The sequence below is a fragment of the Erigeron canadensis genome, chromosome 6, assembly GCF_010389155.1.
Source record: "Erigeron canadensis isolate Cc75 chromosome 6, C_canadensis_v1, whole genome shotgun sequence".
Classification (NCBI taxonomy): Eukaryota; Viridiplantae; Streptophyta; class Magnoliopsida; order Asterales; family Asteraceae; genus Erigeron; species Erigeron canadensis.
Window position 1 is genome coordinate 2,619,504 of NC_057766.1, and position 66,827 is coordinate 2,686,330.

Sequence of the window (66,827 nt, forward strand, 5' to 3'; positions counted from 1 at the left end):
GATCTGTACACCAACATTTTACATCAATTATCTATATCACTCGATGTTGTATCTACCACCAACAATCGTCACCATCATCACATCGTCGGCACTATGACCACCGTTGCTGATAAAATAAAAAAGAAACTCATCAAGAAGCCGGATTATGTTTTCTAACAAAAATTTAGCTTAAAAAAAGGAAAAAGAAATTAAAATCCATTCTATTTAAACGATACATTTTCAAATGCCCTGAAAAGGGCGGCAGCCATAAAACCAGCAAAAATCAAACTACAAACAATGTCAAGGCAAGCAGCAGCTGCTCTTCATCTTCTTCAAACCACGAATTCTCTTTCTCTCACGCGCCAATCGCACGCCTATTTCCTCCGAACCGGCTTTTTTTTCGACAACCAATTCGCCACGAAACTCCTTTCTCTTTACGCCAATAACCTCCGTTTCACCGAAGCCAGAAATCTTTTAAATACCATCCAATTTCCAGACGTTTTCTCATTCTCCACTCTCATTCACTCTTATTCCAAACACAAAAATCACAATTGTGAAAACACTAATCATCATGAAATCATTTTTTTGTTGTCGAAAATGTTATCTTTTGGGCTATTACCCGATACCCATATCATTCCTTCAGTTATAAAATCGTGTACGGCGTTACGCGATACAAAAAATGGGAAAATGATTCATGGGTATTGCGTGATTAATGGGTTTTTTCAAGATTCGTTTGTTTTGTCTTCTTTGTTGCATTTTTATGTTAAATGTTGTCGGTTGTGGGATGCGCGTAAGGTGTTTGATGAAATGTCTGAACCAGATGTTGTGTCTTGTAGCGCTTTGGTTTCTGGGTATGCGCGACAAGGGTGTGTGAATGAAGCTAAGATGGTGTTTGGTAAGATGAGAGAGTTTGGGGTTGAGCCGAATTTGGTTACGTGGAATGGGTTGGTTGCAGGGTTTAATCAGAGTGGAAATTGTTTGGAGGCGGTGATGGTTTTTCAAGAAATGTGTTTGTGTGGTTTTAAGCCAGATGGGATGACGGTTTCTAGTATAGTACCTTCTGTTGGAGATTTGGGGGATTTGTTACTTGGTGTTCAGATACATGGATATGTGTTTAAGGTGGCTCTTTTATCGGATAAATGTGTTGTGAGTGCATTAATTGATATGTATGGGAAATGTTCATCTACAGTGGAAATGTCTCGGGTTTTTGATGAAATGTGTTTTAAAGATGTCGGTGCTTGTAACGCTTTGATTTCAGGGTTTGCTAGGAACGGTTTAACTGAGGACGCATTGGCAAAGTTTAAGGAGTTACGGAAAAAAGAATTGGAATTGAATGTTGTGTCTTGGACATCTATCATAGCTTGCTGCTCACAACATGGAAAAGATATGGAAGCACTGGAGCTATTTAGGGAAATGCAAGTTTCTGGGGTTAAACCAAATGCTGTAACCATCCCATGCTTGCTTCCTGCTTGTGGAAACATTGCTGCATTAATGCACGGGAAATCAGCACATGGTTTCTCTCTTAGGACTGGAATATTAAATAACGTTTATGTAGGAAGTGCTTTGATAGACATGTATGCTAATTGTGGAAGGATAAAATTTGCTCGGATTTGTTTCGATAGGATGCCAGTTCGTAACATAGTTTGTTGGAATGCAATTATGGGAGGGTATGCAATGCATGGAAATGCCAATGAAGTTATAAAAATATTCCGTTTGATGGAACAAAGTGATCAAAAACCCGACTTTATTACTTTCACTTCACTATTATCTGCTTGTAGTCATAGTGGTTTCACGGAGCAAGGTGAACGTTTCTTTAACAAAATGACAAAAGAGTATGGAATGAAACCGAGAGTCGAGCATTATGCATGTTTGGTTACGCTTCTTAGCCGTGCAGGGAAGCTTAAAGAAGCGTATTCCACCATTGAACAAATGCCATTTGAGCCCGACGCCTGTGTTTGGGGAGCTTTACTTAGTTCGTGTAGAGTTCATGGTAATGTGAATCTAGCAGAAGTGGCTGCAAATAAACTATTTGAATTAGAACCTAATAACCCTGGGAATTATGTTTTGTTATCCAACATTTATGCAAATAAAGGATTATGGAAAGAAGTAGATAGAGTTAGGGACTTGATGAAATCCATGGGTATGAGGAAGAATCCTGGATGTAGTTGGATTGAGATTAAGAACAAGGTGCACATGCTTTTAGCAGGTGATAGATCTCACCCACAAATGGCGGAAATATCAGAAAAGATGGATAATTTGGTTATGGAAATGAAGAAAGCAGGATGCTTGCCAGTCACTTCATTTGTATTGCAAGATGTTGAAGATCAGGAAAAGGAACATATTTTGTGTGGGCATAGTGAAAAATTAGCAGTGGTACTCGGGATTTTAAATACTTCTCAAGGGTCTACTATTCAAGTGATTAAAAACCTCAGAATCTGTGGGGATTGTCATGATGTTATAAAGTTTATATCTAAGTTTGAACAGAGAGAAATATTTGTAAGAGATACGAATCGTTTTCATCACTTCAAAGATGGGTCATGTTCGTGTGGGGATTATTGGTGAAAAAAGTTTATCGGAAGTAGTACTTGCACCGACCCCCATGTTACTCAAAGAAACTTATGTCTACAATCAACAGTTACAGCCATAATTGGTAAAAAAAAAAAAACTAGCGAATTCTTATGCGTATGCGTGTCCTTGTTTACACGAGGATTTTATGGTCTGGAGCAAGATAACTTGAATGACATTAATAACTGTTTCTGCCCGAAAGTGAAGTGGACAGCCAACTAATGCTTAAGATTTCTTTATAAATGAGATCCTGAAGCCTGGATGCTACAGAAGAATGAAGATTTGCTTGCATACAATGAGGAGTGGCCAACAGATACTTCTAAGGTATCATCAAGTTCTTTTCAAAAAGTATTACTTTAAACACACTTGAATTTTTTCTTCTTTCTGTTTTAAATTGAGTAGTTAGAACTTATACTGTGTACATTGCAAAGGTTTATGGTTTTCATCTTAGATAGACAAGAGACTGGTTTGTGGTTCTTGATAAGGGCCCAGAGTAGGTTGAGTACTGAACAGATTAAACAACTACCGAGAGACAAACAGTGGCAACAAGGCAAACTGTAACACCCCACCAGTGACGGAAATGTGAGATGCAACTGAAACAAGCTTGCAAATGGATTTTACTCAGAGAAACTACATGATTTCCATATGAAGCTACAAGTTGACATACACAAGTCAAGAATACAGCAATAAGAATTCCCTACAAGGTAAAACAAGCCGAGGCATCGTGCCCAGTCTAAAGATCTACAATGCAACCAAATATCCCTGAAGTCCAACTATAGGCCTCAACTCCTATCTTACAAGCGATTTCTTGTATACCTCAAAAGATACTCAAAAATGCCAACACTAGGTTGGTGAGTTCGTAGGATCACATAGTTTCAAATTGAGCCATAGATTCGATACTAGTTTATATACACCTATATACACAATTACATATTTACATACATAGATAAGTGAATATGGAATAGCTGAGCAACAGACTTCCCGCACCGGGAGATATTCCACCACACTGGAATATGACAAGTTGCTCATCCGAAAGCTACACCCAAAATCACAATAATCATACCATATAACACATCAAATGTCTAAATCACAACCACAATGATCGTCATACAACATCTATCAACATCAAGATCACACAAGGACATGAAACCATTATAAGATATATATCAAAAGAAAAAAACCACGTAGAATCCTTTACATGTTCTAGAAGATTGTACCCTTGAGGGCACGTAATTAGCATTTCTAGTATCTTAGTGGGAATACAACCCAACTAAGAATCACTATGGGAACTAAGCCCAAGAATCAAGTATCGCATAAATAATAATGGGAACGCGTCCCAAGCATCAAGATCGAATTTTTTATGAAACGGTCGTTTTTGAAGGGTGTTTTGTCAAACAAGTTTTCGAATTTTTTTTTTTTGTGGAAGTGGGTAAACCGGTAGCGGCACTACCGGTTTCGTTTTTTTGGCTCGAAAGTGGTATTCGCAATACCGGTTTCAGGAAAAGGACATTGAACCCTGTTGTCCCAATACTGGTTTCCAAATTCGTACCACCTTTTGCAGAGCAACAGTACAAACAGTGAGCATGCAGGCTTGGAATGTGACTTGATGGGACTACACATTGCGAAACCGGTCTTCCCATTTCTGGGTTCGCATTACGTGACATAAGTACCATGCAACAAAACCTTTATCATCAGTTTACGTAGTATATATAGATACATATTTTTGATTAGATAGTCAAGCTAAAACAATTATATTTTCATAAGCAATAATCACTCACTCAAATAATCATAAACTTTTCCGGTATTTTCAAAATTAAAATGGCCTCTCTTAATGTTAGTTGTGTACCAAGAAACCCATAGTTGTTGTGATTACAAGCTTCAGATACGCATTGTGCATGCAACATTTTCCATGAGCGTGAAGTAACATTTCCAAGATGTAGAAAAGGTGACGGAGGGCTGGCTGGAATAATGAAGAATGGTATGTCGAAGAAAGTCCTTGAGCATATAAGGGATGCTGGGTTTTACCAACTCTTCACGTCGGTGATTAACAAACTTGATCATCACTTGATTAACGCGTTGGTAGAGAGATGGCGTCCAGAAACCAACACGTTTCACTTTCCTCTTGGTGAAACAACTGTCACTTTGCAAGATGTGCAGGTGATATGGGGTTTACCCATAGAGGGACCAGCGGTGACTGGTGAGTGGATTTTAGAAACCCACAATGTTGATTCTTGGAACATTCTGTGTATGGAGTATCTGAGTTTTTTCCCTATAGATGAAACAGATCACGATAACTTGAAAAACGGTTGTATCAAATTTCACACCTTAGCTGCGAGCATTGTTTTTACGCCGACCGACAACCGAGATGATCAGTTATGCCTATTCATGGCTAGAAGGATTCTTCTAGGTTTGATTGGTTCGGAGATTTTTCTTGATCCTAACACCTATGATGCTAGCCTCAATTTGGTGAAGAACCTAGGAGACCTGCGCAAAGCAGGTCGAAATCTTGCATGTTTGTATAGAAACCTGTCTAAGGGAACTGGGCCTTTAAGAAAGGGCATTGATGGGCCTTTGTTGTTGCTCCAGTATTGGGCGTGGGAAAGAATGCCAGGGATTGCCCCACGCGTCACGCCACGCAAAGACGAGGAATCGTATGGTTTTCGCTTCTGCTTAGCAAACAGGTGGCACGAAGACCACTCAAATGTTGACACACTGGCACATGTTCTTACTGTATACCGGTCTTTTTTCAATGCGCTCACGAATGCGCAGGTATAAAATTAATATATTTTAATGCGTATAATATTTTTTATACTTTAGTTAAAATAATTTAAACTTTTTATGACACAGTTCAAATGGACTCCGTATGAAGAGTTCATCAACATACTCCCCCTGAGTTGTAGGTCCGGCTGACGCATTTGGAGATATATGGGTCCCTTGATCCATTGGGATGAGGTGGAGGTTCATCTAGCATATAGAGTTGCTAGACAGTCTGGCATCATACAAACCATTCCATCTAATTTTGGTTTGTTGGAACCAAAGGAGATAGTGACCTTTTTAAAATCCGGAAAGGGAGACCTGTTGTGGTTGAATGGGGTGTAAAACATGCCAACTACATTAACTAGTAGGAGAACGGACACCAACGGCTCCACCAAGGAGAGTCAGGGACCACCACTACGAACAACTATATGCAGTGGTATCTTGATCATACCGTCTTAGTAGTCGGTAAACCTGATCAGGCCCAGCCTCCAGGTCAATACCCAGCCTGGGGGTCTAATCAACAATTGTTTATAAGTATATTTATTTTAAATAAAAGTTTATACTAATAAATATTAAATTGTTACTAATTTTGAATGTGCGCAGCATGAAGGATTGTTGCAGGTTGACCAGCGGGCTCGTCTGCATCAAGTAGCAAATCCGCAGATAAGTCAGTTGTTTAGGGACTTTCTAACAATACCGATGGAGGTATTTTCTTTTAGTCATCAGGAAGAACGTATGGATTATACGTCCCAAAATTTTCAGTTTCCTGAGTCACGGCAATTTCAAATGCCTCCCTTCCAACGTGATCAAGGTGCTGGTCATTCGAGTTCGGGTGTAGGTCCTTCCAATTGGGGTGCTGGTCCTTCCAGTTTAAATACCCAACATATGTTTAGGCCGCCACTAAATTCGGGTTTTCAAAATTACCAACCGAGTAATTCATATGCTGGTGCCTCATCCTTTGGCACCCAACAAATGTTCCCAGGTCATCACTTTTTCACGGGTACCTCCCAAAACCCGGGTTATTTTACCCCGAATGCACCATAACTTAATCTGTCCGATGTCTCCCAAAATTATTTTGCACCTGATTTCTCATACGGTGGTCAACCGGCAAGAAACTTCTCTCTTTTTCCGATGCAGAACTTATCTCCTTTTCCATGTTCTTCTCAACACCCGGTTACAAATCTGGGAAATGACGAAGGAGAAGAAGAACAAGAAGAAGTAGAAGAACAACATGTGTCGCCGCGAAGAACTCGCAGAGTTCGTCGTGGCCGACGAGGATGTGGAACGGGGGGTGTTAGATAGGTTGTATTATGTATTTTTTTTAATGTTTTTATTTATTAATAAATATCTGTTTGTTAATAAGATGATTATTAAGTTTTTTTATAATGTTTTTGAATTGATATTTTATAAAAAACAACAACGGCGATATAAAACTTAAACCAAAATAATACATATTCAAAATAACGATATAAAACTTAGATAAAAATAGTACATATTCAAATTATTACATAAATTTCTAACGGAAACCGTCTTGAGCTAGCAATTTACAATATGTCGCGTAGTCGATCTTTTTGTCAATCAACTTTAACAATTTCTCATGTTCAAAAGTTATTTCATTGATGCATAGTAATGTAGACTAAATATATTCGCTATGCATTTCTTCACTTATAATGATTCCACTGCCAATTTTCCTTATTCCTTTTATTTTCTTCTTATGTTCGACCTTTCTGTGTTCCATGAGAAGCTTACAATCATTAATTTTGTGGTAAAGTTCATACCCGTCGTCTATATCCTCTTTACATTGCGCTTTCAATGCATGAAATGTTATTCTAGGAGGTGATGATGGTTCAGATGATGATGAAGAAGCCATAAGTTTTGTTTTAAAATATATATATATATATATATATATATATATATATATATATATATACTGATAAAGTTTTATAGTTATTTGTTCTCTGTAGCTAGTCAATGCATGGTACCCTGCGTTGTCACATTGTCACTGTGCACCTGCAATAGTCGTACAAAGTCTGAAACCGGTAATGGGAGTACCGGTTTCAAATTGCTTTTTCTGAAACCGGGTTTGCGAATATCACTTTCGAAGCCACTACCGTTTTACCCACTTTCACAATTATTTTTTTTTCGAAAACTTGTTTGAGAAAACACCCTTGAAAAACGACCGTTTCAAAAAAAAATTCCATTAAGATCACCACAAATAAATCACAATCGAACCTCGGTACTGATATGCTCTTTGGGTAATGGCAGGGTTTGTATACGATTGATACTAGCCGCTTTCCCTCCACCCAACCAACGCCCATTAAACATACATGTACCAGACTCTAATCGTATAAGTCCATCAAAGTATGATAATCCACATCAAAAGGTCATCCTAACACAAGCCACAACAATCTTATATGTTCAACAACGTTCATACTATTACTACCAAGATACATGTCTACCTATAAACATGTAGTAACACGAAAACATATGCACATAAATACTAAAAGTATAATCTACAACATAGCACATTAGCACATAATGAGTATCTTTCCACCCCAAAAGCATGCAAATAGTAGGGGCTACGAACTCACCTAGGCTCAAGCAAAAATACAATATCATCAAGATCTAAACGTTCAACGATCGCCAAAAGTCCACAACCTAACCATATAAGCATCACAATACACGTTAAGGTTCTCACTTTGTTCTAGACATGACTCCCAAACCTTGGTCGACTCTAGAGACTTGAATTGACACCAATGAGACCAAAAGAAGGTGTACAAGAAGGTATGGCTCGACCCAAGGATCATGGACGGTCAATAAGCTCAAAAAAAGATAAAACAGGAAAACAGCAAATGGAGAGGGGCGTCTCGTACGCCCCTGATCACCGTAAGAGACGACCAAAAGATTTGGCCCTGTGTCTGGGACGCTACGAACCCCCGTTAGAGATGGTGGCCCAGAAATGGCAGTTACAGCGTTTTGTGTAGCGTAATTCCGGTGGAGCTAGTGTAAAGACTCAAAGAGGAAGATAGAGAGCAGCGTCTGGCATCTGGGACACCAAAATGGGCGTATGTGATGCCACCTATAGGTCAACAACACCAAGAAACTCCCATGAACACATACACGGCCCCAAACACATCCAAATCACTTCCAAACTCATTTTTGACCATCTATAGACCATTTTGAAGCTAGGAAACATGTTACCAACATATTTTGGATAAAACCCATCATCAAATCCTTTCCAAAACACAAATCCAACTCAAATCAAACCCAAAATCCAACCCAAAAACCCTAGATAACCAAAACTCGATTTTGACAACCAACAAGACCAAGTGTGTATAGATCCAACCAAGAAACATGGTAAACGACATACAAGGATATTATAAGTGAAGAAACACTTACCAAATCAACCCGAAGCTTCAAATCCGAATTTGGAGCTTTAATGGAGATGAACACTTGATTATACCCACAAATCTTGAAGTTTTGAAGGGAAAGATTATTATTTAACAAATTTATAACACTTTTGATGTTGACTAAAGCCTTAAGATAGAGTGAGAGTGAGTGTGTCAGAAATGAGAAAAGGGGGAGGGGGTTAAGGAGAGAAGAAATGAAGAGGGAGGGTATTAAGGAGAGAAGGGGGAGGGGATTAAGGTCCAACACACACACACTCACAAAACTCTTACACCACCATATCTACTAGCTAATTACCAAGCAAAACCCGGACTAAACACGTAAATGTTAAATATCTCAAATTACACTAAGTCTCATAAAATTAATTCGACTTTTATTAATCACATAAGTTCTCAAGTATCGATATTCCTCCTTAATTTGCAATTAATCGCATATTCAATAAGTCAAAACTCACAGGTGTTACACAAATTGTGTGGAAAAATACGTGTGATCTTTGGTCTGGGAGAAGTTACATGTCTGCAACTAGCTAATGGAAAGATCTCAATGGCTGCACGATTTAACAAACTTTGACCAAACTTTTGGACCTTAGTTATATCGTTTTGAGCCTAGATTTGATTTCTATTAAATTTGTTTCAGTACTAGCTTATTATTCAGAATCTACTGTAAATCACGTGAATTTGGATATCTAATTATTCACTCCATTTTAGCTATGGAGTTCTAGTATTTTTGGCATAATTTAGAATACTGATTCTTGACAGAACCTGTCGAACATTGTAGCTCCCTAAACAAGGGATTAATGTATGAAATAAATATTATCTTTTTTATGAAAGTGTCAATTTCCTTATGTTTTGCTAGAATATATCTATTATGATTTAGTAATGAACCATAAATTGGTGTTTCAAAGCATGGGTAAGAAACTAACCACAATATTTTAAGCTATACATATTTTCAACTCATATTTTTGAACATACAGAACTAATAAACTTATCGGAGGACATTTTATTTCTATGTAAATCATGTTTCAGTTCTGACATTTTAGAGGTTTAATTAAGACTGAATGGGCCGATATGGGTTATGTTTTACTTCAAATGGATAAATACATATAAAATTAGAAAATGTAGGCAAAAGCATGTGATCTTATATAACCTATTATTTATAGTGCATCTACCCTGATGCCTCGCTTTTTATTAGAAATTTCTGATGATCATTATAGTCATACAGTTTTTGTGATCTAATTTAATTTATACATAAAAAAGGTTAAGAAGTGTTTGTGGGTCAGCCCAATTCTAAATGAGCCCGGAATCACTCATTTGTGGCCTGAACCTGGTTGACATATTACCCAAATCGCCTTATCTGTGATTTCGGTTAGAGATAAGATTCTGGATCTGTGATTTTCTGCTTATGAGTAGAAATGCATAAGCAAAGCTAGTTTCGGATGTATTGGATGTGGAAAACTGCATTTCAGAGGAGAAATGATTGGATTTCTCATAAGTTGTGTAATGGGATCATCTTGATCAGAATATTAGAATGTCAATGTTGTTCTCTGTTCTATCAAAGCTTCAGACAAGTGTTTGCTAACTTCATTTTTGATGTGGTTCTACAGCTAAAAACTTGTTTCTTTAACTACATTAGTAATGTACATAATGTTAACACTTTCCATTATCAACCGATATAGCACTAATATAATGGGTAATGTTGTACTAGTTGCAACATAAATGTAATGTCTTTTTGTTTGTTTTTTGAGGATTGTATGCTTATCAACGCCTAAGAAATCACCTAAAATTGAACTTCATTGGACTAAATCATACGTTAATAGTTACTCTTGTAGGTTGCAGGTTTGATGTGTAAGATAACATTTTAGGTCCTGGAGGCGGCTGTGGGTTGAGCAGTGAGTCAAACAGGCAACTCAAGTGCTAGTTGAATGGGTCCTATTGGGTTGACCTTCCATTCGTATTCTTGTCTTAGGTATAATATAAAAAAAATCAATGCATGGGTGCAAAAATTGTATTGGATTCCATTATAATTTATACACACACCTTCAGGCTTCAGCAACGTTCAAGCACCTGTTCCATTGCTAATTAAACTTATTTGGATTTACCAGTACACGTCTTGATAAATAGGTTGAAGTTCCCAACTCTAGTGGGTCCGGTTAACCTTACGTGTGGATAAATGAACTGACCTGTTTTTGGTCTTACTGCTCTCTATTATACAATATTTTGATGACTTTTGCAGGGCGTAGACGTGAAAGGATAACCCGTGGTAGGGGTCGTGGTTTCAGATCAGATGGGCTGATCTTGACAACTGCTGTACCTTGAGGTGCATAAAGAAAAGCTTTTGTCGCCATATGGGTTTGGTAACTTAATATTCAGCCTATGACATGAATATGTATGAGTTTTTAGACAAATTTTTAGTAGCTTTAAATTGTCAAGTCATGCCTGCCATTTTTACAGTGAACTTGAGCTTTTATCATTTTATTCGACTTTTCCCAAATTTGTTTCAGTACTAATGTACTGTCTTATGATAAGATACGTAAACCGATTCCTTATCATTTAGATTCTACTGTGAATCAAATAAATTTGGATATCTAATTACTCACTTTATGTTAATCATGGAGTTATAGCATTTTTAGCCTAATTTAGGACACCGATTCCTTCAGAACGCGCTGAAAATTGTAGCTCCCCAAAAATGGGATTACTCTAACTACATAAAAAAAAAAAAAAAAAAGGTTTTGGGGAGCTAAAACATCACCTCTTAACGGTAAATGGTGCCTCAAAATAAATGAGGCGTCAAGAATGAGTATTTGAGGCAACTCTGTCCAGACGTACTAGAACACCCAAAGGATGACACTTATACACTATTTGAGGCGACACTTGGTTATATGAGGCGACGTATAAAACTTGAACATTAAAGATAAATGAGTATATGAGGCGACTCATATACTTATATACCAAAAGCTGTAAACCTATTGTTTCCCATAACATCAACAACACAACGTCTTAAAAATTAAAACACCACCTTACAAATTCATACGGCACAATATCAAACAAATTCAAACATAGTTACAAACCAAAATAAAACGATAGTTTGGAAGTTGATGGCATAAAGTTTAACAAAAGCCTAATCGATGCCAGTGTCTGCAAAGGAAGAGAGGGGGGGTAGGGGGATGGAAAACACTAATACCTGCTCAGATCAAGGCTTCATAGGGTGCTTTTGTCTGCTATTACGGGAAGTCGGGAAGTTAGCATCCGGAAGTACAACATTAAGATAATCTAGCAATTGGTCAACTGAATGATCAGTCCATTTTGTGTGACCTTTATGTGATTCAGCTTTGCCAGAAACTCTCGCGTAGTCATCCTACAATCAGGGTGCGGCTTGGGGTCAGTTACCTTATTCAATTCACCAGCTTTGTCACTTGGATTACTCGGGCCTTCAGTTGGCTTATTGGTATCTTTGTTGTGTTCAGTTGGCTCATCATGACGAACATCATCTAGCAAATTATGCAACTCATCAGTTGTTTGGCGAAGATTGTCATGTGCTGCTGGCGGGATAAATTGTTCCCCGTGAAACCTCCACGTTGTGTAGGTGGAGCTAAACCCGTGTTCATGTATGTGGGCCCTAAGTGTAGCAAGTGGGCATACAAATTGTTATCACACTTCTCACATGGGCAACGACACATATTAGAGGTACTCAAGTGGTCCTTACACATCTCGAGGAATGCATCAAGCCCAGTAAAATATTCCGGACAATCACGATTTGCTAACTTAGTCCAATTCTTATCGATCGCCATAACTGCGTTGACAACATATTATATCAATGTACATACACAAAAAATATATTAACAAAACAAATTTCACACTAAGGGATTACAAGTGATTTGTAGGAGGGTGGCTATTCTAACTCGCTTTTTGAAAGTTTGTCTCGTATATTGATGCGTATAACTATTTAATATTTAAAAAAAATCGGTAACATTTCCAGCTCTCCTAATACATATGTAAAACACATATTCATAAGAGCAAAGGAAAAATGATTACCAACTTTTTCTTAAATATTAAATGAGTTACACATCTCAATATCCTAAACGAGACAACATTTAAAAAGCAGTCCGAAAATGGGGACATTCTGAAATAAATTTCTAATAAGTTAACTTATGAAAGGTGACGTACGATAAACCGGGGGATGATTACAAACAGAGGCGGAGGGGGTGCGGTGGCTACGGGGTGCCTGGTCACCCCTATTGAGTGCAACAAGTTTGTTTTTGTAGTAGCACAAAACCAAATGTTCAGCTTAATATATGTATGGGTCAACGGCATCCAAACTAAATTTACCAACAGGATTAATAAGAGAAAAAAGGGTAAAAGAAGGCCAGAAGAGTAAATATCGCATCAATGTCTCTCGACTATCGTCATGCTCAAAAGAAAACTCAATTTCATATAAGTTTTCACAATTTTCATGTAAGTAATTCAATGTTATCATTTTCTACCAATTAAACGTTTATTAATTTTATAAAAATTTATCAAAATTAATCTTTTGAGTTCTGATGATATCATCTTGTATTCATGTCTTTTTTGTAGATTATACTTTTATTATTCAATTTATATTATCTATTATAATAAAACACTAGGTAATAATCCCGGGTTTAACCCGGGAACTAACTAAAATTTTAAAATAAAAAAAGTTAAAAGAATATATGTAGTTTTTGTAATTGATATATCATAACTTGGTTTGGAGATATTAAGTTGGCTAACATAACATATATGTATGAGTATTTATTGCATTAACAAAACATAAAAAAGAAATTTATAATCAAAAAGTAAGAATTTAATATAAACATTTAGTAAGCTAGCTATTTATCTTTAAAAATATTACAATATTAAATATGACATATGAAATCATAAATAAAATCAAACTTTTTTGGAGAAAAATATATACTTGTCACATAACACTTTTTCTAAAAATAATTTTAGAAAACAATTCTTCTTTATCATATATAAAGATATGGTATAACATCTATATCGAGAAACTACCGAATTTAGGATCATTTGTTCAATTGAATTATTTATTCATTCTACCATCTACATAGTTCAAATTAATGTTCATTAATCATTAATAATTTTACAAAATCATAACTTTCTTATGATTGGATTATGGTAAAATATCACAGCTAAGCAACTCTTTTAGTTATATTTTAAGTATGAATCTTATTCTTAGGGGGTGTTTGGTGTTGCGTTTACAAAATAATTTTGCATTTTAAAAATAGATTATACATTTTCAAAACTGTGTTTGAAAAAAGCATGTATGTACATCCTTCTCCATAAGTGTTCTTTCATAATCATACAATCACTTTTTCAGACAAACACTTTTTTAGATTATTTATGTTTTACAAGCATATTAATCAAATAATCACTTCAAAACGTAATTCCAAACACCCTCTTATTGTTCAAACTCTAACTATTATATAAGAGTTCTTAGTTCAACTTGTTGACTTTACTAAAACGATTTTAAGTAAAATCATGGGTAAAAAAAAAACTATCAATTAAAACAAGACGTTGTTTTTGAAAATCAACCCGAACTCGTAACTCAACAAGGTCACCCTGACAACAACCCGAACCTCCACCCTAAGCAACCCAGTCCCCGCCAACTCCACCTATAATTACAAACATATACCAACATCATAAAAATAACAAAATAATACCATTTCGTTAAATCTGAAACACAAATGACATATTTTAAACAATGGTTTATGGCATACAAATGTAACCACCTATGACCAAATGGTTATGTAATGTAGTGACCTATTCATGTGGCTATGTAATGTATGCACTTATGTTTTCTTGGCAATAGTATCTAAAATTTGTACGGACTTTACATAGTATTGCCAAAAAAAATACATAGGTTCTTACATTGATTGATCCAAATAAAAAAAAACCTTACATAGTATAGCCAAAAAAACATAGGTGCATACATTACATAACCACCTGAATAGGTCACTACATTACATAACCATTTGATCATAAGTGGTTACATTCGTATGTCATTATCCCTTTAAACAACTTATATGATGTTAAACTTATATAGTTATAAATCTTAAATTCAGGGGCTATTTAACCTGTGTGAAAATTGGTGTCAGTAACCACGGTGTTAACATCATATAACATTTTCCTTTAAACAATACTAAAATATTTAGTTTGGATAGAAAAGGGTGCGTTTAGTTTGTAAAATACATTTTTGTTTGTAGAAAAACTTTTCAAGCAAATACATAAAACACAAAATGTGATTAAATTCAAAAAAAATGAAAATCATCTTTTAATTTATAACATAAATTTTAAAACCAATATTTTGATGCTTTCTATATTTTATTTTCATTTTCTAAACATAATATACAAGTATACAACAACAAGTATTCAATCCCGACATAAGTGGGGTATGAAAAGGTATGATACCAACAATTTTACTTCTATTCAACGGTAGTGAGCTGCTTCCAGAATGACCTCCGGCCTAAAGCTTAACCCTTGAAAAAATTCTCGATGTTAAGGCGAAATTAAAAAAAGAAGAAACGTAAAAAGATCCCTTGATAAAAGATGTAGCGCAAGAGAAAACTCTCTCTAGAAAAATAGAAAACTCATTGGTAACTATTTTAAACATAAGACTGTCTACATCTTATCCCCTCCCTCCAATATACCGTCATGGTATTGAAATCCCAAATTCAGGTAAAAAAAACTTACTACTGTTATATAGGTTATAAATTAACTGCAATATTTTCAGTTATATAATTTTTATAAACTCATATATCTGTACATTTTATTTCCATGTTGATTATATTTAAGGTCCAACATTCGATCTTTGTTTGGTTTATATATCCAAGCACTACTTGGAAGTTTCTGTTACCTCCATCATAGTATTATATATTTCTAACATTTTTTTCCCTTGCACTTTAATAGCTCATCACTAGCTCCTACTTCTCAACTTGCCTGTTGATTCAAAAGTACCGGATTAGTTTTTAAAATATCTTAAGAAGTTAGTATATGCATAAATATACTTTACATACAACCTATTAAATGTATGGATAAACATTTTAACATGAAACACAAATAATTTATTAATTTTGTATCTAATATTACTATATTGATGTCTGTGCAATAAGAAGACAATGATGGATATTTAATAACTATAGCACTGTGATGGGAGTGCTTGGAGCATTTAGAAATTAGAGTAGATGGAGTAATTAATTGAGTGGAGGCCCGGTGGACTTGAGTTTGAGGAAAATATTGTTGGGTGAAAACTCATTATTAACCCATTGGAATGATACTATGTAATATAAATATGTAATTTTATTCGGTTTAAAGTGGACATCCTTAAAATTTATGTGTAAAGAAAACAATACAATGAACACTCCTAAAATGACTTCGAACTTGTATGTGTATGCAGTTTTTGTTGAAGGATGAGTCAAACTTTTATGCACGTGAGTCTATCTGCCTGGAGTTCTAGTTTGAAGATGTCAGTTATCACATCAAAGTTTATCTAGTCTTTCTTTTAAATTTAGATTTTGAATAAAGCCTATGGCTTAGGTTGTTATCTTTTAGTCCAACTCGTTAGCCTACTTTTGCTGGTTCTACTCCCTATATAAGGTAGACCTTGTTCTTTGTTTTGTATGCAATTCTCAGATCAATAAAATAATATTCCAGGCAGTTCTTATATCTTCACAACAATCTAAGGCTCAAAATATCATCAGTTTTGTTAACGTATTCATTCGAGAATTATAATATTATAAGTTTAAGTTTCCTCTCTTAATTAAGATTTAGGCTTTTTTTTTTTTACTTAATAGACTTGATAATTAAGAATTTAATGCATTGTGTCAAATTTCATGTTCTTATAATAAACAAAAATTACCGTCAATTTTCTATTTTTTACTTAATACATTCAGTCACAATTAAGTTTGATGCTGATTTATCAAAAATGGATATAACTAGTTTTTGTCCCCGGGCGTTGCCCCAGGAGACATTACGTAACATCTAAACATGTGGAAAATTATATAAAATGAAATTTTCGTTGCAAAAGTTAAAAATTAAAAAGTTATGTGATAAAAAGTAAAGAGAATGAAACGTTGGTGGCTAAAGTTGAAAAAATAAAAGTATAAAAAGTAAATAAAACAAAACTTTTGTGTGGAAAGTAGAAGAAATAAAAGTGATGTGGCAAAAATTAAAAGGACAAAAACTTCGTAAATTTGTGTGATAAAAAGTAAAGAAAATGAAACTTTCGTGACAAAAGTTAGAAAAACGAAAGTTTAAAAAGTAAATAACACAAAAATTTCGTGCAAGAAATAAAAGAAATAAAAGTTATGTGACAAAAAATAAAAGTTTAAAAGTTTAAGTGATAAAAAGTAAAAAAAATGAATTTTCGTGACAGAAATTAGAAAAACAAAAGTTTAAAAACTAAATAAAACAAAGCTTTCGTGCCAAAAGTAAAAGAAATTAAATTTATGTGACAAAAAAGTTAAAAGGTAAAAGTTTCCGTCATAAAAAGTAAAAAAATGAAACTTTCGCGGCAAAAGTTAGAAAAACATATGTTTAAAAACTAAATAAAACAAAAACTTCGTGTTAAAAGTAAAAGGAATTAAAGTTATGTGACAAAAGTTAAAAGGTTAAAATTATGTGGCAAATATTAAGAAACCTAAAGTTAAAAGGTTAAAGTTAGCTGATAAGGACCATTATTGTAACAAAGTTAACGATAAGGACTATAGTTACAGGAAATACTTAACATCCGTTAGCTGATGAGACCATTACTGCAACAAATTTAACGATAGGGGCTAAAAGTGATGAAAATTTGTGACGCACTCAAAAAGATGCATGACTTTTAGTGTATATAGTAATTTGTCGAGTATATGTGCTGGTGGGGTTGTAATTAAGTAGATACCCAATGCATTTAATTTGACGCGGAGAAAATGATTCTTAAGATGCAAAAGGTACTACAACTTTCTTATTTTATTCCTCGTCATCTATTAAATTTGAGAAATGATTTGTACACCACCTGTTTTTAACCGTACATTACAAAATATGCTTTAGAGTGTTGTACAGTACAATACTATATAGCATGTTTGGTGTTGTATGGTTAAAATCGGATGGTGTAAGATCACTTCCCATTAAATTTAGGACAGAAACTTCTATATATATTAAAAGACAATTGACTTAATCTCAATTGACCAATTAAAATTTTCAATTTTCCTAAATTATCAAATTAAATATGTGACTAGGTCAATTGCCTTTTAATATATATAATGATTTTAATTTTTTAATTATCAAATTAAATATTTTTATATATATCAATTTGTTTTTGAGCATATTTTTACATTTCAACATATAAGTATTTTTTTTTCATATACTAATTATTATATTCATGATTTTATATAATCTTTGTATCTAACACGGTCTAAAATCTAATATACACAACATTGTACCCGTACACAATATGATCAAAATCATGTTTGACATAGTCTCATTCTCATTTACTATATTAAATGATTTTCATTCATTCTATGCTAAAGAAACAGCAATAGCAAACAAATTTCTCACCTTTACATCATGATGATATATTTAGTTTTTACTTTTTAGGTCAACAAGGCATGGGTTGAACCTACATATGTCATGTGATGGTTTATTAAAATCTAGAGAAATACTTGTCTCTTTCTAAATCATGTTTAGCATACACGGTTACTTTCTAGCATCTAAAGCGATAGGTATATGTAAATATTAGTTGTAAATTGTAAATCCTTAAATGTTACAGTATTAGGGATTAGTAAACCCAGATGTGATGGTTATATATTACAGTATGTAATTAGGGATAATAAGATAAGGGTATGATTGTAAATTTAAAATGTTATTTATAGTATTAAAGGATTTTAATGTTTTAATTTGATTAAATTTATTCATTTGGGTATTTTTGATATATTTTAAGTTTAATGATGACATTTTTGATATACTAAAATTTAATTGGGCATTTATGATATTTTAGAAATTAACAATGGCATATATGAAATTCCAGATTAATATGAAAAATCAAGATATAAACATTGAACATTAATTTTAATTATTAATTTTAATCTAATAGAATAAGTTGATCCGCTTTAACCTATAAAGTTATACGAGTATCATCTTGAAGGACTTGTAACCTTTTATTAAGGCGCCTGGTGACCCAACCACTATTCTGGTAACCTAACCAGACTTATTGCAGCGACTCTCACTGCAAAAACGTCTTCGTACATACCCGTACACTGTGGACCATCAAGTCCATAGTGCACGGGTATTTCTATATATGTAAACTCGCGTAGTGTCATTTTCATACAATATTTCGCATTCGTTTCATCATCAGGTATGTTTATATGTATATATGTTCATGTTTATTAGATTTTCAATATATATAGTAGGTGTATATATGTATGTTTTATTTAATTTTTCATACCGTTTTTGCTTTCAAGTATATATATATATGTGTGTGTGTGTGTTTTTAAATATAGTAAGTATATATATACATATACTGGTTATAATACTCGTACGATGTACGGATTGCTTAAATATATGTTTAAATATAGAAGTATAGTTATTGGTTATCAAATATGTTAGCCGTATTAAACTTAGAGGTTTTAAAATGATGATATGTTAAATTTTTTAAAGATGTTAGTATAGACAAATTACTACATCAAGTTGAGGGAATATATCCTCATATATAGATATGTTTATTAAATTTTTCATACTGTTTATGTATATGTATATATATGTTCAAACAAGGTTCGTTTGTAATCTTGTTTCGAATATAAGTAAGTTATAAACTTATAGAGTAATTGATAGCTACTTCATTTTCAAGACAGTACCGTTCTTCTATAATTAAACCTAAACTATAAAAATTAGATATATATGTTTGTAAAAAGGATTGGGAAATCAAAACTATGTATGCCCAATGACCATCCTGTCATTTTCAAATCTGTATCCCACTTTTATAAAAATTTAAGCATTGAATTTTTCACACTGTTTATGTATATGTATATATATTTCAGATGGATTTTGAAAGTATATGGAGCGAAATGGGTGCGGAAGGTTTTGAGCTTCATTTAAAAGAACCTGATGAAGAATTTGAGATACGGATACCAGAGGCGGCCCCTCACTTTGACTACGACGCTGGGGTTTTCCACACCGATCAGGTATCGTTGTTAACTTTTAAAATCACTTACTTTCCCACTTAATATAAAGAATACTTGCATTAAAAGAAATCACTTTATTTTTTTATACCAAATATCATTAAACAATTTATATTTTAGTACTATTTAATGTGTTTCGTTGTTAAATTTATTGCATATGTAAAATGTTAGATATTTATAAGTATACAATTTAATGATAATTTAAAAAAAAACTATTTTAGGTGTTCGATTCACACGAAGAATTGTTCAACTGGGCCAAAAGTACAACATTGCAGCTTGGTTATGTGTTAATCAAACGACGAACAAATTCCAACTTAGCTGGTGTAAAAAATAAAGTGACGATAGTCTGTAATCTTTCTGGGAGAATGGATGATAAGGTAAGCGGGCTCGTTAAAAAGACACTTAAATGTCAGTGCTCCTTTAGATTAATCGGTCGTTTGACTGATGATGGTTGGAGGGTAACCGTTATAGACGACACACATAATCACTATCCAGTTGAGAATCTGGAGGGTTACGCGTACACAAGAAGGTTGACTCAAGATGAGAGATCATTTCTGGAAGATGAATATAATCGCGGTACTACGCCCCGTAAGATGTTAAAGCTATTGAAAGAAAGATTTCCAGGAAACTTGACCCGCAGCGAAGACATTTACAATTTCCAAAAAGCTATACAGAAGAAGGCGGCCGAAAAACATGGGAACACTCCAATGCAGGTTTATTATATCGAGTTTACATATCTTTTTATTTATTTACTATGATAGAGTATCTGAAACGACATACGTACGCCATATTGTTCAACCGACACAGGTTATGTTCAGTTTGCTTAAGGAGCATAATTACTTGTATTATCATACAACAAACAGTGTATTTGGTCGGTTGGATAATCTGTTTTTTATACATCCGACATCATTTAAGTTGTGGGGTGCATTTCCTTATGTTATCCAAATAGACGCCACGTACAAAACCAATTGGTACAACATGTCGTTGGTCAAGATCGTTGGTGTCCCTCCAACAAACGGGACCTTTAGCATATCATATGCGCTTATCATATGCGAACAGGAGCATAATTATAGATGGGTGTTGGAGTGTTTGAAGTCGACCGTAGGTGAAGGGTTTGTTGTGCGCGTGGTACTCACGGACAAGGATCTGGCGCTAATGAAAGCATGCAAAACCGTTATGCCGGAAGCATACCATTTACTGTGTAGAGTGCACATATGGAGGAACATAGACAAATTTAGCATGCCATCGTTAAAAGGGGAAGGGAAATGGGGGAATTTTTACGGATGATGGAAAAAACTTTACGAGTCCCGCACACTAGAAGGGTACACCAAAAACGAAAAAGATTTAAAGGAGAAGATGGGTCCCCATTTAGACAGTCAGTGAAGTGCACATGAATTTTTCTTTTTTTTGGTAAATCACATATATCCACACAAGCTAACCAAATGTTAAATTGACAGAGGTTTACAAGTACCTGCAGAAGGAGTGGCTTTTCCCGTACAAGGAAAAGTTTGTGTCCTTTTGGGTCGATCAACACCTCAACTACCGTAACTACACTACCAACAGAGTTGAGGCTGAGCATTCACTCCTCAAGTCTGAGTTGCAGGGGAAATGTACATTTCAAAGAATAATTCAATGTGTTAATGATATCCTCCTCGGACAAGATACAGAAATCAAGGACCAATTGGAGGAAAGCAGGATTTATAGAGCTGGTATACACAACTACCCATGTTTGAAAGACCTGCTTTGTGTTGTATCTGTGACAGTCTTTGATATAATGGTCGATGAAATTAAACGATTAAAAATGAGATCGGTAAAGACTTGAGAAAGTGCGGGTGTAAGGTGTGGATTAGTTGTGGCCTTCCATGTGCCTGCCGTCTAGCTGTGTACATGCATTACAGTAAGTTTATATGAATATAATTAATTCATATTTTTTTGGGTAAATGCACAAATATTGTAATTATTGGGTGTAAGGTGTGGATTAGTTGTAGCCTTCCATGTATTGTTTGTCTCCGACTTCTTCACCCGGTCCTTCCTCTGGTAGTACCCCAACAAAGCTCTCCAGTCCTCCTGCGACATACCCTATGGGGGAACAACTTGTTCCAACTGGAGAACTGCTTTCAGGCCCCCCTTTTTGGAAAAGTGGGCTCTCTTGAACTGGCTCTTTCGGAGTCGATACTGGTCTGAGTAGTCCCTATCAACACACAACTTGAATCCCTTCTTGATAGGATCCTTGGGGTCAGGAATTTGAATGAAGTGGTCCAATTTGAACCTCGTCTGCAATTTATAAAAGTAATAGTTAGCGAAATTAAAATTTATACAAACATCAAAGAAGAAATTAAAAATTATAATTATTTTACGTTTAATGTCGGGATGATAAACTCCTTTCTTTCGGCAGGCACATGGTCCCAACAGTCGTAGGTCTGAGGGATGTGGTGGACCAGTGTGCCAATGAGGCTCTTGTACATGCTATAGTTCTCGCCGATCGCCTGCCACGTGTTTAGATTGTGGGTGTCAAAGTCTATCGACAAACGACCTCTTTTGGCGAACTTGGCCTCGAGATTTAAGTTTTGACAGGACCCCCTCCCCTTTCCCTTTCTTGGGGCTACCAAAAATTTAAAAAAAAATAGTAAAAACATATTAAATTAAAATATGAACTATAAACAACCATTTTCCTTACCGCTGCTGCCTTTGCAGCCCCATGTTATCCTCCACCATGGTTTATGCGGGTCTTCATTACCGCCATCACCGCCATGGTAAGTAGCCATTTATACTGCAAAATACAAATCATATTATAAGAATATATATAAAAAAATTATCACATATTTTATTCAACGTAACAAAATGATCAGATTTAAGAAAAGATCCAAAATTATCACATATAACAAAATTATCACATATACATATAACAAAATGATCAAGGTTAAGAAAGATCCAAAAATATCAAATATTTTATTTAATGTAACTTACTTTTTTTATTACTTTTATATATATATTTTCAATTATATTTTTTGTATATACTTTTTATGCAAACGTTTATTTAACTTTATAACTTATTTTTTATTACTTTTATATATATATATCTTTTTAACTTTATAATAATTTTTAGAACTTCGTTTATACAATATATATTGACTTTTATACTTTTAATTTTATTCTTATTTTTTTTACTTATATATTTACTTGTGTTTGATACTAATATAGTTTACTTATATGTTTTTTGTACGTAATGTTTAATATTATTTTTATACTAATATACTTTACTTATATCTATGTTTTTATATTAACCTTTTAACTAAATTTTTTATATGTCATATTTTTTTTTCTTAATTTTTACATATAGTTTTATCTATATTTTTGTTAAACTAATTTTTTATACGTCTTAAGTAGTTTATTTTATTCAATTTTTTTACATAATCTTGGCTATTTAGTTCTATACATATATTTTTAACTAACTAAAATTTTTACACATCATATTTTTTAACTTAATTTTTATATATAGTTTTATCTATTTTTTGGTTAAACGAATTTTTTATACGTTTTAAGTAGTTTTTTTTAATTAATTTTTTTACATAATCTTGGCTATTTAGTTCGATACATATATTTTTAACATAATCTTGGCTATTTATTTTAATCAATTTTTTAACAAATTTTATTCAACGTAATTTTTCATCTAACAATATATTCTAACAAAACATTAAAACACCTAACACTAATCACTAAATATTCTAAAAAATAGTCTAACAAATCACTAACAAAACAAATTAGTGAGCTCCTAACAAATTACTAAACATTGTAATACAAATCACTAAATTACCAACAAAACTAAACTAACTATACTAACAAACCTATTAAAATCCTAAAGTAAACTAATAGTCCTAACAAAACTAATATGTATACAAAAACTTTACTAACATACCAATATAATCAATTAACTATCAAAAACACATATAATAACAATCAAAAAGCGAAAAATACATACCAGAATTTGAGATGGCCGGAAAATTTGGGGGAGGACGGCTGGAAAATCAAACGGCGACCGGAATTTGGTGGAGGAGAGCCGGAAAATCAAACGGCGGCCGAGAAATAGTGGGCTCCTAAAAGTCCAGATGTCGTTGCTAATAATTCGCTGTAAAAGGGACCGGATGGTCGGAAAATATTACCCACGGCGGCGGTGGCTGGCGGGGGTGATGATCCCAAAATTTCATGGTGGCCGGATTGTTACAATAAGGGGACTTGATTGTTAAACTAGAAGGTGTTTTGCTGGTGTCGTGGTGGCCGGATTCTTAGTAACCGGAGTTTTGGGTGCATTTTTGATTTGTAGAAGAAAAGGATGGAATGGATGGGTGGATAGCTTTTATTCAGAAAACGGGTCCCACTTCACTTATTGCAGCGACCCTCACTGCAATATGTGTATTTAAACCGGTCAAATTAATAAATGCGTCGGTAGTGAAAAGCTGACGTGGCTAGGGTTTTTGCAGTGAGGGTCGCTACAAAAAGTGGATGGTCAAAATACTAATTAACAAGGTTGTGGTACGGGACGCGTATAATAATAATGGCCCACTATAATCAACATGTACGGATGCATCATGTGCTAAAATGTGGACTTGGTGCATCAAAAGTAAAAACAATTGTTATTTTAGGCATGACACCATTTGTAGTTTTTGCATTCTAATTTTGAAATTTATCACAAAAACGATACATTATTCAATTCGATAATAATATGTTTTTTTTATCATAGAGTTGTAAATGTCACATTTTAGAATTAGAGTACATTTTCGGTTGACTTAATTATCAAAAATAAACATAAAAGTTCATCAAGTTATAACTTATAAGTGGCTGGTTTAATTTGTCAATTTTAAGAAACAATTTCTATTTTATTTCAAAAACAATTTCAAATAGTTTAATCAAATTATTTCACAAACAATGATTACCGGCTTTATAAAAAGACACCTTTGCAGCTAGCAAATTAGTTTTTCTATTATTTAATTTATCTAGTTTTTGTGAAAAATTTTTAATAGTCATATAAAAGTGACAAAAACCTGATTTGGAAAATATAAAATAAAAATTCAAAGTCTTGGAAGGAAGTCCGGTATTAGGGTTTAGATATGGAGATACCCAGGTTTAACTTTTAAAAAAATATAGAGTTTTCCTTTAATATGTTGTCGTGTGTCAAACGGATTATTGGGTGGAGGGGCTCTATAACGTTGACCAGTTAAGACCATATAGTCTAAACCATCCGTTGTGATATTCAATCCATACCTTTTATTAAAAAAAAAAGTAAAAAAAATATTTTCAAGCCATTGCCTTTAAAAATCCTAAAGCCGCCAAACATGCTCAAATATTATATGCTTTATCAATGAATTTGTATACAGGTTATCAATATAACGTAATAGAAGACACATAATCTTCTATTCTCGTGTAAACGATCAACATGAACTAATAAGATTTATGTCTCTCTCTCTTAAGATTTGACAATTTGACATAGCACCATCAAAACTCATTGTATTTATCAACATTAACTAATATGATTTTTTTTCTGTTAAGATTTGACAATTTGACATAGCACCGTCAAAGGCTCATTGTATATTCTCTACTTTTCATTAGACTTTATTCGTTTGAGGGTTATAGTAGTTTTCTGCTTTAATTCCACTTCTACGCACTTTTATTGTATTGGGCATGGTTTGACATGTAGGAATGGAACCTTTCTTTTCGGTTCATCACATGGCCATTGGCCAGGAAATCTTTGGATATAATAATGGATGAAAAAGTTTTGTATTAAAAGCTAAGGATTTAATTACATAATATTTTTAAAAATATTTTATTTTCATTTTTTGAAAACGTATTTAGTTGCAAATTAAAAGAAAACATAAGAATTTTTATGTTTATAAAGTTAAACTTATCTAAAAAGTTATGTGTAAAACAGAGTTTTTAAATATTTAGTTTAGTTATAACTTTAGTTAGATATTAATTTGGAGACAACAACGACAACGATGGTACCCAATCCCGGCATAAGTCGGGGTATGGGGAAGGTACGATGTAGACAAACCTTAGCTCTACACAAAGGTAGAGAGGTTGCTTTGAGATCTACTGAATTGGAGGGAACTCCGGCCCAAGAATGAAAAATATGGTTAGATCCACCAGAGTGAAAACCTTAACCGGATGAAAATAATCTCGATCTCAAACTCTTAATCTCAAATACTCGATCTCGATCTCAAAATCATAGGCTCTCAATCTCAAATCTAAGATCCAGAGGAATGGCCGTCAGAAAATTGAGAGAGAAATAATAGAGAGAGAAAAAAAAACTCAATAGTTGATATTAATTTGGAGAATATTCATGTTTTCTGTTTTATGTTTCCCTTAGAAAAGTTTTTTAGAAGACAATTTAGCTTTTGACAATTAAACACACAATTAAAATTTTAGGATAAGCTTTGAAGTTAGTCCTTTTCATCTTATTATTATTATTATTATTATTATATTATTATTATTATTATTATTATTATTATTATTATTATTATTATTATCCACAAGAAAACAACTTTGACTTAAAATAAGTGAAGGTAATGCATGTTTCTTTTTTTTTTTCGAAAAAAGCTACATTTATTTAGAATTAAGTTAATTTCTTTAAAAATAGAGTACAACCATACTGATGGAGTGATGGTGGTTGACTGAAGTTTTACCCTTTAATTGGCCCAAAAATACATGAAATTTTCAATTTTTATTTTTATCAGTAAATAGAAATCTTTTGTAGCCACGATTCACGAAGGTTCACCTGCAACTACTTTAGATTATCACCAAAGCAAATGATCATCAAATTAATCGGTTTAATTAGAAAAGAAATTTTAAAATTATTGTACGTACATAAAATCTTGTAAAGTACCATGTACACCATGTACCTTCATGGTACGTATGTATTAACTTTGCACACCGCCAATTTAACGCGTATATAAATCCACATATTCAATCTATCCATGTTCTCTTTATTTTTGTTTTTCAAACGAACCTTCCATCCATATTATATTATAATATATATACAGTATTATATATATTCCTATTTATTGCTATGTAACTAATCAATATTTTTTATGGAAACTTTTAATTTGTGTAATATACACCGTCGAGGTATTAAGATCTAAAAACCCGTGAAATACGGCATTGGACGTTACTTTGCTTTTCTACTTTTATTTTATATGATTAATTTTTTGTTTATATAGTTTTCTAATTAATATGCTATGATATATTGTTATCTGAGTTATATAGTTTGTAAGATATACTATCCGGATATAATAGATTGTAAAAATATACAGTAATCCAGAAAAGATATCAAATTATAATTGCCATATCTTACATATCTCTGCAAATCCATGTTCAGGGCTGGATGCTATGAATGTCAAGAGATTCCTAATACATACATGCAATATATATTAACTAAATTCGACTTATCAATATTATTATATTCAACCCATTTGATTTTATGGATTTTGGCACGTTTCATCCAGTTACATCATACATTACTTTAATAGTTTAATAGTCTCCAAGTTAATTAGCCTATGTTCTAATAGTACGTCAATTTGGGTTCAAACGACATTGCCTTTTTATATATTTATCTCCAATTCTACAAGTATCTCTTCTAAACTCTACCACTATATTCGCGAGTTTTTTTTAAAGGATAAGAAAGGAGACGATTGGATAAGGAAAGAAAAGAAAAAAAAATTATATGTTAAAAAGGCATTCTCGAGTTACATGGAAAACTAATGAAAAGAAAAGAAAATACAAAGTTATTAGTGTTCTTGAGTTATCATGAAAAAAAAGAAAAAAAGTTATAACTTTACAATTACAGGGTTGTATTCATATGAATCCTTTAAAAATGATGGAAACCAAGGGACTAATCTCAGTCCTTGGATTAACCATCATCAAAATCCCATCAAACATGATTGGTTACTCCAGTGAATTACTCCGGCGACTGTGCAATCATATTTGATTGGTCAAGCCAATCAAGCTTGATTGGTTACTCCGGTGAATTACTCCGGCGACATTGTCCAATTATATTTGATTGGTCAAGCCAATCAAACTTGATTAGTTACTCCGGCGAATTACTCCGGTGAATTACTCCGGTGACATTGTCCAATCATATTTGATTGGTCAAGCCAAATCAAGCTTGATTGGTAATCACTAAGACACTAACGTCGACGAATCTTCTCCGGCGACACTGTGATTTTTCCGGCGAAACTGTGATTTTTCCGGCGAGCTCGAAAACAGTGTTTATTGGCTAGGGTTTGTGCGGAATGTGTTTCTGAGTGATTTGGTACAAGTTTCATGCGTTAATTCGAAGAAACAACAAAGCTATAACGTTTTTAAGTTTTCCGGTGAGTTTTTCAAGTTTTCCGGCGAGTGTAGATCGGATTAATTTCTGGTCAGGGTTTGTTCACGGTGTGATTGTGAGTGTTTTGGTGTAAGTGTGATGTTCTAATTCAAAGAAACGAAGGTTTTATCGGCGTTTGAAGTTTTCCGGCGAAGTTGTTGCATTTTCCGGCGGTTGTATCGCCTGAGAAGAAGGAGGCGGAGTTGGTCGTCGTCGTCGTCACCGGTCAGAGATAAAGGTGGAGATGGTGGTGGTTCAAGATTCCGTCGGCGATCAGATTGTGTGTGTGTGTGGTGGCCTGGTGGGGGGAAAGAGACGAGAGGAAGGGGAAGGGAGGGATAAAGGGTTGGGATTTATATTTGAGGGGATAATCCAATGGTTAGGATTTGTCCCCTAGTTTCCAAAGAAAATTTAAGACTCAAATGAACAAAGTTCTATTCCCTTATTAACTAATGAAAACTTTATCAAGAAAAGGATATAATTGTAGAACTTTGTTCATTTGAGTCTTAAATTTTCTTTGGAAACTAGGGGACAAATCCTAACCATTGGATTATCCCCTCAAATATAAATCCCAACCCTTTATCCCTCCCTTCCCCTTCCTCTCGTCTCTTTCCCCCCATCAGGCCACCACACACACACACAATCTGATCGCCGACGGAATCTTGAACCACCGCCATCTCCACCTTTATCTCTGACCGGTGACGACGACGACGACCAACTCCGCCTCCTTCTTCTCAGGCGATACAACCGCCGGAAAATGCAACAACTTCGCCGGAAAACTTCAAACGCCGATAAAACCTTCGTTCCTTTGAATTAGAACATCACACTTACACCAAAACACTCACAATCACACCGTGAACAAACCCTGACCAGAAATTAATCCGATCTACACTCGCCGGAAAACTTGAAAAACTCACCGGAAAACTTAAAAACGCTATAGCTTTGTTGTTCTTCGAATTAACGCATGAAACTTGTACCAAATCACTCAGAAACACATTCCGCACAAACCCTAGCCAATAAACACTGTTTTCGAGCTCGCCGGAAAAATCACAGTTTCGCCGGAAAAATCACAGTGTTGCCGGAGAAGATTCGTCGACGTTAGTGTCTTAGTGATTACCAATCAAGCTTGATTTGGCTTGACCAATCAAATATGATTGGACAATGTCGCCGGAGTAATTCACCGGAGTAATTCGCCGTAGTAACCAATCAAGTTTGATTGGCTTGACCAATCAAATATGATTGGACAATGTCGCCGGAGTAATTCACCGGAGTAACCAATCAAGCTTGATTGGCTTGACCAATCAAATATGATTGCACAGTTGCCGGAGTAATTCACTGGAGTAACCAATCATGTTTGATGGGATTTTGATGATGGTTGATCTAAGGACTGAAATTAGTCCCTTGGTTTCTATCATTTTTAAAGGATTCATATGAATACAACCCTAAGGGAATAATAGTAATTATACATATAACATAAAAACTTTCCATCCAATTCCTCCCAAAAATGGGAGGAAAGTTTTTACATTAAGCCTGTGTTCTTGAGTTTTTTTTATGAAGGAAGAGGGAAGAAGAGAAGAGAGATGAATGGAAGAGAAAGAGTAGATTTTCTTTCCTTTCAAATCATCCCAAAATTGGGAAGAAAATATTTTTAACAAAATCTATTGAATTCTCCTTCCATATCTTTTCTTTTCTTTTCTCTTCTTCTTTTAAATAAAACTAAAGAACACAAAAAATTTTAATATCCTTCATAATCTTTTCCTTTCCCTTTTAGAAAAAACTCAAGAACATACCCTAAAAGGGGCTTAGTTTTCTTTTCTTCTCCATTCCTTTCTTTTAATAAAGAAACTCAAGAATGCAAATTAGAATTTTTTTTTTTATCTTTTCCTATCCTTTCTCGTAAAAAGAAAAACTTGAGAATGGAGTGTACATAAACAGTAATAGAGCGAGAATTTGACATTAAAAGGTGCCGGTTGTTTGATTGGAAGAGTGCCAAAAGCCGATTTAAGCGCTTTAGAATGAAATGTATATAAGAAGTTGTGTTAGTTGGAGGGGCCGAGCATCTGTGACCACTAGCCCCCTATAAGCTCTGCCTCTGTACTTAGAGCATTTCCTTGACTTGATGATCGACCTTCACATCACAAATGACCTCTAAAATATGTATTAGGACAACAGAATGTAGAATAGTTAAATGAGATTTAGAATAACCTCAATCTTGTGCTAAGACAATTTAAATAAATTAAAATTTAAAACATGAATTAATACTTGCAGGGCTATACATGTGAAGATGTTCCATGGATGATACACTCCTAATTATTAAATTTGGTATTTTGCTGCTGAAAATATATGTATAAATATAACTTCACTTGTGACCATATAATGCCATAAATTTGTATCATCTTCATTTCTAAACTCCCTGCACCCTTAATTCTTTCTGCAGACCAAAAATGGTGAAATGTACAGATATTCTTTTGTTACTTGCTTTCTGTTTTCTTCTGGTTGACGTTAAGTCTTTTACGGCTTCAAGGTGGAGTAAAGGTCATGCGACGTTTTATGGAGGCAGTGATGCTTCAGGAACAATGGGTATGTGTTCAAATCATATGTTTCTAATCAATTACACTCAAACTTTAGGAGCAGAATATATTTGCCGTTCAGAAAAAAGAAAAGAAAAGAACAATTATTTGGTTACATATGATTTTGTTGAACATATTTATATGGTTATATAGGTGGTGCTTGTGGTTATGGTGACTTATATTCAGCTGGATATGGAACAAGAACAGCTGCATTAAGTACTGCTTTGTTCAACCAAGGCGCGGCATGTGGCCAATGCTACAAGATAGCGTGTGATCGCAAGGCTGACCGTAGATGGTGCAAGAGAGGCTCAGTAACCATTACTGCAACCAACTTTTGCCCACCTAATTATAATAGTGCTGCAGGATGGTGCAACCCGCCACTCCAGCATTTCGATATGGCTCAACCTGCTTGGGAGAAAATCGCTATTTATAAAGCTGGAATAGTTCCGGTTATCTTTCAAAGGTATATCCCTCTTTTTTCTATTTTTATAGTCTGGTAGGATAGTTGGAAACATCGGAACCATTCAAAATGGTACATAAAGCAATTTCAACTCATAAGGTCCATTTGGGTTATGTTTTATAACCATCAAATGGGTAAAATCTGTAATACTGCTTCAGGCCCAAAAATTGAATGTTAAAAAAAGAGTAAAATCTGTGCTAAAGTAAAAATAGAGCATGTCAAGTGACTACATTTTATAAAAAAAACTGCTTAAAATGAAACGGGTCAAATGGGTCATAATCACCCAGATAAAAATACAGCAAAGTGTCAATCCATATTGCTTGCTGCATTGTTTAAAAACATTGTTTAATATTGTTATCCTCGTTGCCAAAAAATTTCAATATATGGAAAAAAAAAAAAAGAAAACGCTTTGGGTCAAGCTAACGAACCCAGCTTAGTTTGACCCGTACCACAATAGTACCAAATTCTTAATTTATAATCAACTTGAGTAATGTGTTACTTATTTGTTTCCAGGGTGCCATGTAAGAGACATGGTGGAGTTCGGTTTACAGTGAATGGGAGAGACTACTTTGAGCTAGTATCAATAAAGAACGTTGGTGGGGCCGGGTCGATTAGATCGGTGAGGGTAAAAGGGGCAAGAACAGGTTGGTCACCCATGTCAAACAATTGGGGTGCTAATTGGCAATCAAACGCATACCTAAACGGCCAATCCATTTCGTTCATGGTTACTACAACGGACGGGGTGACTAAGACTTTCTTAAATGTCATCCCATCAAACTGGAGATTCGGCCAAACCTTCTCGAGTCGAGTGCAGTTTTGAATGCACTTCGGGATCCAGGGTTGGGTTTGGGATGACTTACGGTATATGCTCGCTCTTTTTTAAGATGCAATCCGTTTCGTTTTCTTTTTTTTTTTTTTTTTTCCGGACATTTTCTCACCTCCTCATATCTCGTGGAAAACGGGATTAGATACAGTTGATTATTTTCGAACTTTTTCTCTTACGTAATTAAAAAAAAATGAGGCAGCCGCATGTACATTCTAATGTATTTGGTTCGGCCCAAAATTTACTTCCTTCTTGTAGAAGAAGTTATACATACTCTTGATATATTAAAAATAAATATACTTTGATTAGTTTACAGAGTATTTAAAATCATTACTTGGTTATTGTATTTTTTTTTTATTATTGGAGTGTATTTATTTAATTTGGATTGATGGTTGTGACTCTTGAGCAATATGATTAAAGATTGATCTATTAGTAAAAAGCCTCGTGTAATCTACATGTATTTTTCACAGATTTTGCATTCGAGTTTTCTTTTCCGTACAAGTGTACAACTAAATTTGAAATGGCGACTTGTACAAATACACATGTTTCATTGGAAAACTATTGCATTTTTTGTATATATTGATTATAAGTCTCCATCATACAATTAGAACATATGATAAGTCATTACTTATGCCATAAGAGCTAAAATTTAAAGGTTAAAATTTCGTCTTAGTAAGTGCTAAGTGGTATATCACAAAACTTAAATCGAAAAGTTGTCAATTTATTATTCATTTAGGGCGCTCGACCGGTGCTCCTTTCTCAAACCAGAACAACTCTGAACGTTAGGAAAGATAAGGGAGGATCATCTGAGCGAACTGACCGAAGGGACTTGACTTATCCGAATGTATTGCATAAATATAGAATCTTGAAAATTCAAAATAAAATGTAAATTTTAGTATACAACTTAAACTTTTATACTTATACACGGTTTTAATAATGAGGTTAACAAGTATGCTTTTAATAACATGCTTCTTTCATGATTTTCAGGAAAGAGAGATTTTATATTTAAACATGTGATTTTCAGGGGGACTTTGTGAGGGAGAAACATGCTTCTACCATATTTCTAGAAACATGTGTGAATTAAATTTCAACTAATGCGTTTGGGGTAAAACGAATAACAAGTTACCATTTAGTACCGTTCAAATTATTAGGGGGGTGGGAGTGGTTTCCCCAACCCCAAAGTTCCCCAAATATCCACATCACCATCTTCCAATAAAAACTCTCCACCTCAAACTTCCCCAATTCATCCCAAAATGGTGGCGTCACTCACCCCAACCCCAATTTCCACATCATCTTTTTTATTTCCATTTATTTTTACTTAACAAAATCACAAATTATATTAAAATTAAAAAACATACCTTTTTATTATATTAAAACAAAGAAACATTACATAATACTTAAAAAAAAATAAACATTACATAATACTTAAAAACAATAAACATTAAATAATACTTAAAAAAAAAAAGAAACATTACATAATACTAAAAAAAAAACTAATCATCGAGATACGCCAAATCTTGAGCCCATACGTGCTACGTAAGATCATATCGAAGGCGATGGTGAACTGCTTCGTCAATCAACTCCGCATACACACTTTCATCGAACACCGATTGCACTGGCGGGTCCATTATATGGACCGGTGAGATTGCCCTCCCGTCCCTCTTAATGATCATGTTGTGTAAGATAATACATGTATGAACATACTTTCCAATTTTGTCTTTCGTTAGAGGTCGAAGAGGTCGTTGAAGAATTTTCCATTTACCTTTGAGGACACCAAAAGCTCGCTCGACATCTTTTCTGGCCGCCTCTTGCAATTTCTTGAATCTTTTTTCCTAAGGGTCGGTTGGATACGGGTATGCTTTAACAAGTGTTGACCACTTGTTGTAGATCCCATCACTAAGATAGTAGCCACGTTTATAATGTCGGCCATTCACGTGGAATGAAGAATCCGGAGCCGTTCCGTTACGCGCTGTGATATACAAATCGGATTGGTTCAACACGTTGATGTCGTTGTTCGACCCCGGGACACCGAAAAAAGCATGTCAAATCCACAAATCTTGTGACGCGGTGATTTCAACCATAATAGTTGGACCGTTGTGGTCACCCCTCATGTATTGCCCTCTCAAACGTCTAGGACATGCCGACCACTCGACATGTGTGCAATCGATGCTACCAAGCATCCCAGGCATATGATGTCGAAGCTCATGGGCCTCGAAGATGCGTGCAACGTCGTGTGACGTCGGCCTGCGTAGGTACTCTCGGCTATACAACCGAATGATGGCGTCACAAAAATAATCAAGGGTCTCTCGTGCGGTTCTGGCTGCCATGCACAAGTACTCGTCATACTCGTCATACTCGTCTGGTACGTTACCCGTCGCGAGTTGCCTAACGGCGGATGTACATTTCTGTATCGCCGTAAAACTTTTTCTTCCTCTTGCATCGTAACGTTCTTGGAAATACGGGAAGTTTGCTTCAATGTCACACACGATATCTAAAAACATGGTCTTGTCCATTCGAAACTTCTTTCGAAAGTAATCGTCTTCGTATTTTGGTTGTTGAACGAACCAATCGTTCAAAAGAGTATCAAGACCAATTTTCCGACGCCGGTCCGTATACCGTCAAGTTTGAGGAGCACTAGAAGTTGCCGTATCTTCAAGAAAGTGTAACGCGTTAACAAAATATTCCATAGAGCTATCGTTTGACTCGTCGGGAGAATCGCTCGAATTATCCAAAATACCGGAAGCCATATTTTTTGGTGTTGGGTGTAAGAAATTAGTGATGAAAAGGTTGGGGTGTTTGAATTTTATAAAAATGTAGTGAAAATGAGAGTAGTTGTGTGTTGTTTTGGGAAGAAAAGAGCGTATATATATAGAGAAAGGGGTAAAAGAAAGAAAAAAAAAAAAGGCAACGGCTAGCTTCCTCCGCTCCCCTCGCCACGTGTCCAGCCACCGTTGGCTCCTTTCCTGCGCGCGGGCCCCACTCCCCTTTCTCTCTCCTCGGTGAAGCTTCCCCGTTTTCGGCCTTCCTTTCCCCACCCCGACCCACCGGCGGCGGTGTTCCCACGCGGGGCCGGGGTTCACCGCGCCTCACCCCAAGTCGACTCCCACCCCCTTATAGTGTAACAAACTCATCCCGCATTTAAATTATTGACATATAAATTCCACTATTTTAATTTTTTAAAATTATAGAAGCAGACCGTATCTTGTTTTACACAAAATGACATACTATTGATGTGTTGTCAATTTCTTAAAATGCATGTTTAATATTGTTATACTTATGCACCTTGATCTTTACCTTTTTGGAAAAGCAATGATATTTGTATCATAATTCATAATATTTTTATCAATACTATGCATTAAACAATTATAAGAAATGCATAAATACTTTATGGTCAATCTATCAAAAACAGTAATAGGAAATAAAAATAAACTAGCACAATATCTGTACGTTGTCCGGATTGCACTTAATAAATTATTTTTTTATATATTACACAAGTTAATCTATGTTTTCATTAACAAATTAAAAATAATAATCAATTAATTTTACATTAATAACCACATCACCACTAATATCGTCGCCGTCACTCATCACCTTTATAGTCATCACCTGCCATTATCGCCATCAACGATGTCACATTGCACGAGTACCTATTATATTTATATATCCTTGTTAACTATGCTCTCCGCTAAAGGTGGAATAGTTTCTCATGTTTATTTACAAGATTGATATTTCCTTTTTATCAGTATAGCAATAACAAAATGAATTTTAATTTGTTTCATCATGTATTTTAAATTCTGTAGTTTTTCTCCATTCTTATGCTAACTTCAGTTCGAAATATATTTTTCCATTGAAAAAAGATTATGCTCTTTGTAAAGGGGAGTTTGTTAACGATAAATAATTTAACATGTTTTATTAATGTATATATATTTTACATACTGTTATATTAGGTAGTAGGGATGAGCATTTAGACCGAAACCCGTGACCCGCCCGTGACCCAGACGGGCCGGTTCTCGGTTCATAAAATTCGTGATTCTCGGTTGTCGGTTCGGGCCGGGTCAAAACCGCGGTTTGGCGGGTTGACCCGTAAAACCCGTGAAAAACCTTAAGTGTTAGATAATTGGACTAAGTGTGGGCTTTTGAGTTTGGAGTTCAAAAACGTGCTGACTGCAGACATAATCAAACACATATATATGTGAATGATGTATACTGGTAAAGAAAGAAGTACGAAGGATGGAGATGATAGGAACCCAAATATAGTATTTTAGCACATAAATTTTCGTTTGATGGTGAGCAAATCTTCGATATCTATATCTGAAAAGTATATATAGAGAAGATAAATATAGAGAGAAAATATAGAAGGAAGGAGATAAGAGACTATAGGGAATATGATGAATTGATGACCAATGAATAGATATAACATAAAAAAGGTTTATTTTCCATGTTAAAAAAATAAAAATAATAAAGATAATTGTTAAGCCTTGAAGTGGGGTTGGATGAAAGGTGTTTGAGATGCCACGTAGTACTAGATCACGTGATTCTTATTTCTCTATCTTTATATCTCAAAGTTTTTGTCATTTTCTCACAAGTTTTCCCACTTTTCAAAAACCTTTTCCACTACTCAAAAAGCAACACAACCAACACATTCATCTGTTGGTCATAAGGGTTTAAAAATTGGAGAAGGAAAAAGACGAAGAACATGAAGAGAAGATGCAAACCACGATCTTTTGCATAAAAACTTGGAGTCTTGTTTGTCTGGACAGATAAATCGCAGCAGATATTCAACGATTAGAAGATCATCAGCAACTTTTTGGGTCAAACCATAAAAACCGAACTCGAACCGGTAGAACCCGAGCCCGAACCGACCCGCCCGGGGAGTCAACGGGTCGGGTCTCGGTTTCATTTTCCATGCATTTTCGGGTCACGGGTTTACCCGGTTCGGGCCGGGTCGGGCCGGTTTTCAACCCGTGCACATCCCTATTAGGTAGTCATTTACCATAATAATAAGTCAATAGGTTGTTGTAACTGTGGCTTAATCTTATCCACAATTGGTGCATGTATCTTCTATATATTCCCTAAAGGTTAATGAGAAATCAAGTTCATTCGACCATTCAATTATAAACTATCATGGTATCAAGAGCCTGAATGCTCCTACGAGCCCTTTTTTTCCTGATCCACAAATACCCTGCACCATCCAATCAACCATGGGAACCTCGACCTCCAATACCATCGTTCCAGTTACTGCTTCTCAACACCTTACTATCAAACTCACTCCATCAAACTTCACCTCATGGAGGAAGCACGTGCTTTCCACTCTCATTGGCTATGACCTTGATAAACACATCACAGGTCCATCCACACTACATGTCAAACTTATTGCTGGTGACATTCTGAAACCAAATCCAGAATATACACTTTGGTTTCGCCAAGATCAAATAATTCTTGGTGCTCTTCTCGGAAGCCTCTCCGACACCGTCCAACCAATTGTCTCGTCTGCAGAGACAGCCCGTCAAGCATGGGATAAATTGAATGCTAGCTATGCTAGTAATTCCCGATCCAGAATCATCTCATTGAAATCAAAACTCGCAAAAAAATCCAAAGGGAACCCGCACGATGACTGAGTTTCTACATGACATGAAAAATGTGGTCGATGACCTTGCCCTTGCTCAACGACCCGTTGATGATGAGGATTTGATTGTTCACATTATCAACCAACTAGGGGGTGAGTATGGCAGCATAGTTGCAGCCATCAAAGCCCGTGAAAATCCCATCTCATACCCTGAGTTGTTTGATAAACTCGTTGATTACGAACGCACTCTCAAAGAAACATCCACTGAACCACTCATTACCACAGTGAATCACACCCAACACCAACCTGCCCGAACCTATCCTAAACAACAATCCAAATTCCGCTACCAAAAAACAAACCAGTCGCGCACTTCCTGGAATATCCACGACAAAACCAACACACAATATCAAAACCGTCCTAACAAAAACACTGCCTACTGCTACTTCTACAACATCCCAAGTCATGAGACAAAGGACTGCCGCAAACTCGGGCGATTCCTTCGTGACCACTGCCATCCGATTCAAGGTACTAAACGCGCAGCGACAATAGTCAACTACACCTCTGCCTATCCCACTCCAGGGTCTGCACCAACATGGATGTGGGACACTGGAGCGAACGGTCATACAACTCCAACTCCAACTCCGAACTCGTTACCCGTTCTTTCAGAATACGGAGGCCCAGATGAAATTGAATTGGGTGATGGTCAATCTCCTCCCATTACACATATTGGTCATACAAATATACAAACCAACTCATGACCACTCTTGTTAGATAATGTTCACGTTGTTCCTTAGTTACGCAATCATCTTGTTTCCGTTGCAAAAGTATGTCGTACTAACTGTGTCTTTGTTGAATTTTTTCCATCTTATTTCATTGTTAAGGACCTACGCACGGGGGCGCATCTCATGCGGGGAGTGAACGTCAATGATGTTTACTACGGGCCGATTCCTTCATCTCCTCAAATTAATGCACCCGGACAAGATCACTACTCGCGTGGCACCATACACTTGGGCATCCCTCGTACCAAGTGTTCAAGTCGTTATCTACCAAATTAGGACTACATCTAATAAAGTGTCACCTGAGTCGTTTCATTGTAAATCTTGTTCCTTAAATAAAAGTCACAAACTTCCATTTGGTCAAAATTCTTTTATTGTGAACAAACCATTGGAACTCATTTATTCGGATATTTGGGGACCAGTACATACCTCAATTGATGGGTTCAACTATTATGTCATATTTGTTGATTTTTTCTCCAAGTATATTTGGTTGTATCCCATGAAACACAAATCTGATATCTCTACACTTCTTCCCCAATTTAAATCTTTGGTTGAACGATTCTTTAAGAACCCAATCGTCTCCCTATTCACAGATAATGGTGGTGAATATATCGGTCTCAAACCCTATCTCACCTCAAACGGAATCTCTCATTACACTACCCCACCCCATACACCTGAACAAAATGTCATTGCCGAAAGACATCACTGCCATGTTGTTGAAACCGGCCTTGTTCTTCTACACTTTGCTAACCTTCCTTAAAAATTTTGGTCACATGCTTTCCAAACAGCTACCTACCTCATAAATCGCCTTCATACTCCCACTCTTAACAACCAAACCCCGTGTGACATGTTGTTCGGGAAACCACCCGACTACACAAAGCTCAAACCATTCGGGTGCCTTTGCTACCCATGGTTGCGCCCGTATACTACCTCCAAGCTACAACATCGCTCCCATTCGTGCATTTTTTTAAGGTACTCAACCTCTCGATCAGCATTTAAATGTTTCGGCCCCGCCACATCTAAATTATATCATTCAAGACATGTTAATTTCATTCCACACATCTTTCCTGCACACCCTGCTGAACACCCACAATCCAACCCTATTCAAACCTATTATTTTCCCATTCCTCCTTACAACCACTCATCGACACCACTACCTACTAACCCCACACCCAATAACCCATCTCCTCCTATTACAAACCTACCTTCTCCATCATCCTCTCCTATTTCATCACTATCACCTCAAAACAATAGTCCTGCATCAAGTGCATCTTCTATCCCTTCCAACAGCCCACCTACGGACCCACCCACATCACCAACCTCATATGCTCTTGTCACTAAACAACCCAGCTCTATTTTGCAACCACAATCTCCGCCGATCTTATTATCCTCCGAAACATCACCCACTACCACTCGACACTCTAACAAAAATCCCAACACCACCCCTCCTCCTGCCAAACGACAACCCAAACCCAACAGTAAATACTTCAACTCAAATTTCATAAACTCCACCACACTACATCCTTTACCTCAAACACTTGAACCCACAACTCATATCCAAGCTATAAAGGATCCCAAATGGCGACATGCCATGGATCTCGAGTTCAATGCTCTTCTTCAAAATCACACATGGGAGCTTGTACCGCGTACCGACCAACACGTCATTGGCTGCAAATGGATCTTTCGCATTAAGCGAAAGGCCGACGACACCATGGACAAATACAAAGCCCGTCTCGTGGCAAAGGGCTTCGATCAACAATTTGGCAAGGACTATTTCGACACGTTTAGTCCAGTTACAAAACCAGTCACCATAAGAACCGTTATATCCATTGCCCTTTCTAAACAGTGGCCACTTCGACAACTCGATGTCAACAATGCGTTTCTCCATGGTACCTTATATGAGGACGTCTTCATGTTTCAACCACCTGGTTTTGCTCAGTCGGAGTTTCCAAACCACATTTGCAAACTTCGAAAATCTCTCTACGGTCTTAAACAATCCCCGCGGGCATGGTACAACGAACTCACCTCCTTCAATTCACTTTGGCATTTAAAAATCTTTATCCGATCCATCTCTCTTTGTCTATCATCACCATGGTGTCACATGTTATTTACTTGTCTATGTAGATGACATTATCATTACCGGTAGCAACAACAATCTTCTGGAAACCTTCATTAGCTCTCTTGGCCGCAAATTCTCCATCAAGGACCTTGGTCCTCTTCATCACTTCTTAGGCATTGAGGCTATTCCTACACCTCAAGGTCTGTTTCTCTCGCAACATCGACATATCCATGACATTCCTACCAACTTCAAAATGGATGGCTCCAAGGATGTTCTCACTCCGATGAGTGTAAACGACCCTCTTTCATTAGTTGACTCCAGTCCTCCCGTTGATCCCACCCAATACCATAAACTCGTTGGCTCTCTACAATACTTAGCCTTTACACATCCGGACATCTCCTTTGTGGTCAACAAACTATCTCAGTTCATGCACTCACCTAGACAATCTCATTGGCAAGCCCTTAAACGGGTTCTATGCTATTTGAAAGGAACAGTACACTACGGGTTATATTTGCATCGTGACTCTCCTCTCACCCTCCGTGCCTTTTCTGACTCGGATTGGGGGGGAGTCCATGATGGGGGGCGGTCTACTACGGCGTACATTCTATACCTTGGCTCCAATATCATCTATTGGCGCTCCTCTCGTCAAAAGACAGTCTCTCGTTCCTCCACCAAGGCTGAATACAAAGCTGCTACCAACGCGGCTGCAGAAATTGCTTGGGTACAAAACCTTCTTCAGGAACTTGGAATCCAACCGAGAGGCACTCCCCAACTGTTATGTGACAACACAGGTGCAACATACTTGTGTGCCAATCTGGTATATCATTCTAGGATGAAACATGTTGCCTTGGACTACCATTTTGTTAGAGAACAAGTCAATGCGGGCAAGCTACAAGTCCTGCACATTAGCTCCAAAGATCAACTTGCGGATGTTCTCACTAAGCCACTGCCGCGGACACCTTTTATCTCCATTCGATCCAAGATTGGAGTCTCCAACGGATCCTCCATCTTGCGGGGGCGTGTTAATTAACAATAAATAATTTAACATGTTTTATTAATGTATATATTTTACATACTGTTATATTAGGTAGTCATTGACCATAATAATTGGTCAATAGGTTGTTGTAACTGTAGCTTAATCATCTCCACAATTGGTGCATGTATCTTGTATATATTTCCTAAAGGTTAATGAGAAATCAAGTTCATTCGACTATTCAATTCTAAACTATCAGAGTTAACATGATTGAAATTAACTCTACATAACATACAATGATATACAAATATTAGGTTATGTGTACGATTCACAATTAGATCAAAAAGGAAAGTTTAGCTTGTGGTTATAAAATATTGGTGCGTCTGATTGTAAAAGCTTTTAGCTTTCAGTTTTATCAAAAACCTTTTATAATAATCTACTTAGAAAAAGGTTTTAATTTTTAAACTAAATGTTACCTAAAAAATATGTTTTAACTAAAAACACTTGCACATACGAAGCCCATCAAAAATATTTGACATCATTAATTGGATACTACAATATCTTTTACTAACATTGATTAGGTGGTAACTCGTAAAGGACTTAAAACCATTGTAGTAATTTTTTTCATAAATGTCTTAGACATATATATACAAATTTGACCATTACTCGTTAATCAACTTACACTCTTTAAAAATTAAAATGATATTTTTTAACGACATTTAATTAATTTATAATGACTTCAAAATTTTATTGCCACTCAACGTACCATGACCTGGCCTCCACCATACATATATAATTACTTTTTCCAATAAACCAAATTACTTTCACTGCTTTACACTACATTCTTGAGTTTTTTTTTCTTAAGGGATAAGAAAAGAAATAATAAGAAAACTTTCTTTTTTGTATTCTTGAGTTTTTTTTTTTTAAGAAAAAGAAAAGGAAGAATAGAAAAAATCATTGTCTTTTTTACTCTAAAACTTTCCAGCCAAATATGGCCAAATTTGGAAGGAAAACATCAAACCTCTTTGTTTTCTTTTAATTTCTTTAGTATTCCTTTGAACTCAAGAATGACTATTTTTTATCCAAATTTTTTTTCTTTTACTACTTTATCCGATCATACTTTTTCTTTTCTTTTAATTTAAACTTGAGAATGGAGTGGTAGTGATTCTTATCATCTTTCTTTGTCAGTCACTTAATTCCACTCAACGATTTTTCCTTTTCATTCTTTCTCGACCTTTCTTTATAGATTTCTCATTGAGAATAAAGGGGAACTATAATCGAGCATATCCAAATCGGCAATAGCAAAGTAGCAGCGAACAATAATGATGAACGGAAAACAATCGGGTTGGAAAACAACCGGCGACGGAGGTAATGGCTTCCTTCCACCTCCAACACTAATTTAGCCAAGTGGGACACAATTGATGCTGCTGCTACACTTAGAGTGAGTACCGACTTGTCCGGATCCACTCCCCAATCTAACCTTAGGGATCGATTCTTTGGTGTGTTTGATAGATTATTTAGTGACCTTGACGCTATGACCAAAAAGAATGTTGAAGCAAAAAAAAAAAAATTTTTGAGCTACAAAATGAGCTCAATCTTAAAGATGTTGCTTTGATTTAGAAGCAAAAGGAGCTTGATGAAGCCAAGTCTTCTCATCAAAAAGATATAATAAGGCTTATAGATCAAGCTCACAAGTTTGAGAGCCGGGGAAGAGATTTCCTTACCGGAGCTGTTTAGGAGATTGTTAGACCACCCAGATGTGAAAAAAGCCCTTCCTTGACCAAGTTGCTGGCATCCATGGGGTTCCTAGTGTTCTTCTTAGATCACATAACCAACATCCAAGAATCAGCACCACCACCATAATGTAGATCCTTTTTTGTATTTGATCCATTCACAATCTGATTGACTATATATATATATATACTCGTACGTACGCTATTTTTTTTTATGTGTGTACGTGTACATATATTTAGAGTGTCTGTAAATGTGTATGTTGCTTCAATACTTCTGATTATGTCTATCTTTAATTTAGTAGATTATGATATGCAAGTTTTACATTTAAATAAAGAAAAAGTAAGACAAATGTTTCTTACCGCATAGATAGCTTCATTTGTTGGTTTAAGACGTGTTTCTGATGATGATTCTGAGGATTCGTTACCCCCATATGACTAGCCTATACCCATTGTACGTCAATCCCCAGCAGCAAACAACCGATTTTTCATGCATCGGTATGTTCTTCCCGGAGGAGCACGTATGTTACACACAGCTAGGAAGTCTCTATGTTAGGATGCCTCGGAGAGAGAGACTACTCCACCACGACGCCAGAGTGATAGTAGTAGTTCGGAGGCCGGTGACTCCTCCACAACTAGAGGCATACCCTCACTCGCTCGTTAAGTTCGTGAGATACAACAGTAGGTTGAAAGACTCCCTGACCACAATGACATAGGTTCCATCAGTGACCGTATATTTACTTTGGAGGAGAATTACCCCTTGGACGCCCAATCACTTATTCCATGCATTCCCGACTATCAAAGGCCCCAAAGAGGAATCCGTGTACTTCGTCAGCAACTCGAGGAAAGTAAGCAACGCGCCGAAGAGATGGTGCAACGTATGGCCGAATTGGAGCTGATCGTGAGAGATGTTCCTCACAATTAGCTAGTTTTTTCTATAACCTACTGGCGCGAGTTGTGCTTCTCAAGGATGTCTATGCATGACTTATTCTAGGAATAATGCATGTAATATGTATTTTATGTAATGTTATGTTGTCTTTTTTCCCATGACGTTGGATATGTGGTTGTTTACTAATATTGATTAGGTGGTAACTCGTAAAGGAATTAAGACCATTGTAGTAATTTTTTTCATAAGTGTCTTAGACACATATATACAAATTTGACCATTATTCATTAATCAACTTACACTCTTTAAAAATTATGATGGTATTTTTTAACGACATTTAATTAATTTATAATGACTCAAAATAGGTAAATTTTATTGCCACTCAATGTACCATGACCTAGCTTCCACCATACATATTTAATTACTTTTTCCAAGAAACCAAATTATTACATTCTTGAGTTTTTTTTCTTAAGAGATAAGAAAAGAAATGATAAAAAAAAAACCTTTCTTTTTTGTATTCTTGAGTTTTTTTTAAGGAATAGAAAAGGAAGGATAGGAAAAATCATGTCTTTTTTACTCTAAAACTTTCGAGCTAAATATGGCCAGATTTGAAAGGAAAAAATCAAACCTCTTTGGTTTCTTTTGTTTTCCTTTGAACTCAAGAATGACTATTTTTTATCCAAATTTTTTTTCTTTTCCAATTTTATCCAATCCTACTCTTTATTTTCTTTTAATTTAAACTTGATAATGGAGTGTTAATAATTCTTATCATCTTCCTTAGTCAGTCACTTAATTCCACTCAACGAGTTTTCCTTTTCATTCTTTCTCGACCTTTCTTTATAGGTTTTTCCTTCAAAATAAGGGGGAACTATAATCGAGCATATCCAAATCGGCAATAGCAAAGTAGCAGCGAACAATAATGATGAACGGAAAACCATCAGGCTGGAAAACAACCAGAGCGATGGAGGTAATGGCCGACAATGGAGTTGACGTTCAATACTTTATGAATAGCGGCGAGTAATAAAAGGGTTTGTGATTTCTTATTCTTTATTGTTTGATATCTGGCAGAAAGTTTACGAATTACAATGGTTGCAAAAAAAAGACAAGAAAAAATGATGTCGAGTATCGGGCCATCAGCGTTATATTGTTGAAAACGAATCAAGAACCATGATGGCGTTATGGTTAAGGGAATGATGCCGATCATCCAAGTAAAATTCTGGGTTGGTGTCGAGAACCCATAACCCATGCTCTTAAACTTGAAGATGTATAGATAGAGCAAAATGGTTTTGAACTTTTGATAGAAGGATGACTTTTTTCTATCTATTATAGCTTTTACAGGATAAAAGGGGAGTTAGTTCTTTTCAATTTTACATTTCCGACGTTTGTATTATTTGTTTAACTACCATTCCGACTTAAATGGGGCAATTTATACGGTTAGGATCCAATGACAATTTATACCCATCCGTCATGGACGGGTAATTTCAATAAATTTCATCCGTGGATCCATAACGGGTATAAATATGTACCCGTTTGCGGATCGCGGACGGGTAATGGATATACCATATCCGTCATGGATGTATCTGTTGGAGTGTGATCATGTTAAATAATAAACGCATGTCCGGAAATAATTTAAGCCTACGGGGTCACACGAAATGACACGGTAACTCTATATTATTAATTAGTATATTAAAGTAATATATTAATTAGTTTGATCACGAAATGATTAATAAACTAAATTATAAGATAAATATGTTTATTAATTAAAAGGAGAAGGGCTTAAGTGATAATTAGAGTTGGGCTCTAATTAATGGTGAAGGGGGCCGAACCATTTAAGGGGTTTTAGGCTTTAAAGTAAACTTGTCCATCAAGTTAAGTAACCCTAAACCTAAGCCTATAAATAAAAGATTAAAATTGGGGGTTTTTCATAAGTTCACAAGTTAAAAACCCTAAACAATTATCTTCTCTATTTTCTTCTTTGGTTCGGTCGAGAAAAAGAAAACCAAACTAACAAGTTGGTTTTGCTTCATCCATATTAATATACATAATTAATGATATAACATTAATTGTGGTAAGCTTTGTTCACGACAACAAAGGTTTTATATTTCGGGTTTCGACTAAATCAAGTTACACAACGGGTTTGTGTGTTCGTGATCGGAGTACTAGCATACGGTATAGAGGTGTCTAGTGTGCGATCGTAGAGTGGTTTTACTTTAAACCCTAACTAATAATAATTATATTATTAATAATATTATTGGAAGCTTTGCGTAAAGTTACACGTTTCGATTCTCTCTTTGTTAATTAATTTGATTACATATACGTTTCTTTCCGCTGCGTACTCGTGAATTGTTATATGTTTATGTGCTTATATTCTAACAGTATCCGTCCCACGAACCCGTGATACACATTAGTAAAATCCGTGGATTTATCCGTAGGATAACCTGTAACACCCAACATTTAAAAATTTGGATTTTCAAAAACTTTCGCCTAACGGCGTCAAAAGAAAGCGGAAGTAAACTTTAAAATTCCAAACCTGTAAAATCTGTTTGGTTTATTCATTAAATGGTGTTACTAGCCATATCATCAAAATAAGTCTAAATGGAAATCCATCGGTTGCCCAACATTAAACAACCGAGTACATTATCAATACAAGTCATTAATATTTAAACATAAAGCAAATGTCTAAAGGAAGCAGCCACTATGGGTAAACTATAGCTAGCTTCAAAATCATCTACCCATGTCTCACATCTACCTGCTCACTATTGTTGAACCTGAGGGCACAACACATTTAAAAAAGCAAGTGTTAGCTAACGAATTAGCTAAGTAAGATAACACATAAGTTATAAAACGTTTGTCCATTTAAAACATTATATAAAAGTCATATTAAGTCGTTAAGGCACATATCCTCAAACATATCATTACACTTACATATCATATCATCAACATCATTCATATTAGGATGGGTCATCCTAAATGTGCCTAGTCATCTTTTGCATCATCACATATCACATTTGAACATCTTTATAATTGAGACAAAAGTCACGCATCTCATATAACATATGTATCTCGTTAAGTGTGACATAAGTCGCACCCGACTAGATGAACCACCATTCAGTAGTACATCAATGTCGTTAAGGAATGGCAAACCAATCCAGGAGTAATTCGTATGTTCAATGACAATGGGGCTGGTAAGACCTCCCGTATTACTCTTCACGTTGTACCATGTTGCAAGGAGCCACCCAAGCAACCACATCAACGCACTTAACCGGGCTAGGGCAAGTACGGGTTAAGCTTAACACTTTCGCATCAAATTTACGAGCTCGATTTCACATCACATATAGTTTAGGTGTTTACACAACCTAAACAATCATCACATATACATCTTTTATGTTTGGGCCCTTAAACGTGCACGTGTCATGGCAACTTAATAAGTCTAGTGAACTAGATGTACAAGCCATGTAATCATGCACATTTCACATATCATCAACATATATCACATTTCAATTCATCTCAAGACATTACATAGCATCTCATGGCATTTTATCTAAAAACATATCATATCATTGCATATCATAACAATACATATCATCTCATGTCATTACATAACAATACATATCATCTCATATCATTGGGGTAACATTTCAGGCTTCATTATTCATCTACATAGCCCATATTACCTCTCGTATAATCCCGATTAACCATAAGTAAACAAGATATCAATTGGGAAGTTATTATATGAAAACTATGTTTTTGTTGAACCCTCAGCGTGTCAAAGTAGTGTATCTTACCTCGTAGAAGCACACAACAAATGATAACGTAAGTTACCGAGCTTTGCAAGTATTCCCGACTACCTATAATCATTAAACGACATAATGAGATATCAATTACCCACTATTTATGGTCATGACTCAAGCCTAGATACCTATAAATATCACCCATGACAAGACTTGATGCATCGGAGGTTCGTTTAATACTTTAGAGCTTACATAACTCGACGGAACATGGAAATCACTCACTAAATTAACCTTTCTGTAAACTGGACATCATCCTCAACTTTAAAAAGCATTACCATTTGAAAGTAGACTCTCTCACGATTCCATGGATAGCTTATTCCTCAAAAACGGAGTTACGGTTCAAAAGTTATGGTCGTCTAAAAATGTTAACAAAAATCAGTCCCTAACGGGTGTTACGAATATTTGTAACGGGAGTTACGCACCTAACGGGAGTTATGAAAATTTGTAACAGGAATTACAGTGGAGGTGTTATCGCAATTACCCAGCTAACGGGAGTTACACAACCGTAACGGCAGTTACGACGACCAGTCGTGAAAAACAACCCCAAAACCTAACCAAACACATCTCAAACAACTTTAAAACATCTCCAGGTCTTATGAACATCAAATACACTTAAAATAAGACCAAAATCACTCATTGAAAATACCAATTAATCTTTGAATCATTTACCACATAAATCAATCATTGAATCACCCAAATAACATGAAATCGGTAACCGTTTAATCAATTAACCCAACCCAAACCCCATGGCTTGGATTGAATACTCATCTATGACTCATAAAATCAGATTTCAAAGAGAATATTACCTATATTACCTGTAGAAGACTTAGGGGATTCAAGATCTTAACAAAACTCGATTGAAACGGCACGAAACGATGAGATCTTGAAAGAAACTTGCAAGGAGAGGGAGGGAGGATCAGCTGGGGTATTTTTCACGTATGTCCTGAAGTTGTGACAATTAGGGATACCTAATTGCACCTTAACCCCTGGCCATTAACTCCTAATCTTACACTTAGGGACCCTTAACTTCTAAACTTGACTTTCTTAGCTTAATTCACCTTCCGGGAGACTTAACGATCTAACAAGCACTTAACTTTCATAACGTTGCTTTAATTACTTTCATTATACATCATATTAATCATTTCACATAAAACACATAAGAATTTAATCGCATAATCACATATAGGGCATATAACCTTAACGAACCTAACGTTGACTAACGGTCAAGCCAATAAGTCAAACTCGAAAATTTTGGGATGTTACATAACCCGTCAAACACGCATACTATTTTTAGTTTTATATAAAAATTATACATATGATACGTATTAGTGGATTTTAAAACTCAAAATATCAAATCGTTTACGTATTATGTTTAGAGTTTTGTTCCAATCTTAATGCTTCATTCCTAATTTATAGCCCATTGATTATTTGTTTCCAATTTACATAACAATATTACTTTAATTTGACCGTTCGTTTAAATTTTTTAACATTCTACCGTTATCATCTCTTTCAACCGTTATCATAATTTTAAGGTGATATAGAATCCTTGGATCTACCCGTGAACTTGTATAACCGCGGATAACCGACATGAATCATATATTTTACCCGTTTGCGGATACCTGCGAATTGACGGATCAAGAAAAACCCGCGGACATAGTAACAGGAAAGAGGTATCCGCACCCGCTACTCGCGGGTGACATCCCATAGTCAAGATTGACTAGACACACCACTAACCGGCAACAATAGTTATATACTGTATCACAGTAAAACTTACCATTTGGGCCTAAGAAATCCTTTTAATGGGCCTGAAGAAAAAGGAAGAAAGAAAAAGAATCCCTTTTTTTTTTTTTAACTAACCAAAGCCAAAAACCCTCAACTGTCACTTTCCGATCAACATTCTGTTATTGTTGTTGTTCTCACTGTTTGTCATCATTTCTTCGATTCACACTCACACACACTCTTCAAACCCTACAACAACACATTTTATATTTTCTATAATTAAAACCCTAACCCTAAACTCTTTGCATTTTTTGTTAATTATACTAATTTACTATACACAAATGACTTCCGATTCTTCCGCCGCCGCCACCACCGCCGTCGCCTCCCGTACTTTGCCGTGGTCTCAGGTTGTTCGAGGCGGAGCTGAGCCGGAGCCTGTCTCTTCGTCGTCTGTTTTGCTGGAGCAAAACCTTGTGGTTACTGATCAGACTACAGAAATGAAGCCGCCGGCGGCGGCGGCGACGACGACGACGGTCACGGCGGCGGAGATGGCGGAGGAGGCGGTGGTTGTTGTGAGTCAGTCTGATGGCAATGCGAGTGGTGTAATGAAGTCTGCTTGGAATAAGCAACCTCTTCCTTCTTTGGTGTCTAATGGTGGTGGTGTAATTGGAGGTGCCTCTTCTTGGCCTGCGCTTTCGGAATCGTTATCGAAATCATCGGAGTCGTATGGATCGTCTTCGGTCAGTGTTTCGCAGGTGAGCTAACTAATTTTTTTTTAAAATTCTTTATTTGTGAAAAATGAAATAATGTGTTATTGTACTTATAATGTTGCTTTATTGTTGCCTATTAGATAATCTATTGATTTTATCATTTGTAATACGCATAGTGATATATCAAATTAAATACGAGGGTGTTTGGGACTACGAGTGTTGAAATGCTAATCGGTTTTGAGTTAGAACCTTTTTATGCATTTTACACTGAAGTTAGAACCTTTATGTGCATCATTGGAGGTGTTTATTTAAAACACACTTTTGTGAACAACCACCTAGAAGATATGCAATCCCAAGGAAAAAAATATCCATGATATGTTGCATTCAATATCCTTTTGATGTTTTATGTGAAATACAATTCATACCTTGTCTTATAATCTGTGCTATTTATTAGATACAATGGTTACTGGTAGTTCTAAACTGATTCAAATGGGTATTTGGTTTTGTACAGGCACCCGTAATAACACAACCGTCATCAAAACCTGTAAAATCTAACACAAGTCATCACTCTAATCAAAACCATGCTCGCCCTGCTTGGCACAAGTCGATGAAGAAAGGCGGTGGTGGTGGTGCAGGGGGTGGTTACAATCAGCCGCCACCATCTCTTCCACCTCCACCACCACCAATGCCACCATATCCTCTTTTTGATCTGTCATATGGTGGTTTTGTACCAGCAGTTTTAGATTCTGGGGTCAGGGAGCAATCTCCATATAATGGCAGCAATCTTGTACCTAGACCAATGGCTAGTGTTGGGTCTCACTCACGTCCCCCTCATGATCAGCCGTCAAATAGGAAGAGGAATAACTTTGGGCCCCGACCTCGAGGTGAGGGAGGGTCGTATGTTAACAATGGCCATGGAGGCAGGCGAGATCAACATGATCGCGATTGGCGTGGTCCGCGAAGCCATGGTGTTATGCCACATCAAGGGGCTCCTCCACCTCCCCCTCCTCCTAGAGGATATGTACCACAACCTCACCTGGGTCCTGCTCCTTTTATTGCTCCCCAGCCCATAAGACCATTTGGAGCCCCCATGGGCTACGGTAAGTTCTTAGGAAGTGTTTTTTGCGTTTTAAGGGACTTTTGGATGTGCTTGAAATTGATCGGGTGATGTTGAGTAAGTAAAATCAGATAACAAACAATAAAGAAACAGGCTCTAGAAGATACCTAAGTAGTCTAATAATAAGATGTTTGAATGTTTGATGAGCAGTGTTAGTAATTTAGTCTAAGAACTTGATAGATTAAATGACTAAATAAGGACATCTTTTATGAATACAGGCAAATGTTCTGTGTAGAGTTAGTAAAAGTCCCTCAAGTTGGGTCCTAAGTATTGTTAATAAGTAATTTGTGTACCATCAAGTCATCTGTTTTGTTGCAGCCGGTACCAAACTAATTTATTATCCAAAATTAGGTCCTTGATCACTAAATTATTAAATTACTGTTAGCAAATTCTGTTTATCTAAACTTTAGTTAGGCGATTATTATCGTTACTTCAGTAATAGCTACAAAATGGAACAACAGAATACAAACACCCAGATGAAAGTAGTTTGCTTAACTATTGCAACTTGAAGTAGCAATATATTTTTTTGGTGATGGTTTGGATATGTCTGTTTCTTTGCTATTCCTTTATGCTGATTAGTCATGTAACCCTTGGGTCCCTCTATCAGGGACTTTTGCATGTAACAATTTGGGGTTTATCTAATAAAATTTTTAGTTGTAAAGAAAAATAAGTAATAATTCTTTCGTATTTTGGTAATTTACTGGTGCTTATGATTACATGGACTATTCCTGGGTGAGTTTAATTGTTTAAAGATAATCAGTTAGATGGTATCTGCTGTAGTATTGATTTTCAAAGGATAGTGTAATGTTACTTATATGCACTTATTACTTACCACTAACTTTAAAGAATCAGAAATTACGAAGCACTTACTAGTCACTAGAATAAGAAAATGAATATTTCAGTTTTAAGGAGTTAAAACCAGAAACATATCCAAACAGTATCTCGTGCAACACATTTATTATGACTGATTATTAATACAACACATGAAAACACCCCTCTTTGTGTGATTCTTTTGGCTTATGTTAGTTGGAAGAAGCTGGGATTATAGATTAACTTTCACTTCATGCAGATATGCCACCACCATTTGTTTATGTTCCAGCACTGCCTCCAGAGTCTTACAGGGGCGCACCCATTCTCCCTCGTGCACCTCCACCTCCTATGTACATCCCTGTTATGGAACCACCATTGTCTGTGTTGATTCAACATCAGATTGAGTATTATTTTAGGTATGTAACTTATTTTAGGTTATCATTGTTATGTAACAGCGCCCATACCCTGCGCAGGGATTGGGTTCTGTTGTTGTATTGTTATGTAACAGCGCATGTTCTGACATAATTTTTTTCACCCACAGTGATGCCAATCTGGTGAAAGATAATTACCTGCGGTCAAACATGGATGAAGAAGGTTGGGTGCCTGTCTCTTTAATTGCTGGATTTCGTCGAGTAAGTGTTATTTTGTTTTGTTATTAGATGGAGCAAAAGGAACTCAAATCATCCATATTCCATTACTTAATTTATGCTAGACTTTTTCTTTAGTTGTCCTTGGCTGATACTTCTGAAGCAAAGGGGTAGATCTTTTTTCAGTTTATGCTTTGCATTCATAAATTGGGATTGATATAAACTTCTTTAGGTCGTCGTATAGACTGTAAACTTGTTTGATATTGGATCTGAATTTTAATTAAATAATGTGGTGGATACTATAGGAATAATCTTAACTGCGAGTTTGTGAAAGCTCCTAATGTAAGAATGTAGTGACTAGTTTCATCTTTTTTTTAAGGGTTCACCTCTTTCTCTTTTTCAAAAATCATCCCTTTTCTTTGTTTCTTTTACTACTTATATAGATTTTCGTGTCTGAAATTGTAGCTGCTTTTGAATTTAAAGAGTTTTCTTGCTGCAATCCATTTTGATACCGTTGGGGGTTGTTTGGCTCTCAGAATGTATAGGAATTTGGTGGAATGGAATTTAGAAGTTTCTATGTTAACCTAACATGACAAGGAAGAACATGTAAATTTCATTCCATTAAATTCCCGTTTATTCTGTGAACCAAACGGTCCCTTAATGTTTTGGCAGTTTCTTCATTCTATGAGTTTTTAATATAGTTTTACAATTTCTCAAGGAAACAAGTTATTATGCAGGAACTATTGATTGCCATAGACACTAAAATCTTTCCACCATTCTGTTTAATGATATGTTGATGATTGTCGATAGTTTTATATTTGCAATAAGTGTAGTTGTTGCTAGATATTAGGCTTAAGATTTATATTTAGAGAAGAAGTTTTGTTTCATTAAGAAAATATTAGTGGCAAATTTACTTGGCAAAAAGAGTAACCATTTGTTTTCTTCCTTCCATGCCTTTTTCATTTTTTCTTTTGTCTAATGAGTTGGAACTGTATTGCCGTGTTTGTGTGTGTATGTTTTACATAGATGCCTCGACTATAGAATGTGAGCTTTCTGTAGAATGTGTGAGCTTGCACAGCGAGACACTTGAATCATTTTCAAGAGTTTTGGTTTGTAGAAGCTTTGTGAATCTTTAATTTCTAGGGTAACCATGGCCAAGGGATGACAAAACAAAGTATGAATTTCTAGGACTTGGTCTATCCATTTTTTAGACATTTGTTTTCACACATCAGTTTACAATTGTGATGTTGATTTTGAGCTTATATCACTATAATGTCTGAACAATCCTTTTCCTTTTTCTCTTGTTAGTTACAATGTTCTTTGTCCAGAGTGTAAGCAAAAATTATATTTTCACACATTGTTATAGCTATTTATGCATAAATGGATCAAGATTGAGTTATAATTTCTTATTTTCTACCCATTCAAATTGGTAAACATAGAAAACTATTGCTATCATGTAAACGTGTCGAAAAACAAAAACAAAATTTCTATAAAGTAGAGGCGGCAGTTTCCATTCAAATTATTTTCAAACTGTATAACTACAAGGCCCTGTTAGTTGTAGTGAATAAAATGAGAGACTAATTATGGTACTTCACTCGTATATGTAATGATATTCAATACTTCTACTATATTATAAACCCAAGTTCTTTTAGCGTGGTACAATTTCGAAATGTCTATCTAGTGTACTACCTTTCTTTATAGAAGCGTGGTACAATTTCTCGGTGACAGTTAATGTATTCTCTATATATGTTTGTAGCTGTTGTAACAGAATAGGTGTTTTTATGTGATGTGCATGTCATTTGACATGTCCTTCACTTACAGGTGGCAATATGGGTTAAGTTTAGTAGGGCCAGATAACAAGCCAAAATGGGTTGGTGGCCGAGTGGTTATTTTTTAATGCAGGCGGTTAGTTGGGCTAACTCGCAAACGTTTTTTGTTCATTTTTTAGAGTTAATATTCAAAGTATCAAAAATGATATTATGATATCATAACACTTGTTGATCTGAATGTTGAATGAACTCATATAAAAAACACATTGAGTAACTTCACTTGCAACATCTTACCGCTTCCTTTTTTAGCTACAGTCTTTGCTTTGATCCATAAAAGATGAATATTGACCCAAATTAGCCACCTCTATTTTTGCTATGTATAATTCTCAGTGCAAAACCAGTTCTGTTAACTGAAGGTGATAATGTATTGTTTTTTTTTTAATCTTGCCTAGACTGGGGCGTATACTGCTTTATTTCAGTCATTCTTTAGTACTAATCCATTATTTATATTCTGTATGATCCAGGTTCAAAATTTGACAAGCGACATTCAAATGATTTTGAGTTGTTTAAGAGACTCAGCTGTTGTTGAAGTTCAGGTATCTTCTATACCTAGCTGAATAATGTTTATATGTTCAAGAAGCTAATATATCTTCTCAAGATAGTGCTTTGACGCTTTCGCTAAAGCGGATTATATATGCATCCCTTGTGAGTTTGGAAATGAGGGTTTGATAGCTTACATGTTTTGCGGAATTGGCAAGTTCGACACATTCATTTTATGAATAGGTTGATTCAATTCATTTTCTTTTAAAATGAGTCAAACAGAAAAAAATGGAAAATGACCTCAAAATTATTGAGTCCCCCAAAGTGTCTTAAGATTCCTAAGTTATTAAAACTATATTATCGTTTAAATAACGTAGCTTTTTGTCTTTATTTTTTATGTACTATTTATTAATTGTTTTGACCAGAATTGTTTTGGCAACACCAACTCTTCACCTAAAGTAACCATTGCCAAATGTACTTTTCATGTAATGCCTATTCTTGGTAGTTGCTCTTATCAGCATTTTTTAAATGTGTTCACTGACTACTTTGATGCATACATGATTATTAGATTCCCAAAGTTTTATATGTGAACTGTTGGTAGGTAGTGTGGTTAACAGAAAATCATTCCATATCAAAATACAGCAGATATTGTAGTTAGATTCTTATACCTTTTTGACTAGTTACACAACTCACTTATTCTGCACCTCTACTTGACTCAAGTTCATGTTATTTTTGTGTGTATGTATATGAATATGTTTACTATCTTGATTAGCAACCTGCTTGTGCTTGTATTCCTGGAAAGAAAATTAATTATAGTGCATCTCTTAAGTTTCAACTCACTGTCATTGGGACACTCTTTACACTACTGCTCAGGGTGAAACTGTAAGGAGGCGTAATGACTGGGCAAAATGGGTCCAACCATCCACTAACACCAATATTCCAGCGGATTCCAGCTCTCAGTCGTCGCATGCAGATCCTGATGGCTCAGTCATCGAAACTTCTCTACAGAAGCTTGTTTTGGATGAATCAAAAACCGTCCAACAAAACACTATAGATACAAATGTCACTCAAAGCAAAGAGGAAGCTTTAGATATCTATTCTTCAGGGTTGACTGATTCATTAGAGCTAGCCAACGGGGAGGTGACTAATGGTGATCAGTCCATGAATGCAAAATCTTCAACATCTTCATGAGTGAGCTCTGATTTGACAGTTTGCAGTAAATAATGATGATGGTTCGACACAATAGTGACAGTATCACGGGATTTGTTGTTTGTATAGATATGGTGCCATTTATCTGTTTGATGAGATCAAAGTTTCGAAGAGCTTGGCTGGGAAGGTTGGCGGATAAGATTTGCGGCGTTTTGCTGCCAGGAGTTGTGAAGATTGAATCCGATTTGTTCTTATATTTTCACATATTTTTGTTCCAAAGTTATACCTAGACTATTTACACATTCTAGATATACTTCTAAGTGATTTTGCGACTTTTTTTTTGTATAATGTCGATGACATTACCTTGAACTTTTAGGTTCATGTTCAAGATCTGTAGATATTTCATTTCTCTCGGCTGTAATATTTTTGATTGCTTTTGTGCTCTTCTGAAGTTTATAATACTTTATACCCTTGATTGAGAGGCATGGTATTAGTATTTGTGCCACAAAACCTACTGCGCATACTTCTGCTCAAACCTATTGCTTTGAATAATGGTTTTGACAGTTAGATCTATTTTTACCTGGCCATTTGCAAAATCCTGGTTTGTAGTTTGACGGATTGATTTAGTATCACCTAGTTGTCCTAATTATAAGTCCTTGCATATATGTTCTATATGTGTCGTCTGTGTGTTTTTAAAATTGTAAATAAAAAAAAACAGCTGAGACGACCAAGTTTGGTTGATGCTGTAATTTGTTGCATCTTTTGATATAAATTCAAACCATCCCTGGATTTGAACCATCTTCATTCATTTGTATCGGAGATGTTGTGCAAAACAAGTAGATTATCAATACAATAATTATATCAATAATAGTAAAACTCTGTTAAAAAACTTGTTTATTTTAGGGTAGTTTTTAGTATAACATAAAACTTTAGAAATTAAGAGCAGTATAACACAGGATGACAGGAAGCTTACATATTTCATGACAGTTGATCAAAGAAGATCATGCAGGACTTCAATCATACTAGTTTAAGAAACGATATCTTAGAAGTTAGAACAGTTTTTAACATCAGAAATTTTTAAGCCACAATTACTACATGCAATACACAAAACAAAGTAAAACAACCTTGACTAGATAGTGAAAACAAAAGAGTATTCCCCTTTCAAACGAGCTTTCATCCAAAATAAATAGCAATGAATTACCGGATGTTGAAATATATAAAAAAAAAAAATGTTACTTGGCTACTCGCTAGTAGATGTGTTGAGTCAAGGATCCGTTGAATCGGATTTAACTCCTGCTTGAAAAAGCTCTTTAATTGCTTCTTTCGTTTTTTCCAATAGTTCCTTGTTCCTCTTGCTGTGACGTAGTTCACCTAGTAAATAACTAACTATTTTTTTTTCCCGAACATTCCGTCGGTATGCGACATTTGGGGAACCACACCGTATAATGGTGAAGCCTTGCACGTATCCTAGACAACGAGATGTTGACCATGGGCCATTATAAGTATTCGGAGAAAAATTCCCCAAGACTTGCCATCCCTAAGGATCAAACTCAAGACCTTGGGTAAAACCTATGATGCCTCTGACCAGTTGGACTAGTCATCATGGCAAATAACTACTATTTACTACGTATATCTTCTTATGACTTTTCACTAAATATAGGAGTAACTCATCTTCATGAATCATAATATATATTAATATTATGTATACATCATACATGTATATATAAATACTAGTCTTAATATCCGTGTGCCGTGCACGATGCACGAGTTGTGTCATATTTTTTATTTATACAATTTTATTATACTAACTTTACTAGTTAATTAATCCGGGTTCAATCCAGGCATGTTAATTAAAATTTTAAAATTATAAAATATATTAAAAAAATTTATTTTAATGTTTGTTCTTAAAACATTATAACTTGATATAAATCTAATAATTCAACTAACACAATAATTATATAGTTAATAAATCAAATAAATAAAAAAACATTTTATTTGTAATATTATATAAGAGAGAAATTTTTATTCTTTAAATAAATGATTAGTATTTTTATATATTAAACATGTAAAGGGCTAATTCTATTTCTATTTATATATGACATCATAATTAAATAAAAAGTTATTTAAGGTGAAATATGAATTTGGCACATCAAAAACTTTCTAAGAATACTTATAAAAAACAATCTTGTTTTACTATATATAGAGAAGATATGTTAATTTGATGTATAGGAAATAAATCGCAATATGTTTTATAGATTAATCAATACTACTATGATTATATTTAGTTTTAATTGTCTAAACTTGTTATTTGACGGCAAAAATATATATTTTTTCTTAAATTCAAATAGTTGAGATATACAGTGTTGATGAAAAGCCTAGTTGATTTCATACATAATACAAAGATTTTTGGTTTAAATATTTTTCTTAGTTTGATAAAAACTTTGAAATTTAACTTTTTAAAGTGTTAAAGATTTGAAGTTTGGGAAACAACAAACTACCAAACTTAAAAATATGAGGGCTTAAGTTTTCCAACAATGTTAATGTGAGCTTTTAGTGAACTTAAATTATAAACACTATATTTTTATTTATATATTTATATAAATAAACTTAACTATTATGTATGTATGGAATATTTGAAATTTAAATTAGCTATGGATGTGTGTCGCATCATCATGTAAGAATGGAATTAGGAATGTATTACTGTATTAATGGTAGATATCTTTGAATTTAATAGAATATTAGTTTACATGATGTTAAAAAAAACATTAGCTTACACGGATTAATATGTCTACACATACAGGATTTTTAATATGCTTAACAAATTGTTACGTAAAAAAAATAGAAAAAGAACAGGTAAGGATCTCAAATATGCCATTGATGTTGAAGTTTGTAGTTTATGATATTATTAATTTAGTAAAAGATTTTACCGTATAAAATTTTATTCTATTAATATTAATTAATACAATAATATATACAGTAATATTCATATTTAAATTTGATTAAAACTTTAGTTTTTTGTTTTCAAATATTAAGATGGATTTTATAGTTCTACGTGGTCTTGTACGAAAGTTAATTTGATCTAATTAATTAACGATATTTTTCTTATTTTAATATAAGATGTATGGTATGATAGTATAATTAAAGAAGATACCAATTAGGATTAAAATATATAGTGTCTGTTTGGTAAGGGGTTTTAAGGGCTTTTAGGAGCTTAAAAGCCCTGAGCTTTTAAATATAAGCTCATTAGCCCTGTTTGGAAACGCATTTGAATTTAAAAGCCCCAGCCCTAAAAAGTATCTAAAAGCCCCGAAAGGTCTTTAAAATAAAAGCTCGTAGGAAGAGAGTTGAAAAAAAAGCCCCAGCCCCTAGCCCCAACCTCAAGCTCCAGCCCCAAGCCCTTAACTACAGCCCCAACTCCAAACTTTTGGGCCAAACATACCCGTAGACTAAAGGACACATGATGATGATGTCATCCCCTCACGGCCAACATGAAGAACAGTTTGACAAAAATTACATGAAAGTGTCTCTCTTCCCTTTTCATCATAAGATAGATCGAGTTATACATTTTGATGCTTCTGGCATCTTATTCATCAATCTTCCATCACTTGTTTGATTTAAAGAATTCGATTGAGATTGATCTATCGGTTCTTTATTTCTTGCAGTTAATTCAACCGATTGAGATGATTGTGCTTGAATTATTTTTCCTTAAGCTGTATCCGCAATACTTGGAGTCTGACATTTTTACAGATTACATCAAACAGTAGAATGTCGGCGGATTGATTTATGACTCGTTTTTCTAATCTTTGTATCATATTTCTGCTCATAGTAAAAGTCACGATAATATAAAATATGTGAGTTATATATATATATATATATATATATATATATATTAATTTTAGTTCGATCAATACCAAATACTTGTCGTTCTCTTTAATTTCTCGACCCTTCTCCATTAAAGACGTAAAATTAAAGAAATGGTGTATGATCATCTTCTCAAATATTATGACTCGTACGAGTCAACTATATGACTACATCTATCATCATCATCATCATCCATCTTACTATTATATTATAACTAAACTAAACTGTTACGAGTACCATATATAATAAGCTTCAAATATATCAAAAAAAAAAAAAAACATATATACTTGATTAGTGACCGACAAGAACACATCCCTGGTCGGAAATGTCTCTCAATCTGCATTCTCCTCAGCCATCGATCTTCCGTAATTCCTCACAAAATTGCATTAATTTTTTTTTCTTTTTTACAATGAATGTATTTTGAGAAAATTACATAGCAAAAAATTTACGTCAACCAATGCTAGCTGTAGCTTTTAATTAGATATATAGAAGCTTTGATTAGTTAAAGTTCCATAGTACACTCCCTAGCTAGTTAAAAAAACATATGTGTTAACCCCAAACACCTACCCATTAATAAAACCTGGCAAACAATATATAAAAATAGTAGTAAAATCTTAATATATATATATATATATATATTTTAGGTTTTAGGTAAAATAAATTAAGTATTAAAGTAAAACATATAAAACAATAGGTTTCTTTTCACTGAAAATCACCGTACATTATAAAAATCATCGTGCATCATTTCATTCGTGAATCTTCGTGCATCAACTTAACGATGATCTAATGATCTTATCCTATTTGTTTTACTTTAATACTTGTTTTACAATACCTAACTCCTATATAGAGAAAAGTTATTTTGAGTTGAGTCCATTCATTTTCTTCCATCTCCTCAAATCCCAACCACCTCCTACCACCACCACCATCATCTCCGACCACTACCATGATTTTCTGGCGACGACGACCACCGCCACCACGACTTACACATGTGTAAGTTATATGGACTCAAAATAACCTGACCCATATATATATATATATATATATATATATATAGGAATGATAAATATAGTTTAAGCAATCCAAAAAGTACAAAAGTACAAGGTTCTTCCTTCTTCTTCCTTCATTTCCGGCCAGCAGCCGCCGCTTGCTTCTTCTCCGGCGATACTGCCGCCACCAGCCACCACCTCCTTCTTCTCTGGCGAGACAATCACCACCGCCACCATAATCTCTTGAATCGCCGCCCATCAAATCCATACGATTCTCATATGCGTCCTTTGACAACCAGTTTAGAACGGATGAGGGTAACGCCCGAACTATATCCACCCGAAAACAAACTTGATTCTCACTGGAAAAGTCGCCGGAGGTGATGGCTGTGGCTGTCTTGCCGGAGAAGAAGGAAGAAGGAGGACGGGTGGCGGTCACCGGAGAAGAAGGTGGTGGTTGGCGGCGACAGTCTTGCCAAAGAAAATGGAAGGAGGAGGAAGAACCTTGTACTTTCATACTTTTTGGATTGTTTGTAATATAAATAACGTAATAATAATAACAACAAGAACAACAACAACAATAATAATAATATATTATTTTAGTTAGGGTATATCATATCATATTATTAATTTAAAAAAAAAAATAAATGGGTGGAAACCCTCTGGTCCCACGTACCATTTCGGTACTCAGAGCGCACACCACATAGAACTCATGCCCGGTAAGTCACCATTCTTACACATGAGATCACAAGATATAGTTTATTCATTTGTCTTAGGCAAGTTTTGAACCTGTGACCTCTAGCCTTCATCTGTGGGTTCATGTAGTCACATGATGGCGATACCACTGGGGTTTCACCCCATTGGTAATCATATTATTAATTAGTAAACTTAAAAAAAAAGAATTTGTGGGGTTTTTTTTGTTAACAAGAAATAAGCTCATCGGCATTATTGATCCAAACTTTGTGCATATTATAATGTGTTTTACCTAATGAATTTTAGTGTATGCATGCATTTGTACAAAATGGATCAACCGACGTATATAGTTTGGCAATTGTCATCGAGTTGGCTAAGTTCTCCAAAATTCAGACCATTATTGACATATCAATATATCATAAGGAATTCACATGGTAAATTTCTTTTCTGAGAGCAAAGGCCAAAATATTGGATTACATCATACTGTAATATATAATATACTAATCGTATAAACAAAAGCAAATGCAACAAACCTTTTTTCCTCACATTATCAATGACCCGGCCCCACTAATATCTTTCTCCATGAATTAATTAGCTTGACATAGAGAAAATAACGATCTCGATCGGTAGTTGTCATCGATTTAAGGTCAAACATATATCCTAATGTGCAATTCAACTACCCAATAATAGAGTATTTTACAACATATACTGTAAAAAAAATTCAACTAAAAAAATTCAACTACCAATTTCAGATTAACACAACTGATTTCTTGCAAAACAAAATCTGCCAAGTCCAAGTCGTTCCAGAGTGGCCGGGTTAATTACAAGTCATAATTAGCATGTCGATTAATATAACTGATCAACATGGTTAATTAATAATTTCACACTAAGTTATCTAACAAATTAAATGACGACGACAGACCTGCAGCGCGCATATATAGAAAAATTGCTACTACTGAGTTAGACGTTTAATTTCGTGATGGTACTATACTTCCTCTTCCTCCGGGATAGTAACACAAACGCCCGGAGTACTAGCAGTCATTTTCTTACATGATGATGATGATGTCATCTTCTCTCGACCAACATGAAGAACATTTCGACAAAAATTACACGTCATCAGTAGCGTCTCTTTTCCCTTTCCATCACAGGATACAGTCATACATTTCAATAATGCTTTACGCCTCTTATTAAATCTGCCATCACTTGTTTGAATTAAATATTGAACCGGTTGAGATGACTGTGCTAGAATAAATTTTCTTTTCGCTGTATCTGGAATACTTATTGGAATCTGAAATTTTAACAGATTTCATCAAATTCAATATAGTAGAATGTCATTTCATCCATCCTAGCTACCTTAACTGTTGCTATATTAATTATTAAGCTTCAGATATATGTATATATAAGTATCATCTGATGAATAGTCCAACTGGTCAAAGACACTCATATTCCAAGTATTGGATTTCTTTCTATGTATACTTTAGTCAACGTCTCTTTGTGTAGAGTAAGTGTAAGGCTTCACCATTATACAGTTATCCTGACCGAATGTTCGAAACAGAAAAAAAAAAAACAAAAGGTCATCCCAATATATACTCGTAATACATAATCAATAGCAGTAGTTGAACCCCGATCATCCGCCATCTTCTTCAATTTGATCCTCGCTAAAAAACTCCCTAAAGAACATAAGAGTATAGATATATAAAACACTGCCCAAAATGAACATATAAGGCCTCTCATTATAAGGCGTCGACATGGCGTCGGACGCGCAGGAAGTGCCGGACGTTAGTAGCACCGGCGGCGTCTAGCCGCGTCTGGTGCTACTGCGTTCGGTTTTAGACGCGGGAGAAGAAGCAGCGTGGGGCTCGAAGTAAAAAAAAAACAATTTTTTAATCTAACATTTTGAATACAACGGCTACTTTTGCAAATAATTATTATTATTTTTTTTTCAAAACCTTATTTATACTCAACTTCACACTACCATTTCATATCACAAATTAATTTCTTTCTACTCCTTTTCAACTTCAATAAACCATTTCATATCCCATTTTTCATAAAACATTCAGAATGTCTAGAACTCTGTGGACTCAAGAAGAAGATCTTTGTTTGTCGAGATGTTGGGTGACGAGGAGACCCGACCCTGTTACGGGTAGGATTGAAACGAATAATCCCGGCAACTGCTTTTGGACTGATGTTACTGAAATGTTCAACGAGGAGACCAATGGAGGACCACGAAGCAAGGTTCAACTGCAAGGTCACTGGAGTAAGATGAGGAGGGAATGCAAAAAGTTTGAGGTAATTTGGATGCAGTTGAATGCACAAGTGAGGAACGAAGACGATGAGGAACAATATGCAAGGGGGCATCGGATGTATCGGGAGAAGCATGGCAGAGGATTCAGATACGAGCATGTCTTCAGGCAGCTTATCTTTGTTGCGTTTTAAGTTGTTCTGGATTTTTAAGTAGACTTTGTTGTTTGATTAAGTGTGTTTTAGCAGTTTCAATTGTGTGTTTTGTTTCTACTACTATTGTAATGTTCTTAAGTATTTTAATAAAACAAGTCTACTTTAATAAAAGTAAGTTTATTCATAATTAAAATAACATTACAAATGAAAATAAAGAAAAACGTACAACATAACATTAAAACAGCCTACTTATTTCTTTTGGGCATAAACTGCTCTGGCCATATTGATGGACTCAGTCAGGGTCATGGCTGCACAAGCAATTTCTTCCACAACTATTTGAATCTTGTCAAACTTCATCTGCAAATAAGTAAAGTATTGACACTCAAGCTCAGTGCAATGCCCTGTTTGTATATACTTGATTTGTTCTGCACACCATTTTTTTTTCGCGTGAAGTTTTAGACCACTTTCAACAAGGTTATCTTTGCACATTTCGTGGTCAAGGATATCAGCCATAATACTGTCATTCACTTGGTCGACATTCATTTGTGGTTTTAGGTTAGGGGCATTTGATGAAGAAGCCATTGCAAATGTATGAAAGTGTGAGTTTTGAAATGAACTATCTGGTAGTGAGACAATATTTATAGCTGAAGTCACAGACGCTCCTCCAACGTTCAAAATTCAAAATATTTACATTTACAGTCTCTCCAACGGCCAAAAAAATATTTACATTTATAGTCCCTCAAAAATTCAAAATTTTTTGTTTAAAGTCCCTTAACGGCTACCTACTTGTTTCATGTATAAATACCAACCCAAATGGCTTCATCAGATTATCACATTATCAATCTTCAAACTTGTTTCATCTGTTAACTCACTTACCATTCCAAATGGCTTCATCATCATCATCATCATCATCAAAAAAGAACATTCACCGACCTCGTTTCACCGAAGAGGAGATGAAAGCACAAATCATGGAACATGTCAAAGAGGACACGCTCCTTTAAAATGAACTCTCTGGAGAACTGCTTTAAGTGCGGAAGAAGAGACACATATGCGACCAACAAGTTCAGGAAACAGAAGCACCAGGGCGCACGGTCTCGAAACACGAAGAGACATATTCGTATTATCTGCAGGCGGAGAGCAAAACGGTGAAGAGGGCGATCAATCATGTTTTTAAGGCCGGTCACACATTGACCGACCAATGTACTTGGGCAGAATCGTTCCACGACAACTGCGGTGAAGGCAAATCAACATGGGAAGTGAAATGCCCAGAACACGACCTGTGGTGGGCCAATGAAACGGCTCACCGTGGGATCGGAAAAATGTCAATCAAAGACGACGAAGAGTAACCGTATCATTATTATGTATTTCTTGTTTTTTTTCCAGTACTGTCTTTTTTATTATTGTAGTATCTTTTATTTTTAAGTAATGTAATGTGTTTTAATTATAATAAAATGTGTTTGTTTAGTTTTGTGAAAAATTCAAATGAAATAATATAATAATAAATGAATAGTGTTAGAAGTGGGGGTTAGAAGGAGGGGGTATTCTTGGTGTGTCTAAAAGTGATGAATAATATCAGAAGTGGGTTAGAAGTGAGTTGTTATAAGTATAGGCCTAAAATGAACATAAGAGAGACATACCTTAACCTACTTAATTTCTACATAGCAATTAAGCCCTCTCTCAGATCAGTACGTACTGGTAATGTATATATGTATGTATTTGTGTATACATAATTGTATATGATTGAAACTTTGGAAGAAACCCTAACCTATCTTCTTCACTCCTATTGTAATACTCTATAATAATATAAAAAAGAGAAACTTCCTTTGTAAGCTTTGATGATGACGTAATAATATCGGAATTTTTACTTTTGTTACTACGAGTAATATTTTAAAAAAGACTTTAACAAATCATGCTTGGTTGGTAGGTATATTATTTGTTATTAATATAAGATAGTTAATGTAAAAGGATAACATAGTTAATGAAAAGAGACACTTATGAAATATGATATATGTGTGAAGATGTTTGGTTTTATGTAGGATGTTTTAGAGTATATAATACACGTATTAAAAGGTTAGGGTAAAAAAGTAATTCAAAGGCTGAATTATTTAAGAGAAAAAAAAGGGCCTTTCTCTTTATTAGATAGTATATATAAATGTTCAAAAAATAATTTTTAAAAAATTGGTTTAATATAATGAGTATCTATTTTCAAATTTTTTTCTTCTTAAATATACTATTTTCCTATGTGATAACTAATTAATTGTACATTGTACATAGGTTATAGATTCATTATACATAGATTATTGTATTGTGAGGGATATATTTATATATATCAAAAAAAAGGAAAAATGATACAATAAATTTTTAAAAAAGATAGTTTAAAAGTTCTTTTAACTATAAGTTGATGACGTGTGAATAATCAAGAGAAATATAAAATAAGATTTAATAAAATCCACATGTTATCATGTGATTATTTTAAGAAGAGTTTGAGGCTATCCTTCAAGATCGATGATATATTATTTCTCATAAAAAAACGTTGGAAAATAAGCATCCGTTAATATATGGGATTATTATCTGGGAATGTAAATGTTAATGTTATGCAACTAAC

At 35.0% G+C, this 66,827-nt stretch overlaps 5 protein-coding genes across 6 annotated transcripts; 4 read left to right on the forward strand and 1 right to left on the reverse strand.

Annotated features, from left to right (window-relative positions):
- The first annotated feature begins 253 nt into the window (after positions 1–253).
- LOC122605538 (pentatricopeptide repeat-containing protein At1g20230) lies at positions 254–11,188 on the forward strand. Of its 2 annotated transcripts, none has more exons than XM_043778495.1 (2): positions 254–2,868; positions 10,942–11,188. In XM_043778495.1, the coding sequence occupies exon 1, from the start codon at positions 277–279 to the stop codon at positions 2,539–2,541; it is 2,265 nt and encodes a 754-aa protein (XP_043634430.1). In that variant the 5' UTR covers positions 254–276; the 3' UTR covers positions 2,542–2,868; positions 10,942–11,188. The 2 variants fall into 2 exon arrangements, with proteins under 2 accessions (XP_043634430.1, XP_043634429.1); XM_043778494.1 differs by lacking the exon at positions 10,942–11,188 and adding an exon at positions 10,538–10,581.
- Positions 11,189–30,697: 19,509 nt separating this feature from the next.
- On the forward strand, positions 30,698–32,152 carry LOC122602988 (expansin-A11-like). Its single transcript, XM_043775602.1, has 3 exons — positions 30,698–30,833; positions 30,977–31,286; positions 31,797–32,152. Exons 1-3 carry the CDS (start codon positions 30,698–30,700, stop codon positions 32,101–32,103), a joined length of 753 nt encoding a protein of 250 aa, XP_043631537.1. The 3' UTR covers positions 32,104–32,152.
- Positions 32,153–34,148: 1,996 nt separating this feature from the next.
- LOC122604093 lies at positions 34,149–34,619 on the reverse strand. The gene has a single exon (XM_043776993.1). The coding sequence runs from the start codon at positions 34,617–34,619 to the stop codon at positions 34,149–34,151; it is 471 nt and encodes a 156-aa protein (XP_043632928.1).
- Positions 34,620–37,737: 3,118 nt separating this feature from the next.
- On the forward strand, positions 37,738–38,430 carry LOC122604094. The gene has a single exon (XM_043776995.1). It carries the CDS (start codon positions 37,738–37,740, stop codon positions 38,428–38,430), a length of 693 nt encoding a protein of 230 aa, XP_043632930.1.
- An 11,345-nt stretch (positions 38,431–49,775) lies between these two features.
- LOC122606029 (la-related protein 1B-like) lies at positions 49,776–56,773 on the forward strand. The gene is made up of 6 exons (XM_043778998.1): positions 49,776–50,361; positions 50,828–51,416; positions 52,503–52,659; positions 52,785–52,875; positions 55,124–55,195; positions 56,013–56,773. The coding sequence occupies exons 1-6, from the start codon at positions 49,948–49,950 to the stop codon at positions 56,328–56,330; spliced, it is 1,641 nt and encodes a 546-aa protein (XP_043634933.1). The 5' UTR covers positions 49,776–49,947; the 3' UTR covers positions 56,331–56,773.
- Positions 56,774–66,827: the final 10,054 nt, after the last annotated feature.

Bases quoted from the DNA above. Each gene is read 5' to 3' on its own strand.
- LOC122602988 (XM_043775602.1), top strand. From the start codon at position 30,698: ATGGTGAAATGTACAGATATTCTTTTGTTACTTGCTTTCTGTTTTCTT. The intron at 30,834-30,976 runs GTATGTGTTCAA...ATGGTTATATAG, and splicing joins TGATGCTTCAGGAACAATGG to GTGGTGCTTGTGGTTATGGT. The intron at 31,287-31,796 runs GTATATCCCTCT...ATTTGTTTCCAG, and splicing joins GTTCCGGTTATCTTTCAAAG to GGTGCCATGTAAGAGACATG.
- LOC122604093 (XM_043776993.1), bottom strand. From the start codon at position 34,619: ATGGACAAGACCATGTTTTTAGATATCGTGTGTGACATTGAAGCAAAC.
- LOC122606029 (XM_043778998.1), top strand. From the start codon at position 49,948: ATGACTTCCGATTCTTCCGCCGCCGCCACCACCGCCGTCGCCTCCCGT. The intron at 52,660-52,784 runs GTATGTAACTTA...TTTCACCCACAG, and splicing joins CAGATTGAGTATTATTTTAG to TGATGCCAATCTGGTGAAAG. The intron at 52,876-55,123 runs GTAAGTGTTATT...TGTATGATCCAG, and splicing joins TAATTGCTGGATTTCGTCGA to GTTCAAAATTTGACAAGCGA.
- LOC122605538 (XM_043778495.1), top strand. From the start codon at position 277: ATGTCAAGGCAAGCAGCAGCTGCTCTTCATCTTCTTCAAACCACGAAT.
- LOC122604094 (XM_043776995.1), top strand. From the start codon at position 37,738: ATGAAAAATGTGGTCGATGACCTTGCCCTTGCTCAACGACCCGTTGAT.